Below are 72,089 nucleotides of genomic sequence, written 5' to 3'. Positions count from 1 at the left end.
CCCCTCCATCTCCACTCCACCTCTGAGTCTGGAGAAACAAGCCATGGAGGGAGGGTGGAGGAACGGGGGCTCACGATGTTGTCTCACTCCACAGGGAGAAGGGGTGGGGGTGGGGGGGGGGGGGGGTGGAGACACAGGCAATATAGGTGGTGTGGTGTAGTCAGTACACTGAGGTCAGAGATAGCACCTGAAACATTGCAGCAACCTCTAAACTTAATGTATTCCTATCTGAAGCTCTGGTTGTAAATCACAGAGTGTGGCAAGAAAGCCCTAGACAGGCTGTTAACCACAGTGCTCGCCCTCACTCCTGCCCCCTCAGGTGCTAACTGTGGATGTGACTCACACGGACACACAAATCACAGGTTGTCCCGCGGTGCCTTGGTCTTGTGTGATACCAAAGCACAATGGCCGCTCCCAGACCATCTAACGGACGAGCCTGTACCGTCCCACCAGGACATGCGTTAAGTGGTCTTTAAAGCTGGTCTCTTAAGCTGTAGTGCAAACTTGCCTGCTGTGACTGACACGCAGCTAACAGTTCAACAGTTACTTTGCACCCGCAAGATGTACACATTCTCAGTGCTCATGATGATGTCTTGGCCTGAAAGAACAAACACCGCTCATTGAATATCCCAAATCCTAATCTTATTAATTAAGCATGAAATTACCTTCCCCCTAAAATAACTGATCTTTCTGAATTGCTTTGGACAGATGCTGCAGAGCCAAAAAAAGAACACAGTGAATGGGCCGGCTTTTCCTCCGGCTTATAAGAAGTCAACAGCATTGCCCAGAGCAGAGATTGCCAAAATAATGGCAAAGTTTCAGTCCAGAGGATCAATCAACACAAAACACATTGTTTTAGCACTTGAGCTGAAACTAGAAGAATAGCTCCGTGGAAGCGGGAAGAGACATTCCAGCCTCGTAGGGATTATCGCTTGTGTGCGAAGCTCACTCTGTTTTCACAGAAAGATTTGTAAAGGTCAGACTAATGGTTTGACTAAAGTCACGGGCTAATTTGCACGCTGGCTCATGGAATGCTGGAATCTCTCTTTAGGTGATCGGGCCAAATTATTAATCATCTCTCTGCAGATGGCCCCCCACACCCCAATCCATAACTGCTGTCCAGAAAAAGGTCAGCTTAATAATTCTAGTTATTGCAGGTAAAATTCTAGTTATTTTCTGAGGCCTATTTATGCTACTGGGGTAAAAATGCTGGATAGACTGCTACCTTTCTTGCAAAATATCTACAAATGTATGGCGGTGAAAGCATATTTTTGTAAACTCCCTGATAGATGCAGTTGTCCAGTGTGTCATGTTCGGGGGTATAGTTGTAGATGGGCTGGGGGTGGTTGTTACATGGATACAACTATGTGACTATTGGCGGCACTTAGAAACTCTGTATTTGGCATTGTTGTAGTGTATTGTGTAGTAATAAACCTAGAACACAGAGTTTGTTGTTTTCACTTGAATGGTCGAATGGTCGCAGGAGCAATTGAGTCTGGTGAGGGTCTGAGTTGAGCAATCTCAGGAAGCTGGCGTTCTTGTGTGAAGGGTTAATGAACTGTGAATACATTTTACGTACAGGGCTTGCCTGCTGACTACTCTTGAGAGTGTTCACTTACACTCTCATGCATCCATGTGTGCATGCATCCATGCACACACCCTCACACAAAGAGGTGACCTCTTCTTTGGCTCTTGACTAACCTTTCCACAAAATCTTGTGCAACTCTGTGAATCCATTCGGGAGTTACGCGCCTTTTTGTGATAGGCCAGGCCATACCTCCTCTTGCTCAATTGGCCTGAAAGTTACTCAGCTGTACCTTCCGGTCATGACCAATGTCCATGCCAAATTGCAGCCTCCTAGGGCGAAAACTGTGGCCGCTACAGGGTGGGACACTTTTACGGACCAACCGACCAACTAACCAACCAACCGACCGACAGACAGAGCTGTGGTCGCAGCTAATAAATGGATAATCTAAGAAACAGCCTGGCCTGTAAGGAGATTCAGAGTGTCATGTGAAGTCCGGTGACACAGGCTCATGCCACAACCATGGTACCACAGGCTAGCACACGCTACCTGAAAGATTAATCACCGGTCTCAATTTCATTTGTCTAATTTTATGAAGTACCAGAGATTAACCATATTGTGCCAGTGGGATGAATTCCTTCTCTTCCACCTCCTGACCAGCACCTTGAAGCTTACATGGCTTTCTAACCAGGGGTTGTCTGGGAGATGACTGCACACTCACCCACATTGGGTACTGTCCCTGTATAAGAACAAAGAGGCTCACAGGAAAACTCAACTCAAAACTGGATGGCACCACATAAAAAAAAATATATATATATATACTGTTCCCTGCCCATATCCTTGACAGCATTATTAAGAGTTCTGAAGATAAGAAAATAAATGACCCAAACACTTAATTATCAGATGAAATTAAGAAAAAACAGACCTCAGGGATCAATAGCAATTAGGCAATGATGGAGCTTAGGCTTCAGCAAAATGTGATTTTTAACGGCTTTCTTTATCAGCAGCCAAAAATAAGTTCAACATACCATCTATGCCAGACGGCTGTAGTACAAACCTATGCACACACACTCCTGTTTGGTAAATTTAATCTCTTTCTGAGGTTCCATCTCTAAAGGGACAGCGGAAGCTGACAAACTCAGAGCATCGGTGGTGAAATAATGAGTAATCAATGAGCATGGCTTCCTGATTAGAATTATAATGCTGTGAAGGGAAGGTGCTACGAGGCTGAGGTGCCAGTGCTGTGGATTTTTGGATAAATAACTGGACTGGTTCTTCTGGACTCAATCACAGTAACTGAAAACAGTTAAAATAAATAAATACATAAATGTTCAAACTCTCATTTCAGTGCATCACATTTAATGATAAGGAAAAGTACTGGCTCGAATAGGAGCTCCATTCGAACAGTCAGAACGAAAAACAGCAGGAGCATCCAACATCTCATTTACCAAACCTATTTTCGGCATAGGCGCATCAATAACAAACAGTGTTACGCACTGTATACTTTCTCACTTTTTACATTACTGTGAATGTGAATGAAATGTGTACAGAAAGGAAATAACGCGGGTGAGAAACATTTAAGTTCCCAGCGATGTAGCTGCATCACGCATTGGGGTGTCACGTCTCAGGATTGTGGCCAGAAAGTAAATGCCATTTTATCACCTTGAATTCCCGTAGTCTCTGTCTCGCTGCTGCCTGGTCGTTACCATGGAGATAAAAGCCAGTTTCCATTGACTGTGAGGAGATCATTACAGTGAAACGCCCAGAAGACGAAAGGATTCCCTTTTTTTTTTTCATCAGTATCTCCATCAAACGTGTTTTAATGGAAGCACAGCCATCTACACCTGCACACTTCAAAAAGCAGGTCTGAGTGGAGGGGAGGCTGTTTTGGCTGTTACATGTCCAAATTCACAACACACCTGCATGTTAAATGGATTTCAATAATATATTTTTTGCAAAACAAGAAACTGCACAGCTCTGGTAAGCTTGCTGTGTATGTCATCCTAAAACAAAATGTATATTTAAAAGGAAGGAACGTTTAGTCTCACACCTGTTCAGCTACACTGCCTGGCCAATAAAAAAGTCGCACACTCTAATATATCGTTGGACCGCCTTTAGCTTTGATTACGGCGCGCATTCCTCGTGGAATTGTTTCGACAACCTCATGCAACGTCACAACATTTATTTTCGTCCAGAATTGACGACGGGAGAGTCGAACCACTCCGCAAAGTCTTCTCCAGCACGTCCCCAAGGAGTTTCAATGGGGTTAAGGTCAGGACTCTGTGGCGGCCAATTCATGTGTGAAAATGATTCCTCAAGAAGCGTTACATTCCGTAACTGAGAAAGAATTTGGTTGCTTGATTAGTGGAAGTGCAATGAATTGGACAGCATAAAAAAAAAAATGATTTGGATGATATGTGCAGGGCTGCAGAAGGTGTTTTTCCCATAATTACATTAGAGCCATCGCGAGGCCTCCACTTGTTAAATTACGTATGTACACAATGCTAGAAAACAGACAGCAGTTTTGTACACAGAGTGATACAAGCCGCTCTCCGTGTAATGCTGTGTTCCTTGCTCTGCTAAGCCGCCTGCTTATGTAAACACCCTCTTTCTCAGAACCTGACCCGATTCTCCATCTATCTCCCATTTCCTTGGAGGTTTATGGTGACTCACAAATGCCGAAAATCCTGGCAGTGCCGCGTTTTTTGGAGGTGCCGGCATCATGCAGCATTTTCTGGCCACGCTCCTCTTCTCTCTGTGCATAAAAAAGCCATCTCTGCACCATCTGCAATGCCAGGGGCGCGTAACCTGCGGCAGACTCACTAATCCAGTGAGTCACGCCTGGCAATGGAGCCGCCGCTCGAAAGAGCGGTGTGAAATAAGCAGGCCTCCAGGATCCAGGGCCTATAAATTGTCTGTGTTGTGTTTAATTCCTAGCTCTCCCTCCTCTGTTTATGATCTGGCAGGTCACAGTCTGCGTCCTTCAGATAACTTGTCCTCCCCGGCCTGTGCTGGCAGATACGGCCCTCAGTGCAGTTCCTTGCTCTTGTGCACGTTCCAATTTCCTCGGGACAGGAATGCAGGAACCAAGGCATTTTTCACTCATAGCATTTTCCCCATGGTTACTGTATGAGGGCATGCAGGACCAAAGCATTCCCTTTGCTCTCACCAGGCCTAATCTCTGAAGGTCCTTATACTCATTTATCGCACACTGTCACAGTCCTTTGAGAACTTTCCACTAGATCTTATGACAATGTTATATGCCAGGTTTTCATATTTTTTTACAAACACGCCTCCTGACGTGTACCACTGTGACACTATGAAATTTCAGACACAGCAGTTTAAAATCCCTAATAGTGCCTTTTAACCCCTTCGCGCACATGCCAAATCTGCCCAATCCTTGCCCATTTAGGGGGTACCTTATTTAATGCTTTATAACTCCAGATGTGAGCATCACAGAGACTTGAAATAGCTTAAATGAAGCAAGACATTTGTACCATTTACAATACTAAGTTTTATAATACAATACTAACTTTTATAACTCGTTTATAATCCTAATTTAAGAAGAAATAAAGTGCCACAAATGCAATTGTCTAGGCAAAAAAAGCAAAAATGAATTTGCTCTTTCTTTGTTTGCAATGAAATACAGTGAGATCCCATATATGAAACAGGTTAAACTATGCAAGTGCTGGATCAAGAACTCCTTGACCACAAGTGCGTAAAACCTAAATGGTGGATATGCAGAACTACTAAAGATCTATGAACATCTAAGAAAAAAATAAGCAGTGTACCCAGTGTCTCCAAATCGATCCAAAATGTCTAAATTATGCATTGCTGTAAATCAGAACATAATCATGTATTTCACTACAAATCAATTGTTTTGATTCAAGAAACTCACTTTTGCATCATTTCCAAGAGGGAATTACAAGCTTTCCATCAGTACAGTATCTAGGGGTCCAGAAACATATCTAAAATCTCTCAAAAATGAATAGAATTTATATAAAGCATATAAATGTGACCCTTGTGAAGGTTTGAGATGAAACATTAATATCAGATTTAAAAATAATGCAAAAACATTGTCACACAATGTGGTACAGTACCTAAATGTATATATACATACTGTATATACTGTACTGTACACACAGTATATACATACTGTATATACTGCGTGTGTGTGTGTGTGTGTGTGTGTGTGTGTGTGTGTGTGTGTGTGTGTGTGTGTGTGAACATAAATTCAATTCAGGTACAGCAAACTGCATGCCTGTATAAAACATTACACAAGATTGCTTTTGAAAAAAGGCTTATGTGCGTGCACACACAGAGAAAACACACACACACGCACACACAAGCTTTTTACGCCATGATAGCACTGTCATATTGCTTTGCTTTAAATGGAATGCATTCAGTTTTTTGCTTCGCCTCTCAGTATCAAATTAAATGAAAACATTGACTCACTGTCCATTTTCAAATTATGAAACCAGTCCTTGGCAGGTTCCACATAAACATACAAGACCAAATAAATGACACATGCACAAACACACACAAAAAATATATATAACAGGTAATCACAGGAGAGTCAGTATTCTCATCTGGGAGAGAACCCCTTGTTTGAGCGGAACATTTTTGCCTACGATTGCACCGCTAATGCTGGAAACAAGAGCCAGGCCGAGAGGCTCATTGCATGTGGAGCGCGAGGAGTTTCGAGTGGGTTCCCCATTTGAACAAGCCTCAGGGGGCCACACGCAGGGCACAGCAGAAGCACCGGGGCCCAGAGAGATCACACGAGGGCTCTGAGAAGTGCCCATCCGTTAATGAAATCTAAAGCTGCTATTATCCACTTGATTAATGTTTTTTTTTTTTTTTCCCAGCACACCTGAAATGTCTCACCGTGGACCAGAAATTAATGCAGTGGTTTTGAATTTAGGCCTCATATTTATTCTCACGAAGTAGCATGACCACTGAATATGATCAAAAAAAGCACACACACATTAAAAAAAGCAACGCACACAATTAAGAACAATGTACCTATCTCTGACAGAAATGAAATGTAAATGCATTCCAGTTTCATTTCCAATAATACTGCAGCAGAATTGTTTTTCTAACAGAGTATCATTTACATTATTAATGAATAATTGTAATTCAAAAAATAAATACATAAATAAGTAAAATCAATTAAAATAAGACTATACGTACCAGTGTGCACAGTAATACACAGACACACACTCACGTGCACACACAGACACACACATACGCTCACAATACAGTACAGTAGAACGTATCTGCAGCTAGTGCCTATTTATTTTCTGCCAGTCAAAATCACTTTCCCCAGCATTTGAAAAATATAATAGAACCACTTTTTTCAGTATCATATTTCAAAGCTTATTTTTTTTAGCAGTAGATATATTCCTGTCCTCTTATCTACGTTAATTGTAAGCCAGCAACAAATCTTACAGAAGGACTGCATTTACTGTGCCTGATCAACAAATAAGCACAGCAAATTAGAGATATTGATTGATTAGTTCAATCAATAATGTTCCCAGACAAATTATTTGATGCAATGGAACCATCCCAGGTACCTGGACTCTAAAGTCACAGCCTGCATACACTTGAAATGGAGACAACATTGCTATATTATCTACGATATGCAAGTCTACAAACAATAATAAATGAATTCATAAGATAAAATATATTCCAGGTACAAGTCAGGCACTGTAGCATTTTAAGCAGTATTAAAATGTCAACATTATTCAACAAAATCTGGTTTAATGTCATTGCTGAACAATAATATAAACCGGTAAGGTTGGGTCATTTATAAAATCAAACAAAAAACTATTTTTGCTTCATCTTTTATTCATGGCCTGGTCATTCAAATTGAAAGAATATGCCATTTTCAAAGGGAACAATAAGGAAAATCAACTTAGTCAAGTGCTATGCATATTGACGTCAGTCCAATTCAAAATGTATATTTCTGACAGCTTTAAAATTAAAGGGAAAATCTGGGCAATAACTGCATGCATATTTGAGTATAAGAATAAAGGAAAATGATCCTGGCAACCTACTGCACAAGAGTGTACAAAAGCAATGTACAGTTTTCAGATTTGTGCACATTTATTAAGCTTATCAAAATGGTTAGAGCTTTTTTCACAGGAGTCACTGATGTGCACAATTTCACATCACGAAACACTGCAGAATTTATTTCCCAAGACACTGATGGACAGAGAAGAGCCAAAAAACCCTCCATAATTCTACAGGGAGTGTTATCAAAAGTGAAAGAGCTCAGAATAAAGAGGAATGGAATGCACTGAGGGGAATTTGGCTCAGCCCCTGAGCATCACTGGCAAAATTATTCAGTGGAAGAGTTCTCTGAACACAATCATCACAAGGTAAATATTTGGAAAAACATTTTTTAAAATCCAATATATTTTAGCCCAGAGTGTGTGCGTGTGTGAGTGCATGTGTGTATTTGTGTGTGCACGCCTACCTTGCACAATATATTGATTGAAATCTCTTAATAAATATTTCAAGACAAAGCTTATAATTATTGCATCTACATCATCAATTATATATCATAGTATATTGCATTCATATGCTTGAATGGCATCAAGGCCCAGTATTGGTCACAATGGGAAAATGTGAGTAGCACCTCATTCCAGATTTTCAATTTTCCAGTCGGAATAGGTTGCAATCAAAAAACGTTTGCAATTACAGAATGGAAGTGCCAAGGTTGTTCATCATGATGTTCTTGCCAGTTTATTATTTGGAGAAAGTACATTCTCATCTCAATTCTCAGTTTTTTTAAGCATTTGAATTAAACATAGACTTTATTAAAATTTAGACTTAATGAAGCAGGGCTGATTAATAATCATGTTTCAATTTTAACAAATCCAACGGCGATAAAGACACAAAAGAAAAGCGAAGGCAAAATAATCAATGTGTTGAATAGTATATAGTGTATTAATCTGAATATTTAATCACATTCAAGCTTTCCTTCGGAACGGCTTTAAAGTATTTAACCCCTTTGCATCTATCTAGGAGTTCATAGAAATATTCTTTCACCACCAAAAATTCTGTATTCTGTCAAGATAAAGCCAACAGTAGCTTGAAGCTATGGCAATACAGTGGAGAAAAACGCTGCTAAGTGAATAGCAAAATAAACAAGAGGAATTTTTGTGTAATTACACCACATCATTTTACAATCAAACTTTGTATAGCACAGTTACAGATATTGATTGTACAAACTTTATTTGTAAATTAAAAAGGATTCTGTACCGCATTTGGATCCCCATCTGTTTCGTTACAACAGGCTACTTTTAACAAGCAGGCAGTGCTTTGTAATGTTTTAATCTATTACCAAAATGTTGGGGGTTTACTTTGACTCTCCAGAACTCAAGAGGGAGATACAGATTTTTTTTTACTGCTGCCATTCAGTGGTTTGGTGAACATGCTAAAAAAATAGAAGAAAAGGTGAATGAACACACAAGGACATGTTGGAGAAGTGTGCTGTGAAGAGTTTGTTTACTGTGTGATCATTTTCTATTCAAACTATTTGCATTGACCTGCACGGCCATGACAGACCAGGACAACAGCAAGTACAAAAACAATCATTGTTGCCAGTGTAGTCACATTGCTCTAATTACCTTCCTGGTATAATTTTCTGCACCCCCATCACCCCACCCAATTCCAATTCTGTAACAATAGATTGTTCCAGATTTGGTTGCTGTACTGTTTACAGTAATCAGTGACTAATATCTCATCAAGTGGGACAGGCTGTCTTTTAACTTGGGGGCCAATTGCTACCTACTGCAATTGCATTGCCAAATGCATAGCTAAGACATCCCTGGTGATTGGCAGAGAGAAAAAAAGCTTTCTGGAATACAGTCAGTATTCATTCACAGAGAATCAATTTGTATTCACGTATTTGGCAACAAATACGTGAACACAAATTGGACGTGATGTCTCCCTCGACCGGCATAGGAGTACTAACTACAACAGTGGGTTTTCATTACACAATTACAGAGAAAATGAACTGACACAAATTTCCTGTGGATTCAGCCTTTTAGAATACTACAAAATTTTCAATAACATCATTTTCAAATCTTTTGCACGTACTGACCTGACACTGTTTAAAAAATCAACAGTGGGTTTCTGAGTATACTAAAGTAAGAGCATTCACAAATTTCACAAAATATGTTTTTAAGTAGAAGTACCCGAGGGCCATTTTAAAAGAGCTGTGTTAGAGATGAATTTTGATAAAACTTTAATTGCAGCACTGAATTGTGTGTATTTCCTGAAGCCCACCAAGTGTTTAGACTGAATCACCCACTTGATATTAAGAACAATAAGTGGTAATCATTCATCCAGCAAAGCCCACACGTTCTTTGCTGTAAACAAGTACAACCAATCAGAAAATCAGGACCATCCAGCAGAATAAAAACTTGATTATATGACTTACAGCTCAATAATCACCAGTATGATAAGGATGATTAGGTATTTTTATGCATGTCTCACTGCAAAGAAAGCTGAATGATGTATAATATGAAAGTATGATATGAATTTTCAAAAAAATTATGCAAATGTTTATGTAACCAAAGTAGGATTGTGGAAAACAGTCTGGCATTTGGGGTACACATTTGCTTCAGTTGTCTTTTTCTCTAAGAAAATCAATGCAACACATGTCAAATGGGACTTTATTCTCTGCACTATGTAATAACCTGATATGGAAACAGATCTAAAGATCTAAATGAGCTTCTCTGAATGTGTGGGATTCTGAGACCTCATCTTTACCATTTTAGGTGCATTATGTCATAAGTTAAAATGACAAATGAAAACCATGAAGAATCCATGTCCTTTTTGTAACATGAAACTTCTCTACTTTATTACATAGTTTGGCTGAATATTATTACTGGGTTATAATGTATATAACCCAAAATATTTTGAGCAGTAACACTTACATATCGACAAAGAAATATTATCTGTGTTCAGTAGACAGAGACAGAGAATCAATGCGGTCGTTCTCCTCTTCTGGCTTCGTCCAGAAAACAGTATCAGCTGAGTCTATCCGCAAACATATGCCTTAGCCATGCTCAGAAGTTCTCAAGAATTATAATATTTTCCAAGAAATTACAAAACTCATCGATAACGTTTCACCTGGTGCAGTGTCTTTTACTGTGACATGCGTAAGGGGGTGATGATGATTCTCAACTTTTGTTACACTGGGCTATAAAACACTATTCCAGAAGTAAAATTAGACATATTATATATCGTTAGAAAGCTTATACAGTCACCTACTGGATAAATTGGTTGTACTAAAAAGGGCAACAGCACCGTAAACAACGTGTCACAAATGAATGTATATTTCACAAACGGATCGTTGAAGACAATAAATGACCACTGAACCTTGACACTTGAACTTTTTTTTCTTGTAAAACCAAAGGTAAGATTTTATATTTATTTCATATTTAGTCACAGATATTGATAGTAGAATGGCATAATATAATTTTACTATGATTACTATGATGTTCATTTCAGCGCTCAGTGAGCAGTATTTTTCACAGCTGTACTGGCATACCTTCGGCTCTTCAAGGCTTTATCTTGTTGCTATGATGGTATAAGAATTTTTAGCTGTGAAAGAATGATTTGATGAATGCCCAGATAGACACTATTGTCCAGTGTGTCTTTGGGTTGGGGTGCAGTTGCAGATTAGACTGCAGGGAGGGGGTGCTTGGTGAATGGAGGACAGGTGCGACAACCATGTCTTCGTTATAGTTGTCCTGAATTGTCTACTAATAAAGCCTGAACACAGAGTTTGTGTTTTCAACTCATAGTTTGGTTGCAGGAGCACTGAAGGTCTCAGTTGAACAATCTCATGGCCACTAGGTGATTGCACCAACAAGTTAACTAAACATGTGAAACATGCATATTTATAGAAACCATGTTGGCAAAGTGCACATAAAATGTCAAAGCCAAAGTTTATGTTAGTTAGAATATTTATGTTAGAATATTAGAGTGCACCCATCATAGGACGCCCTTACAAAAATAATAAAAAGACATTTTAAAATTAGCAAGCATTTTGACCAATCCTCTGGCATCCTGATAAGAAAAATACAGACTGAACGCAAATGGGTGACCATGGAAACCTTTCGTATACAGTACAAAGCCTGAACACCATTTTACAGTGATCAATAACAGGATGCAACAGCGCTGCACTATAAATAAAGAGGAACAAATAGTGTGAAAAGCTTCAATTTACCTTTGAAAACCATCGGATTTGCTATACGGGGAATTTAACTGCAAAATTTTATGCAGCAAACAAATTTAATCCGCTATACAGTACAACTAACTAGTCTAATCCATTGTTCTGTAGCAACCGTAAGCACACAATCAAACCGGGAAGTGATAGAAAACGCATGTATTTCCACCACCTCCAGCATAAGATTGCTCTTCTAAAATCCATGCACTTGTTGGGAACTGAACCCAAGTAAAAGAAAGTGTCCATTCTCATAGTCCCCATGAATTTAACAAGGTTTCAGGTCCCGAGTGCTAAAAGGCATGGCCCCTTGCACTAGTATGTAAAGATACTACTTGAGGAGAGTCATTATCTCAGGTCAAGCTACATCAATTGGGGACAGGCAACTTTTTCCACATAGCATAATTGTGCAAATGAGGATTAACAGGGTTTATCTTCCTTAAAGCAGAGAGCAGAGGGTTGGGCAGAGCAGAGAGAATGGAGCAGACAGATTAGACACATCATACTGGGCCTGTTTTTTTTTTTCAAATAATTCCATCCTTTATTTTTTACATTTTCCTTCCAATTTGGAATGCGGCTATTATAAGCCTCTCATTGCTGTCGCATACTTTGCTAATCCTGCAGTATTTGCGAGAGCCCAGATGTTAACATGGGTTTACATAAGGTGCTTATTCTGCAGTCCACCGACTGAGTAGAGCTCCTCAGACACTGTGATAGAGCGGGGAAAGGGTATCCAAATGTAACAGTTACGCAACACAAAGCTATAGTGAGCAACGGCAGAATTTAACTCAAATTCAGCATAGCCTACTGACTTACAGTGACACAGAGCTCATATTATATTAGTGAAATACATTCATTGATGTAATATAAAGAAAGCAATATAAATCGGTTCATCTTCTAAGGTGTTATGTTTGCATTCAGCAATGTATTTAATGTATGTTTTCAAAGAAATCATTAACATGTAAACACGGATACTATACATTGTGGGACTGAGATTTTTGTGGGACTGAGATCATTGCGTAAAACGACAACAAACAAAAGAAAACAATAACAGGAAAACAACAACTGTGAACATTAACAACAGTAATTATGTGGGAGTAATGGTAATAGCCGATTGGACCGGAACCTAAATCACACGCTGTGAATCAATTATCTGAAAATTCATTATCTGCTTGCTGAAAGGCCTCCAGATCCCTCTAGACCCTGGCTCTCGGTGCCCTGTATTAGAGGTTTGTTGCTCTGGATTTACAGCCCCAGTGTTTTCACCCATAAATCGTAGTGTCGGTTCAGAAAACAGCAGAGTCAGAGCCCCCCCCCCCCCCCCCCGGTACTCAGACGGACAATGCGCAGATTTACAGCTGTGGCAGGTTGGGGGAGGACGGGGGGCGACGTGGCGATACTCACTTAGGGAGGGCCGGCTGTGGTCGGTGTCGTAGTCCTCGGCAACCGGCAGGAAACCGCCACGTTCGCCGCCCAGGCTGCAGCGGCTCTCAGACGGGAAGCCGCCCGAGGCTTTTCTGCTTATACTGGGGGGTGTCTGGAGCGGCCCTCCTCTGGACGCTGCTGCAGAGAAAGAGGTTTGCCGTCCTTTTAGCTCCGTTTAGTTTATTTGACAAAATTAAGACACGGGTATCAAAAGTGAAAAGCATGTGAAGAAATTGTCAAGGGCAACACGAAAAAGTCCAGGACTTATTTCCATCGTGGTCCTTGACGTTCCATCAGCCGCAGCAAGATAATATCAGGCTTCAAAAGAACAGCGCGACACAAAGATTCTCACCACAGTCTAAAATACATAATCATGCTATAACTACTATTTACATCGCATACAATTTTACGCCCTTGTTGATGCACAGTGCTATATAAACAAAACGAGCCTAATACAAATAGTAAGCCAGCCGCCATTGCCGTCAATGACTGTTGTTAAGAAAGGAAGGAAGTGCCTGATGACAGGAGCAGGCCATTCAGGTCAATCCAGTCCCGTCATGCTGTCTAGTATCTGAGAATAGCTAGCACCGTATCAAGACTGGTCTGAAATGTAACAAGGCTCTCGGAGGATGCTGACAAACGGAACAAGAGAAAATGGGTACAGAGATGTGTTTTGTGTTCTTACTAGCATGGTGAGACTGCAAGGTTATAAGGTTTGGTTCAGACATAACTGACCATCACACAAACCTGTGTTCAGGCATTGGACATGAAACCTGCAAGCTGTATGGACAAGGGATTGCGTAGTGTTCGTTTCAAAATCCAGTTGAATGTATGTGTCACGCCAAAAAGCATGCACATATGCAAACTTAATATACACCTATACATGCATAATGGATGCCTATAACGGATTACAGTTGTGATGGCTGGCCTTGGTGCTGAGCAACTCAGACATTTGGGAGTAATATCCTTTCTGAAACAAGATGGCCACAAAGGAGCTGACAGTGTATGATTAACTTATTATAAAGCGAAGGAAAAAGCCCAAAAGCCTCTGACAGTACAAGGACATTTTGGGGGCTTACCCAAGGAATCCTGCTGCTTGCTGTCCGGGACGTCCTGACAGCTGGGGGTGAAGGCCTTGCTCTCTAGGCTGGACTCGCTCAGCTCCGACTCACTGTCGCTGTCGCTGGAGACCACTGCGTGCAAACACATCCCAGAGCCGGTCAGTTACAGAGCACTACACCATGTCTGAAGGAATGCATCTCACTCTCTACTAGAACTGGGTATTGACACTGGAAAGGCAGCATTTTTTTACTACCTTCTACCCCCAAGCCTGACGACCAGCAGCGTCAGGCTCATCCAGCATTCCAGCATCGAGTTCTGCACCCGCAGTGACCAAATTTAATGAAAAATATGAAACCAAACTTTGCAAAACTATTTTCTTGAAATAAATGACAGAACAGTCTCAATTTAAACACTTAGTTCTAAAACATTTCCATTTTATGAGGCTATCAACCACCTCTCAAAATGAAGTGAAATTAATTGACCACTGATGCTAATCGCATTACTTATTACTAACATAAGATGATTTAAAAATCTGGCTACTCTGTAATTGGATGGGATATAAAGCACTGTGCAAAATTCCAGTAGCAGTGAATTACCTCAGTGTAGCATTTGGTTATACTTATTATTAAAGACAAACTTAGTGGAGAGCAAATATTAGTAGGCTATGATTTACAAAAAAAGTAAGGAAATAAGAAAGCCACAACAACAGAAATGTCAGTTGTCATAACCCGTGGGCGAACCTCGATGTGCGATACAGTTTGCCACGTATAAAATGACCTTGTCACATACAAACAGTTACATTTCCAAACAGCTCAGAACTTTTTGTGAGTGGGCAATAAAGGGGGGGCGGGGAGGTGGCGGTAAGAGACAGCCTTCGGCATGGAAATGGGGCATTGGTGCGCAGCCTAAATGAGATGGGGCGACCCAGCACCTCATCGTCAGATGAACGCCTGTCTGCCCTCTTCAGTGGAGCGAGGCCAAGCCGAAAATGAATACTGTTTTTTTTTAGGGACCGCCACGGGCTCGGCTTCCAAATTTTAAGCTCCCATCTGCTGTGATTTCATTCGAACCCTACTGGCTGGCGTCGTCAGCGCATCTCATTTCAGCCGAAACCCCGCGCTCCCTTCCGTTGCTCCTGCTCACCAGAACATCGCCATTGCTCTGCTTTTCTCCCGCATGACCCCCAATCTGTCATGGACGGTGAGCAGATCGGAGACCGCTGTCTCCGGTCTTGTTCATGACTTGTAAGTATATTACTGTCATTAAGCAGCTGCGGTTCTGTGGACTGATAATGCTCAAGAACATGATGTGATTTGTGTGTGTGTGTGTGTGCATGTGTCTGAGTTCAACACAATCTAATAAACAATAATGAAAAGTAATAAGCATATGCTGAATCATGTACAGTGCACATATAGGAGCCGCATTATAGGAGGCACATGCCAGACTTGGCAGAAATAGCCCGTAGCAAGACGGATTCAAATTAATCCACAATTCACAGATGTTAAATGATAATAAAGTTATCCAGTCATAAATATACCACTGTCTTGTGTCTATATGTGCAAGCCATTTTTCCTGGAATTTTTCTTCATGTGTTGTTGCAGGTTGTCTGATGACTAAGTCTAAGTCTACTGAAATTTTAACAAATAAGGAATTTTAGCAAGCTGGATACATTACTCCTTAAATTTGTACCGTCCAGTAAGCTTAAATGAACAGACAGAAGCAGCTGGCAACCCTGCTGGAACCCTTGTATGGAGTTATAATTAAAGATAATGTACTGAACGCATACCCAGAACAGTTGTTTGAATTCAGAGCTGTGTTTTTATACTAACTGCTAACTGATGACTTCAATAGAAATATTGCATCCTTATTGCAACAAAGATCATTTCATGTTACCTGAAAATAAATGAGAAGTGATCAGTAGAGACATATGTGCAACAAATTTTAAATCCTGTCTCCTTTCCAGAGTGTTACGCATGAGAGGATCATCGCCGCACCATGCAGCCCACGGGGGAAGATGATTTCACTGTTGAGGATGTGTGCACAGCCTGACAACTTCCTCCAGAAGCCCGTGTGTGAGCTGTAGGCCATTTCAGTGCAGACAAATTACTGCCTGCTTTCAGGAGTTCTAAAACTTCTCAAGCAATGAGGGGAGTTGCAATCAATGTGCGCTTTTGGTAAATTAGACAGAATATTTACGCAATTGGGCTCATTAAGAGGGTGTGACCTAGTAGCAACTGCGTTTGCATCGGAAAAGCAGTTGCAATCCTTCAGTAAATCTGGTTCTAGGAGTGTCGGTTCAATGAACCATCCACGTGGCTAATCCTGATACTTTAATTTCTGTAACTGGAAATCGCTGCTGTTTCATACAGAAACGGCTGGTAAACCTGGAAACTGAAAGACCTTAATAAAAAGAGAAGCAAGCTGGATCAGTTGTCCTTAGCAAATTATGTCCCTCCAGTGCAGGTGTAGGAGTACTGACAGATAGAGGTACTGTTGCAGCTCTCTCTGAAACTCTTAACTGGTGCACTACAACTGAGCCAGCCACTGGCCTCCTGGATAGGTCAGATTATGCACACCATGTCACCTGTGATTGATAGATTTGAAAAAGATTGAGAAGATAGACTGAAAAGATTGATAGCTGAGCAGAGTAAAGCATGCTGGGGCGTGAACTGACACGCCTGTCACAGGCCATCCGATGCAAAGCTGAACCAAGGCCTCATCTCACCCAGCTGCCAGCACTATCAGGACCAGGAGGCAGGGTGTCGAGGTAACAGGTGGGGGGGGGGGGGGGGGGGGGGGGGGGGAAGGGGGGGGCAGCACGGTCTGCTCTCTTTATCGCACAACTGCAGCTCTTCATCACCACAGCAGCCTCTGTAATTCACATCACAGTTCCAACCAAGCTCCAAGAACTGGGGGAGTAACTCCTGCGTCTGTATGGACTGCACTGCTTATCTCAGTAGTACAGTGAACTGCACATTTAAACAAATTGTACCTCACCTTGGAAGTTGACTGAAACATTTACTATTTCTAACCACGTCTAGAACCTGTAAGATCAAAGTAGACACGGCAGGTCTTCACTTGTAATTTAAAGTTTAATTGTTACCATCACACCTACTGTTAGTGGAAGTATTATATAGATGTTTTTATCCAGGCAAACCGAGGTTCAATATTAAATATGCCTTCATACTGTTGGATATTTGCAATTCAGCAAATAAATAATAAATTGTTATTCAAGGGCTCAATAGCATAATCTCATTTTGAACTATAATCTTCTACTGAGAAGCTAAATTGTTTTACCACACAGCCACACTGACACCCCATATTCCCACTGTAATCTTGAGATTGCTGGATTTAAACACGGCGTCACAACAGATCGTCTACGACAAATCTTAATAGAGAAGGTTGCCAGACAGCCTATTGCAATATGACACACCTTGACATTATTGCCCTCATTAGGGCGATATCGTGATGATTTATTGGGACTCTGAGACCTGGAGGTTTCAGTATATCGCAAGTAATAAACTGTGATCAACCTCAGAGATGCATGATACCATTCAGGAATAACTAATGGAGAGATTAGAATTATGGCGTTATATCCTGACCTCTCTTTGAACTCTCTTTGATAGCTATTGGAAAGTTGGTTATTTATAAATCTAGGCCCTTTCCTCGTGCACTAATTGTAAGCTGCTCTGGATAAGAGCATCAATGAAATGCCAAAAATGTAAATGTAATATAATTGTAAATTTGCACGTCAACTATGGATAAGCTCTGATGCAGCGTGTAGGGTAGATAATTCGTAGCTTGGTGTGTCTCACTCACTGAACGAACACATTAAAATAAAGAAAAATAACATTTTGAGAAACGGGGCACAAGCCTGCAGTCCATTCATCTCTCATTCAAATATCACCAGTTGATTGTGGGTGTGCCATGAAAGGTCTTGGGTGACGGACTGTAATTTTCCAATCAGAGCGCGTCTGCAAAAAGAGACACAGCTGTGGACTGCCATTGTGTCTGAAAAGGACATGAACCGGTGGGGTCATGGTAACGTGCTCAGCCAGGATTGGGCAGAGGTGACACAAAATACACTCAACCTAAATGACTATGCGGGCCATTGCACTTGTCCCTACCTGTGAATTTTTTTCAATGTAACCCAACACTGAATCTGGCCCTTTCAACATTGAATAAGCAGCACCATTTCAGATTTGGAGTCATAGACAGCAAGACCAAGCTTGTATTTTGACACCTTAACTGCAGCCAATGAGAGATCATTCATGCATCAAGTGTTATTCCTTACTTTGGGTCAGTGGTTACTTCTTCTTTGGTATTTTCTTGGTTATCAGGTTGGAAGAGCAGAGGAAAAAAGAAAAATCTAACACAGGGTAATGGTGCTGAACATATCCTCTTATCCAAGCCAAGGGGTTGTAATGCAATATTGAGCCAAATTACCACAGGACTCACTTATAATGGCTTCAATAAGAAAATCGAATCCCTCATTTTGGCTCACTCCACGTAGGCATTGATCATTTGTAAAGAATCAGCCTGTATATATTAAACACATTCACAATTAAATTCATTCACATTCATCATGGTGAAGGGGAAAAAAAAACAGAAGCAAAAACAAATGGGGTTATCTTGATTTGAATTTTGAATCTAAGGTTTGGCGAAGGACCATTTTGACTTCAACATGCTGTTTTACACATTTGAAAGTGGCAATTACAAACATTTGAGCAAGCCAGGTTTCCAAGATAAACCATACTGGGCAATACAACACTAAATAAAAAGCAATACAAATACGCAAATTTCCAATCATAAAATCAAATCATAAATTATAGTGTTGATTTAGAGGATATTTACAGAAATTAGTATATCTAGAAATGCAGGCGCATAATAATAAATCATAAAAAGATAAAGTATTAGTTTGGAATATAATGAAATTAACAAATGTCCTAAAATATAACAGTCTTTGTGAGTTAAACCTTTAGCCTCTGTCTCAGCAGGAATACCACATAATTCCTTTCCCCCAAAAACAGACTGCGCTAGGCTCCTCAGCTTACCTTTCAGTTCAGGTTTTCCATCACGGTGCACGATAATTTTTAAATCAGTACTCGTTCACAGTACAGACCGAGCAGGCAGAGAGCATGCCCCTCTCCATCACTGACACGATGTTAGCAGACATTCGGCTGAATAAACGCCCGACCTTCGCCTTCCCCTACCGAGCCGTCAGATGGTGTTCGCATTAAAATATACTTTTCATCAGATTCTTTTCTAAAAAATTTTTATTGCACCCAAATTGGCAAGGCAATGTCCACCCTCTCGGGACTCTTATTAGTGGCTTCCATCTTACTCAGATTTCCGCAGTCAAAGGTCTACGGAGACCTCTAACTGCAGATTTTATTCTTTTTTTTTTTTTTTTTTAATCCATTTTGTCTAAAACTAATTTGCAAACTGACTAACATTCATCAACAGTGTTAAAAAATGACTTAAGTCCCCCACAGAATCTTGCAGGTTTTAACCCCCCATGGATTTTAAATGCACAATTTATTTCCCACTCTCTTTAACTGCCAGAATGCTGCAGTGTCAATTAATCAGTACAATATATGTGGATGTTCAAAGCAAAGAAACATGAAGAATGCATCAGATTATGAAGAGTGACTACATCATTTGTTAATATTAACAGATTAACAGAAAAATGTGACCAGGAAAGCTACACTACATATGACTTATGAATAATTTCATAAGATTTTACAATTATAACCATGAATATGTTTTTGCAATAAAAGTGAAGCAATAAAAAATGGGTGATACTTTGTTCCATGTGAGGAGACAATAACACAAATGTATGATCCGCAAGGCCATTGCATTTCTATTCCATTCACTCCCACATCAGGGCCTTTAATCTAATTTGCCTGTGTACAAATATGCCATCTTCTTTTCTCTCTCCCTTTCTCTGTGGTAATAATCAGCCAAAAACATGCAAAATATATGCCTGCTGTTCAAAGTATTGATGTCAAAATGAAGCCCCGCTACACAAGCTCACACAAATTAAATTTGTATTTTTTATTCCTTTTGAAAGGTGCAGAGAAATGCACATGTAGTTTCTGTAAATCGTTTAACTAATTGCCCTGTGGGAATTTGAATGTGGTTTGTGGTCCCTCTACTTTAGCTGAAGAGGATAAAAGCCAGTCTGTGCGGGACTGTGAGGGGAATACTGTAGGTCTGTATAACTGCTGTGAGTTTTTTGCTTTGATTTACATGTTTTGCAATGAATGTAAGTAGTCTAAATACTTGTAAATATTTATTTATTTATTTATTTTTGTTTTGTTTTGCCAAGTCTTTACTCCACGGTAAATATTTCATCACTATAACACCAGCTGCTGGAAAAAATAAATAAATAAAAATATCAGGTCTACTGAATTCCTGCCTCCTGAGTCTTCCTAAAAACCTCCCTTGACCGTGAGACACATTTTACCTTACGACAGTATCCAATGCTTTTATTGGCTGGTGTAGCTAAATGTCCAATGGGGATATGTATTCTTTGTGGGCCTGGAGCATTTGTGATGATGTAATCAGCAGGAAGAAGAAAAAAAAAAAAATCCCCTACGTTTGGAGCTTTATTGTGTGGATGTGTGAGGTACTTTGTGAATTCTGTCTGTTGATGTAAGGTCAGAACATACAGAAATTAATGTTTTTAATGGCTGGGTCTGTGGTCATTGTGGTTATTTCTGTAGGAAACCTTGAAAACTCTCTGTTCTGTATAGGTATGGGGCATGCTGCCCCACCAAGCCATAACTTAGCCATACCTGCCATCTCAATAACCCATTAACCTGTTCAAGCAGAGCGATGCAAATTGCTTGAAAAAGAACTCCCTTTAATCTCCATCAAATAACTCTCTTATTTCTGTATGTAGGATCATTTTTTTTTTTTTTTTTGTTATGCAGGGGAGACTTTCAGTACATTTACACTATGTTTCATTAGCTCAAGTTAAACAATAAAATAATTAAATGATAACTTAAGAAATGGATGAATTTAATTCAATTATTTGACCAACTGATGCAGTATAATCTGTTGAAATGAAACACTACTTTACAAGCAGTGACAGTCAAAACACAAAAAACACAGGATCCCCGCCCACTCACACATGCCCAAAGTCATTGACACCAATGATCCCATCAGTCTCTCTTTTTTTTCCTACCAAAAACAGACTTTCATGCAATATTAATGGATCTCATTTGAAGAATTTACATAAATTCATTTTGATTAACCAAGGAACATTAATTCAAGAGACAATCAATTGGGTTTAGAGCAAACCCAGACAACTGGATGTTCAAGGGTAAGCCTGTAAAATGAAAATTTCAACATGAAGTGATTATACTGTTTTACCTGACTTGGTGGGAACCAGGGGCATGTATGTATGAAGATACAATGTGTGCATGGCTGATAATATAGTGCTGGTGTAGCAGGAGACAAAGAAACTTCTGAATTAGCAAACCATGTATCACCCATTCCATTAGACCCATTCGATGCTACTGAATAAAGAAGTTCAAACTCTGGGGAAAAAGAATGCAATGACACAATGCAAGCTCCCTCATTTGTGCACCTAATGTATTCCTTGTTACAGACATTCAAAAACAGACATCCATTCCAGCACACTCCAGCATCGACATGCAACAAAATGACCTGTATGTCTCATACAAATGAAAATTAAGTTCATAAATGCTGCCCCTTTTTTGGAGTAAATATCAGCCTTTCAAAGTACATCAAACCTATAGTATGTCAGTATCAAATGTCTGAAAATGTAAGACGTAATTACAACAAGAGCAAAATTAAATACAAAAAAAAAACAGAAAACCCCTCAAGCAAAGCAATGACTTCAAAGTGAGGAGGATGGAGGTAGAATACAAATGAGGAAATCAAATTATCAGCCATGGAAATACAAAACCTGTTCATTTATAATCTCCTGAAACATGATTCCCAGTGCAACTGCTATCTGCAGCCATTTCACATTTGCTCGTCTGCCTGACCATCTGCCAAAATCTACTCCTTTGACAAGTTAATCCAATTAATTAACTATAGACATGCAACCCATAATACCAGTTTAGGGAAGTCATTGCTAAAATACCTAAATTCCTTTCAATTAGCCAAATTTTAGTATACATGTAAACAGTAGACATAAAGAAACAATTTGGGTTAAGCTGGTCACTGAAAGAAAAAAAAAAGATTCTTAAAAATGAATCAAGCAATAAGAATAAATACATAATAAATAGATTTGTGTCAACTTCTCATCCCGGTGGGGTATTCCTGCTGTGTCCTTAGGCAACCATTACCTGACCAGACATTCCTCAGGTACTCAGTGATCACTACTACACAGGCATTAGAGCTGAATATCTCAATCAGAGCAGCACTCAGTGGGTTTACATGATGTTTGAAAAAGTTGATTTATTGCTTTAGCTGGACTTTTAAAAATCATGTAAACGTTGTAGTCCGACTGAAATCGTACAAAGTCAATTTTTTCAGAGTCGGACTAACATACCTAGATAATGCGGTTGGGGGTCGATTTACTACGACACGTATAGGCTTCAATAGGCCAAAAATTGGCCTAGGCGTTCTGCGCATGTTCCGTAATTTACACAGCAACTATACGCTCATGGTGGCCAAGCGGAATCGATAACATTTCAGGAAATATATAACTTTAAAAGATTTAATTCAATCTTCTACTGGGACCTTTGCCATTTATTGAGGGTGTGACAGAAAATTTTGGTGCTGCTGACTATAATCGAATGTTTTTCACATTTACCGTTCGATTGAGCAAGTACCATTCAAAGTACATTTTTATGGGTTAGTGCTGTCCGAATGTGCTAGCTACTTCACATTAACCTTGTACGGTGATCAATAAAGGCTAACAGCACAGTACCACTTAATTATTGTCACTTCTATCACCACTGTAATGAACTAAAAAAAAGGCGACAAACAACCTTTTCTGTGAGAAATGCGTTGTCGAGATCACGCGCATACACTACTGGGGACATTCTAAAGCTCCGTTTTGCCCTCCCTAGTATCATGGCGAAAAAAAACACATTTCTGGACGGACAAGGAGACCAGCTTCATGCTATCACAACTAAAGGAGTTAAATATCCTAAAATATATGGATGGAAGAAAAACGCAGAATGGTGAACTATTCAAAAAAGTTGCGACAAATTTGGAGGAAGCAGGATTTATAGGAAGCCTTCACGTCAGACACACCTTGGTCAATAAATCGATTCTTTCCGAGTCATGTATATTGGGACAACGACAATAATCCCATTAAATCTCATCTTTGGCCAAATCGAGCTATTAATATAGCTCGATTTCAACTGTGCATGTAAACGCACAGAGTGACTCAAAAATGTCAATCAGCACAGAACACAATTGCGTAACACTGAAACTGAGCTCTCGCAGATCTGCTGTGAGCTAAAGGCACATCACCCTAACTCCAGCCTATTAGCGAGGCAGTGTGGGAAGCACACAGGCATAATCATTAGGATGACAATTATTATTACTCATTTATTTATATAAAATTATGGTATCCAGAATGGCATCCAGAACACTTCTGCATGTACAAGATTAACAGTTAAAAGTCAAAGAACCAGAGCAGCTTTTATTGTGGATAAAAGCCCCACTTGACCTAGATGATTCTCAATAAATGCGATGTGATGACGATGCTCCCTGGACTCGCATACATTCAGCCATTCCACTGCAGCTGCTTCGATCCCCCGGGTCTGTTACGAGATCACTCCACATGTTTCAGTCCTGCGTTTATCCACAACACCAGCCCACTGACAAAAGCATGACAGACATGAGCTCAAATCCACTTCACAGCCAGGGCCCCCGCTGGCATGGGGCCCAGGTACAGGTTGTACCACAGCAGCTGACCTTTTTCCAGAATCATCAACTCACCAGGGCATGTCCCACACAGGCCACAGCCACCGCTGACAAATCCTGGCTGATTTGTAGGAACTGCGCTTGCCTGGCAGGCTATGAATTACCAATGGCTTTGTGGCAAAAACATAAATCAGGCTGGAATGTGACATTTCACAAACCATATGTTGGATATCTAGTTTTTTTTTATATTACTGCCTACAAGAGAGAGACAACAATTTGAAAGCCCATACAACATTGCATTGTTATTAAGTAGCCTGCTCTGGTTGACCTGACCATAAGAACGCTACTTGTTTCTCTCCCCCCTCTCCCCAGCACAAACACAAAAGGGAATGTCCTTTGGCTATTAAAAGCCATGCCGAGGCCCTTATCTATTCATACAAATCTAGGGTGTCATGGCATCTCCTCTCTTGAATGTTTAATTGCCTCTGCAGAGACACCAGAACACACAGCTATTTATGGGGCGTCAGGGCCCAGCATAGCCACATAAGGATACCAGAAGGATCATGGTTTCCTTTTGATTTGTTTGATTTATTTGAATGAAATCATCAATCGAAAGTCTAAATGTCTATGTAGATAATGATTGCTGAGGACTGCTAGTGTGAAAATTTACAATTTTGGAGTTCCAAGTTTCAAGTGTGGAACGAACTACCTTGTCACGTATGCCCCTTTCACACAGCTAATACCGCATCTGAGCCGCCTCTGATGCGGAAACAGGTTCCCTTTCCCACAGAATTTGTAATGCGCTATTCGAGCCATCTTTACCTTTCACACACATTAGAACTCAACTCTCGTGAATGAATTGTTTACGTTCCGGTACCATAGTAACACACTTGATGTAGGCCCAAAGCTGTAACGTCACTTGTTATTTATTTTTGTTGCAATCTTCTTGTAATTTCCGGCAAAACAATCAATAAACAAACAAACAAACATGTTACGTTTTGAAGTGCAAGTGGTCGCATTTTTTATGTTATTAGTTTTCGCATTCTCAATGCATTTATAATGTAACTATCTGCTACGTCTGCGTGCGCTACAAAGCACAAAGCGAGTCGGACCGTAGGCGTAGGCGAAGAGACTACGAAATCAAAAAAAGAAGAAGATTCAATGTCTTCAAAAGAAATCAAAGGAGAGAAATGAAATAACTGGTATTTGGGTGCAGCAGTACACAATCTGTGTGGGTCAAAGTTGAGAGGCAATTTCTTCCTCGCTTCTCAACTGTAACAATATTTCCACTTCTTTTGGGTCCAGGTATTTCCTCTGTATGCCATTTTTTCTGTTGAGAGACAGGTGCGCATGAACGCAGATCTGTAACGTAATTCGAACGCCGCCCAGAAAGCAGTCGTCGATGCTGCTTTCCGTTCCCACAGGAGAAATGCGGTAGTCGAGGTGCCTCGAAAACACCGGGAGAGGCGCTTTCGATGCAGTATTTTAAAAGCCTTCGCAACGTGTTCACACAGACATAAGTGCGGTATCGAAGCAGTCTCGAAAACTCCTTTTTTCTTCTGTGGGAAAGGGGTAATAGATAATACTCAAAGGTAGAGAGTACACTACTGGCTGGACTTAACTATTATTGTCTACACAACCATAACCTCTGCTTTTAAAAGCAGGATGACATTTTAGAGGTATTCAAGAGCTGAGCTGAATTACATAGAAACATATTCATGTTTAGTCTCATAAAAGAGGCTAAAACTATCTTTTGGTAAGCATCCTTGAGTCCTGCTGGGTAAGGTACTTATGATGGCCACAGAAAAAAAGATTTTTAGTTGGTTTTGGACCCTTGGAGAAGAATGGTTTTTTGCTCTTTTTATTAGTGCTGGTTGGTTGCGTATTCAACATCTGAGTTTGTCTAGTTTGTTTCCTTTTGTTATTATTGCGGTCAAACTGGAAGGGGGTCTTTCAGTATACTGGTAATTTCAAAGTAATGTCGGAGTCCCTGACTAGTTCCGCCCTCAATTCTTCAATGCCCAAAAATGAATAACGACTCCATTATAGTGACTTGGAAAAATGTTCACATGCAAAAATTTAATAAAATCGGTGTTGTGCTTTTTTCTGGTTAAGGGGCCTAAAAGGGCTTTGGGGGGGGGACATCCCGTTATTAAAATTTCCATAAATTCTTAACCTCGGGGCTCACTGATGACAGTAAAGTTGCATTAAAAGTTATTAAAACATCAATAGTGAGGAGAAGGCAATAAGGGTTTCTAAACTAACACTTAATAAGTTCTTAAGCAAATGGTACACCCCAGGTGTGATATTTAGGAATACAGTAATTGGATGCCTGGGCAAATTCTAATTTTGCATAGGCTATGTAAAAGCGCATTCCCAAGAGAAGGGTGGGAGAAATGTGCTGAATGACCGAATAAATTACTTTTGAAAATTATTGCACTTCGTATTTCATTAACTACTTTTCCATTTTGTGTTTTGTCACGCACATTTTAGCGCTTTTCTCAGTGTTCCTGTAATATGCCTTGATACATTTTCCGTTAGCCTATATATAACAAAATAGCTATAATTATAGAGATACAAACTGATATAGATTTTGTTGTGCCCTTTATTTCAAGAAAACTGTTTTGCAATATATGGTGTCATGGTCAGGGTCGAGTGGGTGCCGGAGCCCATCCCAGCATGCATCGGGTGAGAGGCAGGAACACACCCCGAACAGGCCACCAATCTATTGCAGGGCACACACACCGTTCACCCACACATACCTGTGGGGAATGTAGAGTCTCCAATCAGCCTATGTGCATGTCTTAGTATTGTGGGAGGAATGCGGAGTACCTGAAGGAAACCCATGCGGACACAAGGAAAACCCATGCACAGTCCACACAGAAAGGCCCAGGCCCTAACCCTAACGATAAACCTAACCCAGGGCCTTCATAAACACACACACACACACACACACACATATATATATATATATATAGGTCATTTAGGTTGACACAAAGTTATATCACAGTTGTGATAAATTGTCTCATTCCAGTGACAGGGAAAATCAGTAATGAAAAGACAATATTGAAGTAATAAATCACTTCTACCCTGTCCTCCAAATTGCTTTGTGCAAGCTTCCAGTTTTTCTGGGTTTTAAAAATATTATTGTTGTTATTCTTACATATGATTGTTGACATTGCATTACCCTTAAAATATTTTAATTTTTGCTACTCAAATTCTTCTGAGAATGACATCCAGCTCAGTGAAACCATGAAATATCCATGAATCCATTAAACACGACTTTGCTCACAGATATAATGTTAAGAACAGATGCCTACAACATTTCCTTACATTTTCCTTACACAAATTTGGTGGATCTGTTCATTTGAATGCACTCCACTGCTATGAATTTATAATATATATTATTGTAAGAATAACATTTCCGGGAGGGATGCCATTACAAGTGGGCTGCATTGCACTGCATTCTGAAGTCAGAGAAGGAGTAAAACCAAAAAGAATTATGAAAAAAAAAAATCCACCTTCCCTTAGCAAGCCTAATCAATTTAAATAACAATGCACCAGGCGGTTTAAAGTAGCTGTTGAACTGTAACATGAATACCCTTGCACTCATTTATTATGAATAGACAGCATGCCCTCAGAATGCATTTATTGGAATGCCCTCATTCCAATAAATGATTTCAGTGGCCTTGTGGTTAGACAGCTGGTTCATTCCCCAGATGAGTCATAGAAAGGACTTGCAGAAAGGTCACCTGTTGAATTGATGTTTGTTACTGGGGTATCTTGTTGGTACCTGGGCCTTGATATTCATTTTTAGCTTGATGGAAAAAGTGTATATATATATATATATATATATATATATGTATTTTTTTTTTTTTTTTGTGAATAACAGCAAGTGCTTGGTTGGAGGAATCAAGAACACACTGTGCAGAACCATCTCACAAGATTTTTACATTCTTTTATAGTAAGGTAAACATATTAATCACTGAAAATTAGAACGCAACATGGGGGGGGGGGGATTGTAACTGCTTAAAAGGTTCATATGGTTGCCTATAATGTACGGACTTTTTAATCAGCCCCATTAATCAATTGTGGACAGAATTAATGGAATATACTGTACACTACCTGGAACGGGCACATCTAAAGGGTGGCAGCTGGTGGCAGCCCCAGACCCCCCAATAAGGTTGCAGTTCTTGGGTCTATATAATTTTCATATAGAGCCAGCCATGTTGGATGCTGCTGTTTTCTGAAGTTTGTTTTCTCAGTGTTCAAGAGGCTATATCGGTGGTGCACATACATACACAGACAATAAAAGGAAGGATCTGTAAAAGGAGGATGTACAGTATTTGTGTATGAGTGTAATAGACTCGTACATGATTAGGGCTTTTCCTGGATTAAAGGGAACCCCGCCTGTTAAGACTTAATATGTTGTAAATGCCCTCAACTATGGAAATACGTTGTAAAAACCACACAAAAGATATCAGTTTTTAAAAAAAAAATCTAAAATAATAAGTAAAAAAGAAAAATTGACTTATGGAGGTCACCATTATTTTAGACGTGCAATGCACTTTGGGTAAATTATGTAAAATGGTTGCACTGGAGGTTAACTCCGTTGTTTTATCCAGCAGTCGCGGTTATTAATAGTGAAAAATATCAATACAATGCCACATAATTTGTGTGTTATGTGATACACAGGATATCTGTGAATAGGATGGATTCAATACACATCTTAATGTATCAGCAGGTATTATAAATTGGGATGCAAAGGAGGTATTATCACCAGTTTAAGCACATATATACTTAATGTTACGTCAATTAAATTAATTGAAATTACATTTCAGTTTCACCGTAAATGATAGTTTGATCCATGTGGTTATATGACTTTTAACGGCTGCTGGGTAAGTTACTCTTTTAAAAAGTATCAATCAATGATCAATGATCTATATTATGTCAGTAAAAAAAATATACTGTAGAACTCACTGACTTATACCATCAATAATACACCTGTATAAGTCTAGGGTATTTGGTGGCAGTGTTTGCCATGTACTTGGCACTGCGATCATGATCGATCCCAAGGTGATCAGGGTGCAGAAGAGGTGCAGGGAGACACCAGAGCGAGGAGGACAGGACAAGAAGGAGAGAGCAAGGTGAAAGGCAAAGGTCAAAGGTCAAAAACAGAACTCAGGGAAACAAGCAAAATTCTCAGGGAGAAACATGGTGTTAAGGGGTGTGCTAAGGTAGTTCACATAGTCTGCACAAAGAAAAATGAAATGAGGCTTAAGGACAGGCAAAGCAAATGAAATGGGAAAAGAGTTGTGTGGACTGCAAGTAGAATTTGGGCATGGGCTGGAATACGAAGAGGGTTGTGTTTGGACAGCAAATTGCATTTGCAGTGAATGGGGGAGCAGGTGAGAGATCAAGTGAAACAGAAGATGAGACAATGATTTGTGGAGCGTGTGAAGAAGGGCATAGTGGAGAAGTGAGAAAATTCAAAGAAATAAACCAACGGTCGAAGTTACACGGTGGAAGCAAATGAGCAGTCAAACATCGCAAAAAGAATAAATAAATCGTAAAAAAATGCACAAATTGGATATTTTCCAAATTGGAAAGGCCATTCGTGTAGTTAAAACAGAATACAGCAGGGTTTTATTTAATCAAAGATTTTGGACAGAGGTGGCAAAAACTCTACAATGGCCCTACACGCGCCCCTGTGCATTAAGTAGAAGCATTAAACTACTACGTCAAATGTGGCTCAGCAAAGGGAACATAATGACCATAGTCCATTCAATGGAACAAAACACACAGAGTAAGACTCATTTTGAAGAGAAGAACAGCAAAGAAATAAAAAGCAAAAAAGCTAAATTATATCAAAACAATATGGGGAGGATTGGATTACAGAACTACCAATAAAAGTTTCAAAACATTTCTGTTTGAAAATCCCCAAACAAGAGCAAAAGGCCAATGCTAGATATGTGTGAGCATATCATATGATAGCCAGATGAACTTTGATTCTGTTGGGTTCATTTGTAGCTCTAATGCCTGTAAAATCCAGTTAGAGCCAATGAAGACAAGTTTTACGTTAAGAAGGGGGGGGGGGGGGGTGTGCAGACCAAAGAGAATAATATTAATATAGTAACTGATGAAACTGAAGAAGAATTATTAATTTGTGAGGAATGTATAAAATGCATTTTGTCTAATGAGGCAACAATTGGAGAATTATATATTTCTGCTCCTGATGACACCTATTTCAAAATACCTTCTGGGTCCTGGACAAAATTGCATAATATGAGAAATGGGCGATATTTTGAAAAGTATTCATGGCAGTCAATATTTGCGAGTAAGCGGAATAAATCAAATCCATATTGCACCATTGCCTTTAAGAGCCGTTCATTTTGCACAGCCAAGATAAGGAGGAAAAGAAGACCATGTCTAACAATAAAAAGGCTATTGTTCCCGAAAGTCACGTGGGATGCTGAGTGACTGTAACCGCAAATGATGCAGAGGAGCCAATATTTTCCGTGTGTTACACAGGGCAGATATTACATCCTGGCAACACGCTGAAAGCAAGGCCTTCCGGGGCTCCTGAGAGGCTACTAATATCTGCAGCTATGGAAAACAGTTCGGCCAATAAACTGTATAATGACCGGCTAGGCACTTCTGATCTGAAATCCTTGGCTGCAGAAAATAGGTCTGGTATAGGGATAGATACCGCAGTCTTCCGGAAAATCAAATCGGTGCGACTTCTTCAAAGGTTTCTTGGATATTGATGAAATGAAGGCACACAGACTTTTGAAAGAAAGATTAGAACATGAAGATTTGAATAACTGACACTTAAAAATGATTTGTCCACCTCATTCAGCTATCACCACTTAAATGAATCTGTTTTACAGAGGAAGGTATATGTTTATGGCATGAGATGTCCCAGAGCACTCCAGTATTTTGGGATGCAGCTAGTGGTCAAAAATCAATTAAAAAAAAACACATGCACAAGATGTCAAAAAACAGCTGTTTAGAGAAAGTATAGGGGTATGCTTCATGTTTCTCGTGCCTGTGAAGATGGGGTATCGCTGCTGCGAACACCTGTTTTTCCATCTGAGGTGATTGACATTCCCGTTGTAGGAGAATGGAAGCAGAGATACAGCCTAACGTCTATAATATGCCATGCAGGAAGATCCTCTTTAATTGGCCATTACTGGTCTGTTCTTATCACAGACAAAGCAAAAATATTTGCCAATGATAAATACATACACTTAGCTAATAGTGCCGAGGACCACACTGCAGTCACATTTTTTTGTGGGAAAAGTAGGGAGTGCAATGGCCAATATAAAGGCATATGTCAAAATATCACTTCAATCACAAAACGACATTATCCCACTTCGAGTCCCGATAGCCATAGGAAAAATGAAACTATTCATATCCTACAGTTTCTTACAGACAACAGTGCTGTAATGGAACGTCTTGGAAGATTAATTTTGGCTCATCAGTGAACAAATTGCCAACAGTTGAAATGTACCATATCCAAAATGAATAAAATCAATTTGTGTCAGTCTTCATCAGGTGCATTTGAGAACCCAATGCATTGCATGAAGGCAACCTTGAGTTGAAAAATGTGCATGAAATGCATTTGCCAAAAACTATGCTTGTGCTCGCAAAATGGTCTGAAAATGAAATTGGCGAAAGATTGACGATGCCGTTTATAACCAAAAATTATATGAACTTAGAAGTATTATGTATTCTGCAAGCCGAAAGCCCTTTGTAAATTGGTGAAAATTGAATGAAATGGAAAGATATCTTTTTTTTAAAAAAAAAAAAGATAAATTCAGACTTTTTTTTTTTCTTGCAGCATATGATGTCATGAATCATGTGAAAAGCTACATGATATAAAAATTTGCCAGATAAGTCACGCATGCACTGACCAATGTTACAATTAAATTCCTTTTAAGATTCATGAATTTCCACAAAATCCAGGTAGGGATATGCCTAATAATATATCACCAGATCTAGATTTAATTAAAAGTGGAAGATGGTTAAATGACCAAATAATCGACCCTCATATCATTGAGACAATATGTCCAGGGGAGGCAACAGAGCAGTATATATGTTATGCAACTGGGATTTAATTGAATTAAATTTGCATATGTACTGCATGTTCAAATCCCAGCCACATTTTCTATGATGCGTATTTGATATAAGTGGCACCATATCTGAAGAGTGGAGGGTCCAAGGTTTTCAAAACACCCCCATATCATTGAGACAGTATGTCCAGGGGAGGCAGTAGAGCCTGATATATATGATCCATTGACCTACACTAGCAGTAGATAGGAATACACTTTTTTGTTGAACCACACCATTTTCTATCACGTTTATTGGATACCCTTGACATCATATCAATGTAGTGAACGGTTGCACGCAGTAAACTTTGAGATGCGCGTTTCTCGCAGGCAGATTTTTTATTTTGAACGATTTCCGAAGAATCTGCCGTCTTACTGTCGCTCGCGGTCGCTCATTTCACGGCAATATTAATTCAGCTTGAAAACGCGAGACGCGCTACCTGTTTTGATTTTATGAAGCCTATTCTGAAAAAGGCACAAGATGCGTCGTTTTGCTGTTGCTAGGCAACCACACTCTGCTCCTGTCAATCATTTGCATCTTGTATTTAAGCGAATTAGCCAACTGATTTCACAAAATAACTTGCCATCTACATCCACACCGCACTAATTTGTTTCCATGCCTTGGACCGCTTATTTGTGTCATGGTAACTACGATTTGTGAAATCGTACAACTTCAAGTGGCAAGAAACTGTAACGAACAATTTCTCTTTAGTTTTCTTTATTTACAGCGGAAGCGAACGGCAGAATCAAGGCCCGCCTCTATTTTCATGCGATTGGACCGCAGAGAAAAGATTGACGTCGGCTGCTTTTTTCTTCAAAATAGGATCATTTTCAGCTCCACGCATACCTAAAGGCAGCAAGGCGCCCAGGGTGGATGGACACGAGACGCCTATATAAATATAAATGAACCATGTTTAAAAAGTTATCTGTCCTTGAAGTGTGGTTTTCGGACTGTACATTAGTGGTAAAAATGCCAGGGGAACAAAAAAACACGATATCCCTGTCTGTATAACAGCTGTTACTGTTATAACAAACATGCTGTTATATGTTTAGAGAATGCCATCTGAAGAGAAAACGAGAGGGTTGGTATCCAGTGAGGTCATTGAAGGGGCTTCAGATTTGGAGATTAGGGACACCAGATAGCATTAGATGGTATTTCATTTTTATTAAAAAAATTAATTTTACTAATAAACATGTTGCCAGATATGCAGTAGCATACTGATACTGCAAGCATTGTTTCTCCTGATTAATTTTCCTGTTGAACTCTACTGCATATCTGGCAGCAGCACAGTGGTTTGAGGCTCATTTGATACCTTGGACCCTTGATGACTAAGTAATTTAGCCAACAAATGTGTTCCATACTGTATCAGCATAATTTACAGCTGAATCTAATCCCACCCCCCAAATTCCCATAGAGATCCATTCAAATGCAAAGAGTTGTTGTATCGCTTGTAGGACAACCTGACAATAAGATATCCAGACTCTGATGATGTTGATAGGTCACAGACATCAGGACGTCATGGCATGCAAAGGATATGCAACCAAAATACAAAACATGACTCCTTTATTTGACATCACGTCAATTTGTCTAAAACACTGAAATGGGGGACTGCGTACAGAAAGTGCTGTAATTACTACATGGTGAAACCAAAATGTATAACAATACCCTTTAATAAAAGCTCAGAGTCTGCGTTTTGACCACGTGTGGATTACAAACAGAGAAAATAAAACATTAAATCAGAAAAATGCAGGTGGTTTTAATGTTGTGGCTGATCGGTGTATATCACAGTGGGGGAAATAAAAGGGGGGACTAACAAAATATACCCAAGCAATTTTTTTCTTAGTAACAGCGGTTTACTAGGGATTAACAACATCATTCCTTTTTTTTTTTTTTTTTAACAGAAACTAGGTGTTGGCTCTTTTGCCTGAAGCTCTCCTGGCAATGAGAGCTGAGCCAGAACCCACTAACTTTTTCACTCTAAACTCATGACAGGTGCCCCAGTGAAGATATCGGGTGTTGATATGTGGTGACGAACTGAGTTGCAGATGCTTTAACAAATTATACTGAAGCTGTTTTTGGTCTTTCCGCAGGTTATCGGACCCAAGAAGACTGAGAAGCAGACGACCTCGAGCAACTAAAAAACATATAACACTGCTCCTCCAGCCAAGGTCAGCTGTACGGTGTATGTTAAGAATCAAACCAAAGGCCCTTTGAAACACGGTGCTTGTGACCTTTCAAAATCCTGTTTTTGACTAATGTACTGTGTTCACAGACCTTGTATTTTTATACTGACAGTGCTGAAGAAGAACACCTTTATAACAACAGTGACAGTGAAACGGACAGTGACAGTGACAGTAACCACTTGTGGGTTTGCACTGACACTGGGAATTGAAGAACCTGAGCTCATTGGTGCAAAATATAGGGGATTCCCCATTCAACCTGGAATGGCAATACACAGCTATTAAGCATATGGAAGTGAAATGTACCAGTTTATTACTGAGGGTAATACTTACATTTTAGTGCTGATATAAAAAAAATGCTTCTGACTCAAAAGGAGTAGCAATGAATATTCCATCCTCAGCTGCTCTGACAAAAGTTATTTTCCCCAGGGACTTCAATTAAGATAACGACCTGGTGTACATGATATTTTGAACATAAGTATGAGGCATTTTTAAGGGCTTCTATTCCTATTCCTTTCAATAAAAAAGAAGAAAAATTAAAAATGTCAAAATGATTTTGCCAAATCATGCAAATCTACAAAGAATTCAAAATGGCTAATTTCATTACAGAAAACATTCATCACCATAAAGATATAAAGTGCAGGTGCAACATAAGCACAGGCTGCTGTTCAACTGACCTTTGCTACGTGCCCAGCTGTAGGTGCGACCTGTTGCCACGCTCATGCCAGTATGAAGCGCTCCTCTTTCTGTCACCCACAGGCTCGGCTCAAGACCTCGCTCCCCCTCTTTCCTGGGGCACACATACTTTGGAATGGCCTTATAAAACCATGCTCCTGAACGCTTCCACACCTGGAGAAAAAAAAAACAGAATAAAAATTAATGCATCAAATAAAACCCCAATGCCCCAAGTGCAGTCACAGAGACACTATTGTAGGAAACGCCATCTTTCAGATGAGACATTAAACCAAGGTCCTGACTCACTTTGCCCATTAAAGACTCCATGACACAAATCGCAAAGAGTAAGTTCCCCAGTGACCTGGCTAAATTCCCAATCTGGCGCTTTCAACCTGCCACCTAATTATCAACTGATTTAATTGGCTTAAAAATTGTTCTCTCCCTCTCCGCCGTAACCAATGTGTGGTGAACGTTTTGGCGCAAAATGGCTGCCTTTCCTCACCCAGGTGGGTGCCACACATTGATGGTGGGTGAGCTGAGATTCCCCTAATCACTGTAAAGCACTTTGAGCACATGGAAAAGTGCTTTAAATATGCAATAATTTATTTGTTCATTCACACCTCCAACCCCAGAATTCAGCCAAAGGCTAATTCGACGTACGCCGAGACCACTCCCTCCCAGGTTTCGGCACCAAAAACATGCCAATTTGACAATCCTGGGAGGGTGATGCAGCAGTTCTGGGAAACATCATTGGTTGCCGCATGGAGAGGGAGAGAGCGCATCCACACAAACACGAAATGAAATAAATGAATGAATATCTTCACCCTTCCCCCTCACAGGTTCTGGGTGAAAACAATGAACTAAAACAATGAGCTAAAATAACAAAAACAAAATAAAGTTAAAAAAGAGCGACCGCTTTTCAGGGTTTTGCACGTAGCTGACCAACTTTTCAGTTGACATGTTTTTTTTTTTTTGTCTTGTAGTGCTTGGACAAATGAAACAAAACTCAAAACTTGCACTGTCTGTGCGTGCTCCTGGTCTCGGTTGTGAAGAGCAACACACCTTTAAGGACCCGGGCTGATTATTTAACGCAACCCCAGGTATAGTCTGAAGAAATGCGTCTTCAGGCTATGGTGGAAGATGGGTACTGAGGGAGTGGTTTGAAGAGGGACAGGGAGTTTGTTCCACCACTGAAAAATGTATGTGTGTATTTCAGTGAAATTTACTTTTAGAAACGATTATTCATAGAACTTTGTGGTCAGACTGTGAACTTAACGATAGTCCGTTTAGTCTATAGGCTAATGTCATCCATGTTAGTTCAATTAGGATAGAGGAGAGAATCGGAAAAAATACAATGCATCAAAAATGTAACACGGACAACTATTTGTACACTGCTGCTACAGCGTGGATCCGTTATTGCTGTTGTTGACTTCTACTTGCGACATTCAGATAAGCGTAGAGTTTTAAAAAATTTGTTTCAGCTGTTTGTTCGTTAGAGAACATAGTTGTGTGTAGTCACTCGGTAACTGATTTAAGTTGCAGTCTATTGTTTTGCTAATTTCAAGTAGTTTCAACTGAAGGTATTTAAGTGCTGCTAGCCACTCATGTTTCAGTGTGCATCTGTTAGTGTAGTTATCGACTTCCCATCCCATCTACAGTCCTCCAGTCTATATCAGGCAAGATCCTTATCTGTCCTCTATCATTAATGCCCCCCTTGCCTCTGGCTATGTTCCCTCTGACTTTAAGATGGCTCGTATTACCCCAATCCATAAGAAACCTACCCTGGACCCCTCTGATGTGAAGAACTATCGACCTGTATCACTTCTGCCTTTTCTGTCCAAAACCCTTGAACAAGCAGTGCTTAAACAACTATCCTCTTTTCTCCAGACAACCTGCTTGACCCTCGCCAGTCTGGCTTCCGATTTGGGCACTCAACAGTGACAAAGGCACTCGCCACTGCAAGAGTGGCATCCCTCTGTCCTGGTCCTCCTAGACCTGTCTGCAGCATTCGACATAGTCAACCACAAACTACTCATTTCCACTTTGTCTGAGATGGGCATTTCTGGGACTACCCTCTCTTGGTTTGCTTTCTAACGCTTCCCCAAAATCAATGGGGTCATTATAAAAAATGTAATTGCATTGAAGACATTATTACACATTTTATTACAAGAAAAACTCACAGTGAAATGTTTTAGATGTTATTCAGTTAATACTTATTCATACTTTTGTATATTTAAAAACCTAGTTTTAACGAGGTTATCACATGTAGATCTTCACCAAGATCTTGTTTAGTGTGGTATAAAGTATTTTGGTTTTACAAATAGGCATTTTTTTTTAATTACGGTGAAAAGGAAATCAGAGTTCCCAACCTGCCGCCAGTGTGCGATGGCGCCTATCCCTTGAGAGTACAGAAGAGATTAAGTGACCAATTTTTAAAATTGTATAAAATGGCGCGTCACCCGAAAATGCAATGCGGCGTGACTGCCGACTACAATTCCTCAACGCAGAATGACGGAAGCAGTCGTTCTGAGGAAAATTAAGTAAAGTAAATATCGAGAAGAACAAGTGTATCAAAGCAGGATGGAAAAATAAATCTGCACAGACGGTTCATCACGTCAAACCTTGATCTTGTGCACCGCTCACCTAAGGACAGTCTGGCCTGTGTGGGAGTGCATGAAAGAAATTGTAAAAGGACACTGAATCGAGAATCAATACTGGGGGGTTCTGTATTGAAACCATTGTGTCAACTTTCAAACTGAAATGACTGACGCTTCTTTCACCGTGTATAAAAGCTGAGAATTCAAGGACAGCGGTTTCAAAAAAACATGTTTTTTATGTTGTTGAACACAGCTCATAACTGCTGAGACATTGACGTCTGAAAAACATCCTGGCATAATGGCAGTTGCTCAGCACTTCAAGGTTGTGGGAAAGAATGCTTTTGTTTGCTTGTTAATTCATTTATGGCTGGGAGCCATCTTCTGTATTTCAGTCACTTGAATGATCCTCTTTGGACTATCATCTTTCATTGTTGATCATGATTGTAGTGATGTTGCATCACTACAATCTGACACATTTTTGTCAAAAACATTTTTTTTTTTTTAAGTTTTGAAATAAAGCAACTTTAGGGTTTTTGAAATGGTTATCCATGGTCTGCTAAAATAAATTAAAAATTTAAATCAAATTTCAATTCATCTGGTGTCCTAGAATGTGAAATGGTAAGAAATAGTATGAACATCAGTCATGAAGCAGAGCTGTATACAGTGAATATGAACAGACAGTGAAGGCAACAACTCAATAGAGAAACTGTATGGCTATTTCAGACAGAGAATTACAAGGTCATTTTGTTTGCCATTCATGGCAATATTCAATGCCATAGGCTGTGTGACTGTACAACCGCTCATCCATGGTCCATTCTCCTGGCACGAGACTCATCAGTTGGGACGCCAGTCTATGTAGGGTATATGACAAAAAAAATTCAACTCACATTATCCATCTAAAACCCAGAGGGGTCACTGTAGGGACTGGATTGTCACAATCACCAAATTAGCTTATTTAGTCAATTGAAGGATGGCTTTCTGTCAAAACTTGCCCAACCAGCTCATTAGTGTCCCATTGCACTGCTAAGGTGTGCTCAGCTATCAATCACCTGGGCTGACAACAGATAGAAAGCTGGAAAATACCCCAGGTCCACAGTTCTATGTATAGAATGGCATTCCTTTCTATGGTTTCATATTTCATTTTCATGCCTGCAGTGTTCCCAATACATATAAAGGAGAACTGGCACAAAACAAGCCTATATAGCTTCACTCAAAAGGTAGACATTCAAAGTATGTAAGTAAGCGCAGGATTTTTGCACTCTCACAATGAAAACTATGCATACAAGCAGTGATACAATATAATGCAATAAACTATGCAGGGGCTACAATTGAAATTGGATCAAATGAATTTCCGATTCACCTGAGGTGTTCCTTGAACTCGATGAAATGGCTTTAGACCTGTGGTCCTTTTCTCGGTCACAGACAAACTTGTTAATCTGATGAAAACTATAGAACCATTACCCAGGTGGATACACATAAACACATACAGCAATATCTTCTCTTCTGTAATGACAACTTAACAACCCTGCAAATTTCATCACTAGCTTAAATGGTAAATTGCATTTTTGATAAGTATATGATTCAAATTTCATGAATAATTATATTTAACTATTTTGTTCCCTTAACATGACTCCAAACTAATAACTCATTAATTATAATTGCCGCATTGTGCTTCCACATCAGAATCTTGAGATTTGTGAGATTGTGGGATAATTTTGCTTGGTATTCTGTATATGTACTGAATGAACTCCTACTGGACCCTGGCAGGATAGGAACCGGCAAGCGAGAAAAGAAATCAAACAAAGTACGTTGAATCCATAAATGAAAACAGTCTCATTGCAAAAATTGGACCAGTGCAGAAGATACCATAAACTACAAATGATCGTGATGTTCCTATACCATATGGAAACCAGATTGTGTGGAATGCATGCTAATTTTACATTTTTACTAAGTGCAATATTAAAAGTTCTGACACATGCATTTCTTTTGTGACCAAATGTGGTAAAGGGAAGGATCTTTTTTCTTTGTTGTTAAACCATAATATCAGAGTTACAAAATGATCACTTGGTGGGATATGACCAATTTGTTTTTGGAGATATGGCTTGTCAAAGTATGTGTGTCTGAGAGAAGTGTGTTTTTGAAAAATCGGCCTTCAAAGTCTAGTGGGAGATTGCAACAGTTTCTCACCTAGAGGACACTTTGGTGTTAAAACTGGCCCATCAGTCAATGGTGAAGAGGGTCTGAATGACTGGGGGCAGAACAAAATTATGGCTGGGGTGTCAGCTAGGTGCAAAATGATGTGAGAGCTTTGGTTGCGAGGCTTAATGCAGAAAGTCAAAGGGCTTTTTCTAGCAACACTTACGAAAAAAAACCTATTCATAAAATTGTAAAAAAGGTGCATAAACAATGAAATAGTGAATACCCTCATCACTCTCCACATTAAACAGCCTACAGTATAAATATAGTATAAAGGCAGCAGTTATTAGTATAAATATAACAGAAGTAAAATATTATGTAAAGACCATTGTTTAAGCATCAGATCCCCTCAAACACATCTTAACAGAATGGATGTCTGCAATTTGTTTCACCAGCCCCCTAGCATAGCCTTATTTTTCAAGAAAGGGAATTCAAATTGAAAAGTCATCACCTCAGTCATTACTGCAGAGGAACTAGCGTCTACTGGTATTAATATCAGAAAGAGAATGGTGATGCTATCAGTGGGGAACGAAAGAGGGGTCCATAGGGGAATCAAAGTGTCATTTCAAGGGCAATAAGAGGGGAAGAGAAACAGAAGCGCATCTTTCTTTCTGTCGCTTCCAATAGCACAGCACTTCATTATTGTCTGTGCCAGGTCGAAGGGCCGAAGTCTCTCTCGTTTAACAATCGGAAAATACACTGTTCCCCTCACAGCACCCCAGAAGCCCCCAGCAAACACGGGCGTGTGTGCACGTGCACATACACGCTCACACACACATGCATACACACACTACACACACCACTATTGGATGGTAAGTTCAGTTCTACAGTAGAGGGTTGATGTCGCCAACATAAAGCTGTGTAAAGCAGTAAAACAGCTCTCACATTAAGTTTTTCTAAGCCTTCTCTTGTTATTTAAATGATTATATAGAGTTCTGCCAGAGCTGGTTCATCTTGTAAGTGTACCCATATCCATGTTTCTTGAAAACAACAAGCACAGAAAAACTGTGTAAGTAAATCAAAATGGAAAATGCAATTCTTGTTTGAAATTGAGGTTGAAGCTTTATTTGTTTGAAAACTGCCACAGTATTGGGTAAGTAGGGTCCAATGAAAGAGGCTGTACAGGATGCTGTACAAGTGCACATTATTGAATGTCATTTATATGCTATGGTTGCTACAGGAATAAATGGAATGTGGTAGAAGAGTAAAAATTCACCATTCAAAAAAAATGTCATAAATCAACTTGGTTTCAGTCACAAACTAACATGTAATGACTGATGGAAAATATTCTGTTCTGTTCTGTTGAGTTCCATTAGCATCTGATTGCTAATGATAAGAACTACCACTATGACTGAAATCTCTTCCTTTGGACACGCATCTTCTCGTGGAATGAAGATGAGAGCGGTGACAGTCAAAAAAAATTGTGTCCCTCCCAATTAAGCTTCCGCTTTCTAAGGTCAATGGTAATCTTTATTATCCCCGAGGGGCAATTTGTTGCACAGCCAGCAGTAAATAATCACAGCCATCATCAACAATCAACACACAAACAATTCACACAAAAAACATCATATTATTCAAAAGGCCAATAACAGCAGGAACAAATGAGTACTTAAATCTATTGGTCCTGCATCTTGGCAGATTATATCTGCGACCAACACACAACGCACAACTGCTGCTGCTTGTCGCCATCAGAACAGCGCCATTCTCCCTCTCTCTCTCTCTTCACACCAGTTAAAGAAGTCACTGCCACAGTAAAGCCAATATTCCCTTTCAATGGACATTAGTTTCTAAAGATATCAAAGGGACAACTTTACACAAGCAAGACAACATATTATACACCCAAATATATTACCCATGAACAGGAATAACACAACCCCTGCATCTATTTCTTTTTTTAAACAGCCCACTGTTTTAGATAAATGAATACATAATGCATCATTAATTTTGAATCTGTAACACAATTGATTTTAATGTGTGCCACATTTTCTAATGCAGGCTACCCAAAAGTTAGATGGATGACGATGTAAACACGATGAAGAGACGTAGTTACCGTTAAATAAGGTTCTGTACGAAGCTAGAAATAAATAGTTAGCATTACATCAGTGTTGCTACGATGATAATTACAACCGATTTAACCCAGGTCAGTCCAGCGCTGTTGCCTTTCCTTGTACCTGTCCCTTTAAATGTAAATCTCACCGGACAACTTCCTTCTTGATTTTTAATTAGCAAAAATGATAACACTGCTAATTTGCATGCGAGGGGCACTGTTTCATGAAATTGGTTTTGTACAGTAGGTGGCACGTGTGACCACTGGAGGCCGTACAATCTGTGTGCCAGGAGCCCTGACATTAGCTACACTAGCACCACAAACTCCATTAACACCTCCTGGCCCAGGGGAGGCACTTCAGCGATGAAGACACAATGGAGACAGAAATATTAATGTCAATTTTCTAAAGAACCATGACTCAAATGAGTAAGTCTCATACTCGGAATTCTGTAAAAATAAATAAATAAATGAAAAGATAATCTACATCTGCTTAAGTATTGCAGAGAGAGAAAGTTTTATCCCTTTGAAATATATGTTTATCTACACTTATGCACCTGCACCTGGAGGATGTAGTTTTTTTTTTTTCCATAATTATTTCATGGCACAATGCAACCGTGATCAATTCTATAATTTCAGAGAGAAAATGTTATGGATTTTCATTTTGGAGCTGGTGACAGTCGTCAGTAAGGTTTTATCAAGAATGTCACATGGAAGGAGTGGATTCACTGTTTTCTAATTCAACAGCAGTTACAGCAAGGAATCGCTTGAGAGGGGCGATTGTGATTTACATAAGATAGCCAGGCTTCATGCATCAATGAGGAACGTAATATGAAATGTAGCACGCTTTTCTCATGTCTGAACATCTCAATGTCTTGCCTCTTTTGACGTCCCTTTCAACAATGTGTTCAGCTCTCCTAGCAAGCCTTGATGGAAAAATATAAGGCTAATTCCAAAAAAAAAAAAAACAAGACCAGGTCAAAACCTAGTATATGGCTGGACCGGCCGACCAATGGTGTGACATCATAACTCGGGCGACCAATGGCGTAACTTCACCACTCACTCAGTCAGTCACTCAGTCAGTCACAGACATTCGTGTTCGTAGGGCTGGCCCCCGCTGTTGCGGTCCAGCCAAAAAAAGCTAATTTGAGAAAACAAACTTGATTAATTGAGCCCATTAAGCATCTCAGTGAGGAGGAGTTCAGGTCTCTTTAGAAATCAAAGCACAAACGGTAGCATGCACAGGACACTTGCAAGCCGTGCTAAGGTATTTGCATGCAATCATGTTTTCCACAAATGCTAATTGGAGTCCTCAAGACGGGTCACGCGCATCACATTTGGAACAACCGAGAGGCTAATTATTGCATTAACTTCACGACTCCATTAATATGCAGGGTGAGTAAAGACCAGCACACGGCTGGGGCTGTACCGCTCGGAAGCACAGAATGTCCCACCGCTGACAAAAACAACCGCATAGCCATCTTGCATAAGGAAACATATTGTGTGTGTTTCTGAGTGTGACTGAGTAGTTCACTGTAGTTCTCTTTGATAAATATTTGCCCTCAATGTCAATTCCCACAAACACCACCCCATTAATCTGAACAAATCTATTTTGAGCAGTCTGCATATGTTCTTGGCTGGACCGCAACAGCGGGGCCAGCCCTACAAACGCGAATGTCTGTGACTGAGTGACTGAGTGATGAAGTTACGCCATTGGTCGACTGAGTTTGAAGTTACACCATTGGTCGGCCGGATCACGTGTTTTAGGTCCAGCCATATACTAGGTTTTAACCTGGTCTTGTTCATTGATACATTATTCCTGCTTACCCCCTTTATAGATCTGCCTATAAATAAAACAAGGTAAAAACAAACACCTTTCAATGAAGTGCTGGGAATTAATCACTGATTAAATGCTTTGCATGTTCACACAAGAACAGGGCACCCAATTTTTCCCCTGAGGAGTTGTCATTCCACCTTTTCCTCAAGAGATTTCATCATGGACATTTTAACCTTACAACAGTGGATTTGCATTGGCATTGCTGCACACTGCAGAGCGATAAGTCTGCCTGAACTACCATCGCCTAATCTGAACAAGATCAGGTTAAAACCTAGTATGGCTGGACCTAACACACGTGATCCGGCCGACCAATGGTGTAACTTCATAACTCGGCCGACCAATGGTGTAGCTTCGTCACTCAGTCAGACGGTCAGTCAGTCAGTCACTCACGGACATTCACGTTTGTAGGGCTGGCCCCGCTGTTGCGGTCCAGCCAAAAATTGTGCTGTACTAAAGTCTTTATATTATTTCAGCTAAGATATTGTGAAGTCAAATCATTTCCTTATTGATATGATTTGCTTTTTTTTTGTCTCTTTTATTAAAGGCCAAAGTCCTAAATCAATCCAAATAATGCTGCATCGATACCAATGACAGCCAGGGGATTGAGAATAGGGTTGTAAAGTCAGCTAAATGTGAACATTTTTATTCATCACAGGAACACAAACATGGAACACAAATATAGACACATAATTGGTGCTATGCACATAATCAATCAGACAGCAAGTGCTAATTGAAACAGTGTGTTAAAACCAAGTATTCCCCAGCCAACAGTCATCAGGACAGAGACAATTCATGCAATCCTGCAGATAAATGCCTAGCATACGGGGCAGAATATCATGGAAGCAATTTATAATATCTTCTTTGTAGAAGCCGCTTCCCTATAAATACTTAGACATGTATCACCACAAACTATAAAAGAATGAAAAAGCAGAGCCAGCAGTGATTATAAGCTATGAAACGATTGTTACTCTGGCTGGTTCCATGAATTTACGTAGTCCAAAACTTAATTCACAGTCTTCGTAAATTCCCTAAATTTTCAAAAACCCGAACTACGTTTCCATTAACTCTCCAGATCAAGACTTTTCAACTCTTTCAAGCAATATCTAATGAATTATGTTCAACAGACCTGGAGATCTGCTTGAATATTCACATGCTCACAGTAGGTTTTAAAGCATTTAGCATGATTAGGTGATATTTACAATTCAAAACAAAACATTGTGCAGGCAGTCACTGAGAGTGTCATGGTTTTGCGTGGCTTGAGCATTCTGCTCTATTCCTTTCCACCCCTGCTTCTCTAATTAGAGTTTGTCACCTCGTTTGGGTTAATGGTCTGTAGGCATGCAGAATTCACTCTGCCTGCAGGCCCCTTCCGCGCTGATTGGTTCAGAGCTCGGCAGGCGTGTTGATTGCGTTAGCTGCGGCACCTGTCTAACGTTACTTAAGGTGTGGGTTCACAGAAAGACGGTGCTTTAGTGTCATCTACACACGAGAGCCGGTACTGGTAACCAAACAGTGCTTTTCAGCGCTTCGTACCTTAGATAAAGTTCACGTCCAAGAATTATGCCCATAGGTGTTAATAATCTCTTGCATGAAAATTATATAAGGGAGGTATCTGGTTTAGCATGTCTGTGACTCCTTTAGTCAGGATTGTCACGGGGTAGAGAGTTAGGAGGAGATCAGTTCTGCGAGTTGTGCAGTTAGTCCTCTCTCTCTGAGCTACAGGTTTTTGAGTGCAGTGCCCAGAGGTTGGGTCTGCACCAGCTCGCTCCGTTGGGCTATTTATTTTATTTTCGTTCTGAGTTTTGGAGAACCTATCTACTCCTCCCCCTTGGTTCGGAGTCCTCCTTTTGAGGTACCCTTATTTAGTTGGGATATTCCCATGAAGTCGTAGTCATTTCTGTTCGTTTATCTTTACCCTTCCTCGATCTCGTAAGATTTTGTGGCGCGCTCAGCTTTTAGTTTAAGATCTCAGCTTTATTAAGATCTCTGTTCGGTTGCGCTTGGTCTCCGTCCCCCAACCCTTACAGAGAGATGCTTAGCCATAGCCTCAGCATTTGTACCTTTATTTACTGTGCATACGCATACTTTATAATTAGACCATAACAGGATTTCTCAGCAGGTTAAATGTTTCCATCTGTAAGCAATAGACCGTGGCTAGGTACGGATGAGGCAGGATATAAGTGGGCAGAAGCATCAACGGCTACATAAGGCAATAAAAGAGCCGTCTGTTCAGCGACGCCTCCTCCTGGGTGTGTGTGTGATGTCTATAGCGCCGCTTTACAGTGCCAAGTACTCCCAGTTTACAAGTGTTCTAAAAATGTGTTTAAACACGCCCACATGTTGCTGAAGAGGCGATTGCACACAGCAGGAACTTCCTGATGAGTGGTGACATTTGACACCTTTCCACTAAAAAAAAAAAAGTTTCAGCATTTTAGGTCTCCAGGTTCCAGAGCGCTTTGAGAATTCCAAGGAGAGAAACGCGCACACACATTGCCTCTGGCCGAGTTGCAGACAGGGGAAGTGATCACTGTTAAGCAAAGCTTAGGGCTGCAGATTTTCCCCCAAATCTCAAACGTGTCGGCACGTAACCTGAACCGCCGTTCGGCGCAGCGCCTCATCCCGTTTGGGATAACAGGTTGCATTAACGTTCGCCCTGACAGTGATTGAGGCTTCTGCACCGAGGGCATGAGCAGGCATTGGACCGCGGCAGCCCCCGGAATTTAATAGCTCAGGATGTACCGATAACATCAATACAGTCAGTAATTGCAGGTCCCGTTTGATGGATCTTCCTTCCTGTCGGTTTAATGAAGGCATCACAGGAGACGGGGCTGACGGCAAGAAGCGAACAAGCGAGCGCCAGATAGCGAGAGCTCCAGGAAATTAGCACGATAACCTATAACGGGGCCCGGCCGTTATGGTGTCTAACCCCATGGGGCGAGATGAGAGATGCAAGAGGAGGGCTGGCATCCAGCTGGGCTTCCTCCATCCTCTCTCTCGCTCGGTCTCTCTCTCTCTCTCTCTGCAGCTGCTTCATGCAGGTGGTTTCCAATTCCCATGGCCCTTGGACCACAGTTCTCTCAACCTGCTAGTGTGTCATTTCCTGGAAATAGATTTCAATGCCAGCTAAGCAGAAATAAAGTTTATATCAGTCTCTGTATTTTTTTATGTTTAAATTGTTTTTCCTTGCATCATTGTCTTTTCAGTTTCTTTCATTTGACAGCTATTATGTTTGTCATACCTATTGTTTAGATTATGACATTAGAGAGAAACTGAATTAGATACAATATTGTAATTCTACCTGCCCTCTCCTCCAAAAATATCATCGCAAACGCAGGGCCCTATTCCTTGTAGCTGGCTAACTGTGCCATGTGGAAAAACTGAGTAAAATCCAGAAAGCCCCAAAATCTGGAACATGGAATGAAAACAAAAAACACTGTTCCTGATTTTATTCAATGCAGTTACGAGTAATAGGGCCCAAGTCCCAACTCTGAAAACCACCTGTGTGTGTCAGTCAGGCTGCGTAGCTAAGGAAGGGTACTGAGTTTTACTGTCATAATTATTTGCTATATTTGGTAGCTAGCACCCTCTCAGAACAACCAAGCTACCTCATACCTACCCTGTTCAAAATGTCTAGTGCTGTCTCTGAGTGCAAGCACAAAGGATTGATTGGATGGCATATTATTAGTGTCCACCTCCATTATCACAAAGAAAATGTACTGTTTGTGGTCTCCCCCCCCCCCCCCCCCCCCCCAATGTTCAAATGAAACCAACGCCCCTGGATGAGATTATTCTGCCCAGGTGCATGTGTCCACTTAATGAGAAGTTGTGGCCCCAGATCACCTAAATTCTCTCACAAACCAAGCCCTGTCACACATCGGTATATGCATTTTGTGGTGCAAATCAGACGTATTCACAGCTACTATGGGATTCTGTGTTGTGGCTGTTCTCTACCACCAAGGGTTTTAAAGGGTTAACGCCAAAGCACCATACCAAAACGCCACGACACAAGCAATCAACTGTTTCTACCGAGCTGTAATTTCTTTCCAGTACCATGCCTCCAGTGTTTACAGTCTTAGTAGTTTTTTGCACAAACTAATTAAAATATCATGCACTTGTCACAGCTCAGGGCACTGTCCTGAAAGCATTTTGTCCTGGCACTTACAGCTTGGTAATTGTTGCTTTATCATTCCAAGGGCCTCTCTCTGCCGTTTTACTTTGGTTCAATGCAGAACACTAAAGGTTTGAACAGCTGTATTACATTATACATTTGTTTTGCCAGTGACTGTTAGCAGACCCTTATCACTGTCATAACTGCCCACTGAACAATTATCACAGAAACAGACATAATATATTAATACCCAGTGCTTAACCCCTTATATGTTGCCCCCTTTTATATATAGCCAAATGATATACCCAAAATAAAATGGTTACTATTCTAGAACCCTTTTGATTCGCATGACTTTGGTCTCTCTTGAAAGATCTGTTTAGAAAGTCAGAATTACTCTATTTCTGAACAAATGTAACAAACACAGTGGAAGTGGAAGATTTATTCTAAACCAATTATTTCTTTTGAGCAGATACAGATGATTGTGGCTGTGCCCGCTTAGAAACACTACAGACACAGCCACAACACTGGACAAATCTGTTTTGTTTTGTGGTGTTTTTTTTTTTTTTTTCTGAGCTATGTCCAGGCATGTTTCCAAAAAAAGGAATTTGGAGACTCCAAAAGGATGCTTAGTAACCAAATGATATTATGGGTTATTAGAGGTACACAATTCCATATACTTTGTACTATATGCTCATGGAGGAAGTAGTGGCTTGCTTTCCCCTTGCCTGTCACCCTACCCCTCCCTGTTCCTCTCCTTCCCCGCCCCCACCCCCCCCCCCCCCCCCCCCCCCCACCTCCCTCTTGCTTAGCAACCTCTGGCAGCAGCAGGTCTGAGAGATTGTAGACAATACATGCATTAGCTACCTTGTTTACTATTACTTCTACTATTTGTTTGAAGATTAGGTCAAATACCCCACCCTCATCAACATGTCAAAATGTTCTCAATTCTTAATATTCTCAAAATATTTTCATTATCATTCAGTATGCCTATTCCTTATTTATAAGAGCAATAAATATATTTTTTTTTTTTAATAAATAAATAAAAATAAAAATAAATAAATAAATAAAAATAGATATATATTACCGATAGAAAATGGGGTCAAGTCCTTCGTTGAACATGCCCTGTGCCTTGGAGGCAAAGCCGTTTTCGCTGTACTCATTAATGCAAATTCTTTGCAGTGTCTGTGTATATTGGGTATATTTGCACACTGATGAACAGTAAACAATCCAAATCTAAAAGCAAACTAAAACAGGAATACGTATTTGAAACAAAATGGCATCTGTGACAGCATGTTTTTTTTTTTTTTTTTTTTCCCCCAACAATCATCCTGCAGTATCAGCTGAATTATTTTTTTTAAAAGTAAATTATTTTGAATGTTACTTGATTGAAACCTATCTGCTTTAGAAACACATTCAGCGCCGAGGTTTGTATTTAAATGGCAGTTGCTCTGCTAGGTAATTGATTTTTCTTAGCAAATAATTATTTAGTGCCCAACACTCATGTAATAATAAAAAAAATGTCTACAGCCAAGCACTAAAGTATGAAGATAAAATGTTTCAACGGGGGGAAAAGCCAGAACTGTTGGCAGCTACTGCAAATTGGTATGGGGTCCTTTCCAAATGCCTGTAAATGTCAGGTTTTTCTCTAAAAGCAACATTTTTTTTCCACCAACCGTTCAAAGAAGGTCCAGGGAAAATCAAATATGCCCACTGACCACAGTTGTGCTCAGATTAATTGGACAAAGATTTGTGCAATATAAAGAATAACCTGGCACTTGATCTACTCTTTAGTAAAAGATGGCCAGCACGGTGTGTGCACATGCATTGAAATGTCCTTATAAAGTAGTAGCGCCTGTTGTGGAGCTATGAATCACGGGCGGGGGCTCTCCCCTGCCATGCAAGCCCATCTGCCACAGAAGAGCAATTTTACCCAATCAAGGAAAGCCAACTTGTCTGGTTTTGTACATTGTAAGCAAGCAAGAGTATTCTTTCAGCTTCACCAAGCAGAATGACTACTTTTTGATGAATGCTCTGTTTTTTTTTTTTTTTTTTGTTTTTAAGCAATCACAAAATGAGGGAACCTAATCAACACAAAGGAGTCTCAGTTTGTACACTTCCATCAGGTGGTACAAATAAACTGTGCTCTGGTTCCCTCATCCATGCTAGGCTGAGATTTCAATTTACCAGTGTTACATGGCTAAATCCAGGACAACAACTCCTGGGTTGTTACCAAACTAGGGAGAGCAAGCCACAATAATGAATAAGCATCTTTGAGAAAAAAATAAAATAAAGGTACAGTAGAATGACAAATGTAGACAATCAGCTTTCTTGTGTGAACAATCCATGCAAAAGGAAATGCCAGAGCAACATTTAACACCTGACTTTTGACTTATTTATGCCTTACTTTTGAGCAGCTGAAAATGAGGGGAGGGAGGGGGGGGGAACTCAACAGAAAGACAGCTTTTTCTGTAAAATGGTAAAACACATACGCATGTAAATACCATGAAATGAAAGCTGTTTGTACTTATGACTCATGACTCATTTTCATTTTGTATCTCAAATGTATACAGCAAAAATAACACAATTCACTCTATGATTCCCATAATTTTGGAGGGCACTGTATTTGAAGCTAATATGCTTTGTATTGTTTTATTGCTATATTTTGTTGCATTGCTGCCTGCATGATGGTGTCCTCATCTTTCACTGAACACCGATTTGTCATATCAAAGAAACGCGCAGTAGGGGAGAAAGGGGAAACCTGAGCCATTGGATAAGATGAGCCACCTAGGCAACCATTGCTAACATTAAGCATGTGATCACAGATTGTGGATGAAGATGAAGAATAGTTCCTTTCACTGTAAGTGGTTCCGTAATGGAGGAGAGAGCACACACAAAGTGGTCAGTGAACCAGGTGCAAAAATGTGATTTTTTTTTTTTTCCCCATGTCAAGTGATCATGGTTAAGGTGTCATCAGACTTGCATCTAAATGGAAAAGAGTCGGTCTGGGACACCATTACATAGTAGTTTAGCTGTATAAGCTACAATTTGAGGTCATATTGCATATTTACCATGAGATAAAAGCTGATTGTCTGCAGTTTTGTCTTATATTAAAGTTTTTGATCTCAAATCCAGATGCCTTAAGTATATAGCAAAAACAAATTGCACGCTACTGTTCCCATACTTAAGGAGGGCAGAGTTGCAGTAACATTTTGAGATCAAGACTTATTATAATTTAGCAACCTAAATTGATACTTCTAAAACAAAATCTTGCAGAAACATCCAGGCTAGTTTTTATTTCTGGTAAACTGCAGAGTCCCACTAGGGAATTGAAATCAGTACTGGACAATGCCAATGACTCATCTCCACTTCAATACTATCTTTCATAAGATCAATATTTGGAAATTTGACATTCTGTTGAAGAATTATGGACATGAAAGGAAAAAAATCAAACCCTGAACATTAAAAGATGCTCTGTGTAAGACCATTTTATATCGATATGTTTACCTCACAGTCATTTACAATGAATTTATGATTTTTGAAATTTGTTTTACATTTTCTAGCAAAAAAAAGGTACAAAATTGGAAAAACTAACCCAAGGGAAAATAAATGATTGCTTTCATAAAACACACACCAAGGAAATGGGCCTCATGACACAGATTTATAAATGCCTAGAAAATGTCCTCCAAAATATTCCATCCAGTGCTTCCCCGGTGCATTTAAGTTTCTCAGATGCACTTCAGATGTTTTTTAATACCTTGCATGCACAGTGAGGGCAGCTCACCTCTCTCTGCTCACTGCAGATCTTGCACAGCCAAAGGGTTCTTCTCTGACTGCATCCAGTCTCAATCCCACACTTCGTGCACACTTTCTGAGGACAAAGAACAAATGAGAAATTACAGCACAATCTACAGTTTAAGGGCATCCATCAAATTATAACAGGCAATGAAAACAAACAGTCCATGTCAGTGAGGGATAAGCCTTTAATCAAAATAGAGAAACATTGTATTTGATCTAGAAAATTGATTGATGGGACAAACCTCTGAGAAGAGTTGTTGTAAAGAAAGGGTCTACACTGTGAGTTGAAATTGGTAATTATTGAAGATAATAAAGATGCAAATATTAATAAAATATTTTTAAAAAGAATCTGTAATCCAAAAATAATTTTGTAAAATATTCCAGAGATTACCGATAGCAGTCCTGAATTTCTGAATTTTCCCCCAAATAGAACTCCATTTCTAAATCAAATTTGGTGTATACTTCATTTTCAGTTTTTCCTGTTGTGTATTTTTTTATTCTCCTAATGTACTGCTAGCTACTATTGGATGTTATGCTATCTAAGTGAAAAGATGATAGCAAACATGCAAGTATAGCATACCTTGCACTTAAACTGTTTACCTTGTGAAATGCACTTCTACAAATTCCTTTGGCTAAAACCGTCTTTACATTACATCAGAGGCATTTATCAGAGACACTTATCCAGAGCGACTTACACAACTTTTTACATAGCATTTAATTGTATTTACATTATACAGCTGGATATATACTAAAACAATGCAGGTTAAGTACCTTGCTCAAGGGTACAACAGCAGTGTCCCACCCAGGAATCAAACCTGCAACCTTTAGGTGACAAAACCACTCCCACTATACTACACTACTGCCCCCATCTGCCTTATGACTACTTCTTAAATTGTAAATATGTTTTAGCAATGGTTTATAAATTAGGATTCCTATTTGTCAACACTTATTCATCATTACTTAAACCAAAAGAGCAAACAATTCCAAACACACATGACCCTTCACCTCTGTTAGGTGTTAGCAGTGTGACATTGTGGTTTAAGGTAACTGTTATTAGAGCTGGCATTACGGTCCCTATAAATGAACTCCCAATAAGAGCCTACAAACCTACTGTGAAAGCAAAATAAAATTCAATCCCACATAAACCTTCAAGACCTAGTTCAACTGCATGCTAAGGAGGCAACAACTCATCAACTCCACAAGTATGCTTTTACATGCTTTCACAAGTTTTACATGATCAAGCAATTAACTTTCGCGCAATTATTTCAAACTGCAAAACAAACCTGCTACAAATAGACTTCCTGCTTCAGGTAGCATTGCCAATAATACACAGAGCAGTGAGCTATCATTAATAAAGGCAATCTACATCCATCATGATACATTAAATTAGCTTCTGTAAATCCATCTTTCACGGTCCATTTTAAAATGCAAAACACGCACACACACACACACGCTATCATTTTAATTGCCACAGCATACAATGACATTGTAGATGATTCTGTGCTTCCTCAATAGTTTAGGGAAGGCCCTTTCCTGTTTCAGCATACCAATGCTCCCGGGCACACAGCGAGGTCCATATAGAAATGGTTTTGCCGAGAACGTTGTGGAAGAACTTGACTGGCCTGCACAGAGCCCTGACCTCAACCCCGTTCAACACCTTTGGGATCAAGCCAAGGCTGAGCCAGAGCTAATTGCCTAATCAGTGCCCTCACTAATGCTCTTCCAGCAGCAATGCTCCAGCATCTAGTATAAGGAATTCCCAAAGGAGTGGAGGTTGTTTTACCAGCAATTAGGTAGACCACTCCATATTAATGCCCATACTATTTAATGAGATGTTGGATGTCACATGTCCACATACTTTTGGCCATGTAGTGTATGTGTGTGTGTGTGTGTGTGTGTGTGTATATATATATATATATATATATATATATATATATATATATATATATATATATCCTCCATACCCTCCATTTGATAGTGTGAAATATATACGTATACACAAGACACTGAGTCACACTTTATAAAATGGAGGGTAAGCCAGCATAAGGTGTTTATAATTATTCCTTTTATTCAAGCATTTTTAGAGTGTTGTTCTCGCATGAACCCCCATCCTTCCTTCCCCGGCAGCTCACATCAGGGTCCCTCACTAAGTGGAAGCCAGCCACAGCGATCCATCTTCACTTCCACATCACAAAGACGTCTAACCACAGTAATCCATTTAAATGAGAAGCTACGGAGGAGAATTTGCTAAATGGATCGCCTATTACTTTTCCTCTGCCCCTCAGACGGAAAGCCTTGGAGAGATTATAAATCTCTCCCACTGTTAAAAAGGGAAAAGGGAAAAAGCCTTCCAGGTTTAAACAATCACCCGTGTGTAGAGTATGCACAAGGATTTAAGCAAAGCAGTGCAACATGCAATCATTAAGGTAAATCTTTAATTAATACATGATGCACAGCACTGCTGACCAAATGAGTTACAAAGATTTGCTAATCATGGTTTAATTTTATTTTCTATTTATCTGCTATAATGCATCTTCCTATTGGCTTTTCATAATATTACTTCAGAGGAACTAAAGGTTGGCATGGTTTTTAATAAATCTGAGTTCTTACTTACGTACTTAATTTTACTTACTCAATAGTTTTGTACCCTCCCAATGTATTGCCTGTTACTATTTGAATGCTATGCATGATAGAAAGCATGTAAGTGTTAGACATCTGGTGCTTAAATACTTGGCCAGTCAGAAACAATAAATTGTGTATAAGTACATTGAAATAACTAACATATGAAGTTCAACTGAAGTGTACAATAGTACTGTGTAAGCTATTCAAATGCACTGATTACATATGGAATACATTTTACAATTGCTAAAAAAAAAAAAAAAAAATAGTTGTCACAGCCCTACCACCACAATTCCTCATATTAACCCCAAAATCCATATACCCAGATACTTCTGAACATCACACATTATTGAAAGTGTTGGAGGTTCCTCTCATCACTGGAGAGCACTGCATAGTCTCTCAACCTCAATAAGGTGGTCATATGTCTTTGGACCTCCCCACGAGAACCAGTGATTTGCCCCCAAACCATCTGGGGCTCAGTGGTCCCACGCCCATTCTTGCACTGGTCAGGTAATCACTTAAATGTTAATGTGAACTGTAAGGAGTGGTCAGAAACATCTTTCATATACTGAACCATCCACAGCATAACAGGTACCACAGCAAGTGTGCCAAACAATAAGCTTGTCTGGTCATTAGGAGCATACTGCCCTCTGCTGGTCATCCAGTGCTCTGCATGAGCAGAGCAGTCGGTATATGGTCCTCCGTTGATGCTTAAAACCAGACAAAAAAAACAAGCTGCGTTCCTTTTGGCACAATTTAATATCTTTATAGTGAGATGTTCTTTGTAACATTATCAACATCAGAAAGAATTACTGCAAGATATTAAAAATCTGTTGGAGGATTAAAATACTAATTTTCAGTTGAACACTTATCTATTTAAGCAGTGACATTTTAGAATAATTAAAAAGCTATCCCTGCACTTGCTTAAAAATATCATCAGTGGCATTTAAAACACGCTTTTTTTCACCCCTTCATGAAACTGCAACCCATTTATGCTGTGCGGTTGGCTGAAAAAGTACTTTGCTGCCACCTCATGGCAACGTTTGGTAACAGCAGGGTTAATCATTTATTCTAAGCCAGTTAAAATTATTTCACATTCAGAACTGAACACAGCTAAAATATTTTTTTTAATATGCAGTCTTTCTAACTGTCGCGAAAATAAATTGCCAAAGAAATAAAACCAGTATAACCAAAAAATAAATAAATGAATGAATTTTTAAAGACATTCAGTGTGCAACTGTTCATAATGTGGTACTATATGACACACAGAACAATTTAACAATTTGGCATCTTAAAATCATCTGGTTTTGGCAGGAGGACGCTTGGTCAGGTCAACAGCAACATCCACACATACTGTTGAGGCCAAAGGTTTACATACACTAAGGCTAAAGACATTCAAACTCAATTTTTCACAACTCCACACGTCATGTTACCATACATTTCCTGTTAAGTCAATTAGGGTATTTATCTACTTTATTTCCATAAGTGCTCATTTCAAAATAATAGCAAAGAGATTTATTTCAGCTTTTATGTACTATATCAGATTTTCAGTGGGTCAAAAGTTCACATACACTTTGTTAGTATTTGGTGGTAATTAAAATTACCTTTTAATTGCTTAACTTGAATCAAACGCTTGAGGTAGCGTTCCACAAGCTTCTCTCAATACTTTGCTGGAATTTTTGCCCATTCCTCCTGACAGAACTGGTGTAACTCACTCAGGTTTGTGGGCTTTTTCAGTTCAGTCCACAAATTCTTCTATGGGATTCAGGTCAGGGCTTTGTGATGGCCATAAACTTTGTCGTCTTTAAGCCATTTTGTTACAACTTTGGAGGTATGCTTAGGATCATTGGAAGACCCAGTTGCGGCCAAGTTTTGACTTTCTAGCTGATGTCCTGAGGTGTTTCAGTAATTCTAGATAATCCTCCTTCCTCATGATGCCATCTATTTTTTGAAGTGCACCAGTCCCTTTTCCAGCAAAACACCCCCACAATATGATGCAGCCACCCCCATGCTTCACAGTTGGGATGGTGTTCTTCGGATTAAAAGCCTCACCCTTTTCCCTCCATACAGTGCTGATCATTATGGCCAAACAGCTAACTTTGTTAAAGCCCAGAGAACTGGAGAAGGATGAAAATGAACACAATGAAATGGATTGAAAGAGATGGACTGAGAATACATGAAACAGTTAGTCAATGGAAAACCTGTTGGAGCTGGGGCATCCAGGATCAAGATCGAGTAACAGGGGTGTGGGGTATTAAATGGAGGGAGATGGAGCTGGACGGCAGAGGTGTGAGAGGCCTTTCTACCTTGCGGCAGTCCTGACAAAACACAGAGGGGGTCCCCAGCAGTCCCAGGAGCTCCCCACACAGCAAACACTGAGACTGGCCGTTCCCCACCGCACTCTTCCTCATGTTCTCCAGACGCTCCACTAGCCTCCTGGGAAATGATGAAACGACATCAATCAACACAGGGAAACAAAATCACGCACAGTGCACACACCAGTGCCCAAGGCCTCTCTGCAAAGCATGCATTTCAAAGACACAATTCTCAAGTGAGATACGCATGCCCATGCAGCACTAGCAGAGTACACACGTGCACATGCAAGCAAACACATGCACGCATGCAACCACATGGCTCAATTCACGTCTGGATCCAGTAGAGCGAAGTATAAATCATCATATGGTCCGCCATAGTTTTATTGTCCTAATAATGTTATGTACCATATTGTCTTTGCTATCTGTTAGCTAGATAGCTCATGACAGCTGGGGTGACTGTTACATTTTTAGCAGCTAGGATCTTTGTGACAACTCATGTAAATCTAAAGCTAACTAGGCCTAGACTAGTTAGCTAGGCCTAACTGTCTAACTACTTTGATATGACTAGCTAATACTAACATTTCTGATCATATTACTAGTTAGCCAGCTAGCTTTTATGTAAATGTATATAACATTACATACATGTTGTAAAAGCACATTTTTGATGTCTTAACATAGACTACTTGATGTTGTTAGCCAGACTAACTCCTTCTGTTCCTAGTACTGTAGGTTATCCCTGTATTTACCAAGTTGGACTGTTGACATCTTTTGGAAAGCAGTTACAATGGTTTGGTTACTGAGTTTTCCATTATGTTTTGTTTGTTGTAGGAGTTATATGTTTGTGAAGTACTAACATAAGAAATGTGAATTCAATTTTTCTTATTAATGGGAAATTCCATTACATGAGAAATTCAATGTTTCTTAAGTGGTAACGTGGTGGGTCGGTTGGTGTTAAATGGTCATAGTAGGCTAGTGTCACGGTATTGAATGTGGGCTTATAGACACAGTATGTTTGGGACAGTAGGCTATGTTTGGGAGAGATATTTCACGCACCTATTGTGCTATACTTGTAGTGCAGTGTTAGAGAAAATATGATTTAAATATTTCATGCACTACCATACTATCGAATAGTTGTTTCAGGATGATTTTTTATTTTATTTTAATTTTATATGGTAATAATAATTTGTGACCGTTACATGCATGCAGCCTGCTTTCCATCAAGGGCTATCAGCACAGATCTTTGACAACAGCTACAGCTTTGCTGTACTTCAACTACATGTACTCTACATGCAGATTGCTTAAGATTCAAACCTGTAAATTCAAGAAAGTCTGATTGCTAAACTGGTTTGATGAAAAAACACACCAACGCTGAAACATGGCAATATCATTTTTAATGGGCAGCACATCAAGTACTTTTTCAATTCAGGTTTATGGTTTTTGTATGGAAATTTTTTCTTTGTTTTAAAAAAAAAAATATTTTACATTAATTGCAGTAGCTCTATAAATATTTGTTCCTGCCTACTTATTTAAAGGTACTTTATCCTTTCCTCACACTGCCAGGTAGAGCCCTCATAGGCTATGTCCTTTCCATAATATCCTGGAAACAATATCACCACATGCAGCTATTTAGGAAAGCTATGTTTAAACACAGTACATTGCATCATAGTAGGGGGCTATTGCAGAAACCTTGTTTCCTGTGCCCACTAGGCTATGGACCAACTCAACTCAGTTGATTGAAACTTGACTATTTAAATAGCCTTTTAAGCTTGATTATCTAATAAACAATCAGGGCAAGCAACCAACAGGCACAGGGGAGCCAGAGTGGGCGATTGCCAGTTGATGCCATGCCAAATGTGGGCCTCGCCCCCCAGCGTGTGTGCGCCAGTCCTGGCAGTCATACCCTATTCTACATTGTTCAATCTGGTCCAGCTGCTCCGCCCTGCGAATCACTCCCAGGATGATGTCCAGCTCCTCCTCGTCCAATGCCTGGCTCCTCCTCTGTCTGTCCGTGCGAAAGGTGTGCACAGACCAGCCCGTCTGCAGCCTACAAATGAACACGTTGCGCGTTATTCTCTGGCACACGCACGTACTGTACCGCTGGACCAACAAACCTCAACTGGTGATATTGTACCCTGATGCCATTACACTTTTCTTTTAAAATGTAGCCTAATAACGCACAGGCTAAACATCCATGAGCTGTCCACTAGAAACAAAGCACATGGCCAACCATCACTCCATGCTTTGCATAAGACAGATAGCGAAGAGGATTGATCTTTATCACCTTCTGCCCAGCTGATCATTGTTAAATAAGAATGTTGCTTAGCACATAGAATCACCTATGCAACCAGTATTTAAAGACTTGAGTGAAAATGCACTTCCTTCTGTACTGGTGTACAAAATGCAGCAGTGCCATCGGAAAGTATTCAGACCCCTTCACTTTTTTCCACATTTTGTTGCGTTCCTCATTTTTATTCTCATCAATCTACACACAATACCCCATAACTAGGGCCACTACTTACTTTGCTCTGAGTGCTAGTTGCCGGTCATTAGGGCAGACCCACTGGTCAGTTCCACTTCCAAACATGGCTTCGGTCATCCCTTCAAGTATGGCACCAGGGATTCTGGAAAGCATGTTAACATTAGCACATTCACTCATCTATTCTGACTACCCGCAGCAGATGGGTTCCCCCTCTGAGTTTGGTTCTGCTCAAGGTTTCTTCCTGCTATCAGTCAGGGAGTTTTTCGTTGCCACTGTTGCCCTAGGCTTACTCTTTGGGGGCCGGTTCTCTGTAAAGCTGCTTTGTGACAAAGCTCCTTTGTTAAAAGCGCTATACGAATACAAATTGATTGATTGACTACATCAACTTAACCGGTCATAGTACAGTAAGCATTTTGTTTTTATTCACAAAAATGCCAAGAGCACATTTATTGTTATTGTTGATTCCTTTTCACAGTTGGTGTCAATTTGTCATTCAGGAGGAAAATTAATAAAATATCACAGACTGCACTAAAGGCCACACAATGCGATAATGTGCCCAGAACCTCAACTAAGTAAATCTGGCAATATTTGTTGTTTATGCACTTTCACCATATGAGTTCCAAAGGACATTCAGTTATGAATAATGGATATGCACTGCTACAATAGAATGAGCATTTGTTTTCAATTAGATACAGGATGTTTTTATCCTCAGCAGTGGCTACCATATTTACGTAGCCTATCACATTAAATTCCTACACACCACATTGATGTCAGCGAATACTGAATCCATGACAACAGTATTATACAATTAATCTCTTGGCCAAAGCTGCATATGACCACTCAGTCTCAAAAGGGACTTCTCTAAAACCAATGGTAAGGTTGTATATTTATTCAATATTTAGTCCCTAGAATGGCATGGTATCATTTTTGAAAACTTTGTCTCGTTTATTTCGTTATTCAGTGAGCAGCGTTTTCACTGCTGTATTGGCATATCTTAGGGCTATTGTCGGGTTTATCTTGTTGCTATGACGGAATATGATTTTTGAGCGGTAAAAGAATATTTTTACGAATACCCAGATGGACAATATTGTCCATTATGTCATAGGTGGGGGTGTAGTTGCAGATGAGACTGAAGGTGCTTGTTAAATGAACGACCAAAGCGACAATGGTGGGGCTGCGAAACTCCGTTTTCGGCGTAGTTGTCGTGTATCGTCTACTAATGAAACTAAAACAAAGCATTTATGTTTTTAACTCATACTTTGGTTGCCGTAGCACTGAATGTTTGAGTTCAGAAATCTCGGCACGCCAGCGTGCCGACCACTAGGGGCTTTGTGCTAAGAGGTTAAAGAGACAGTCAGCTTGGTGTATGTAAACTTTTGACCCACTGGAATTCTGATATAGTGAATTAAATGTCTCTAATCGATTGTTTTAAAGATAGATCCCATAATTGACTTGCCAAAAGAAACGTAGGGTAACATGAAACGTGCGGAGTTGTGAAAAACTGAATTTGAATATCTTTAGCCTAGGTGTATAGTTTTGGCCTCAACTGTACCACAATGTGCATAGTATTTAACATGGATTAACAATGCATTTATGCAAGCTTTGGGCTGTGTTTCGTCCGCAAGAAGATTCAAACAAGGATGAAGCAAACTGCACACTGTTAAAGCACACTGCACACTGCACACAAATCTGAGTTAGTCCTTATGGGTTGTGCTCCTTGGTGAGTCACAATGGAATTGAAATGTCAAGTTGGCTCCCTGGTGACTTCACTGTATACAATCCAGTTTCTAGTTTTTTTTTTTTTTTTTTCAAGTCTTTTATTTAAAAAATTGGGTCTATTCACGATTGATTGAAGAACAAAGCTTCAAGGAACAAACAAAAAAACTCAGAGATTTTACTCTCATCAGTAAATCACTATCTGTTCAAACCAGACTGACAGCTCACTGCAGCTCCACACACTATGTGATTCCATCAGTACAATAAACCCAAATGCATGTAATGGCTCATGCATACATTGCCGCAGGTAACACTAGCAATCTGTTCATTTACAGCCATGTAATTAACTTTGTTTACATTTCCAACCAGCCTGATGTCCTTTACTCAACTCTATTGCTGTGGGTACAGGCACAGCTGGCTCCATTAACAAACTCTTAGTCAAACACAGAAGGTTAATTAGACTGTGGGCTACAACACAGGTGCAAGGCTTCCTTTTGTTGGTAATAAATAATGTTATTCAAAGTGATATACATAAGAAAATATTATTACTATTATTACAAATAATGACCACTTTTATTTTTTTAATTAGAAGAATGAAAATCATAAGAATTATGGACTGTAAATCTTTAGCAATTTTAAGCTATGATAATGTATTTTTAAAAATACAAATATTCAAGTCATGTATCAGAAAAGCTAGTATAGTTTTATGGATAACAGTTTTTTATTATAGATAATAGTGTTTTATTCTTGCACATATAAATAATGATGGAAAAGTCAAGCACACAGCGAAAAAGTATCTGACTCTTAACTCTAAGAGACTGAAACCTTTAAAAAAATGATCCCATTACAGTTTCCTACATCAATAGTGATGATCAGTTACACAAAAATATTCAAAACAGATTTTTTTTTAATTTAAAGCAAAACCACATTACATGTATTCTCTGTGCTCGACTTCCATCTTTGCTGGCTATGTATCAAATGCTATAATACATTTCACAAATTCAATTTCAAACTTTCAAACATTCTTCAGAACCAATTTGGCCAGTTTGCTCAAGAGAGGAGAGATTACTTTGCACAGGAGGGTTATTTTTAAATTAGGACATGAACAAAACAAATGTCCTGGGCAATTAGACTACTACATGAATGCAGCATTTTCAATTTTCCAAAATCATTTTGTAAACATGGTTCTTCCAAATGTGCTCCAAAATATTAGATTAAATCGAAAAACTCTCCTAACAAAGACAAGTACTTCCATTGCGTGCGGCAACAGAGATCCCGGTCTGGCAAATCAGCCTCCAACCATGTACCACTTCCTGGCTTCAGTTCAGGACAGATTGTGCAAAATCTTAAAAGACAGAAAATCCACCGTGTACAAGGTAAACAGGATAAAATAGAAGAGAGAGTATCTACCTGTTGATCCTCCAACTGCCAGGAGGAATATCACAGCTTCGTTTCTTTGGGCTGAGCCAGGAAACAGTAGAGAAAAAGAAAAAGGGGAAAAAATGAACAATAGGGACTTGCTTGGCCCGTGCTTTCTGTTTTTAGTGCACAGGCTAACAGGCCAGCCTGACAGGCTGGTCACATGACAAGAAAACAATTTCCCATGAAACATCCTGTTCCTCAAAAGGCAGCTGTGAATGACTGGATGAAGGTTCCAAAGACAAAGCAGGATCTTTTGCTCCATTAAAGAAGCCCACATATTGATATAATTACTATTGACTGAATCTTTCAAACTATCCAGTATGGTATGTAGGTGCAACGTGGAGGCAGAGTTGTGTGTGTGTAAACAAATTAAACGGCCTTTTTTGTGGTGGCAAAAAACAGTTTCTGGGAGCACTTGCATATTAATAGATGGTTCTAAAAACAATACAAGAGTGTCCAAATTTACAGTAGGTCACTAATATTTGGGCCAATACTGAAAAAGGTGTTGTTTGTACAGCAACTACTGACACAAACATTTCAAGATCATTTGTTAATTAACTTACATGGATTGCAGGTAAAAATAAATGTTGATTGTCATATCTCTTGCATAGCTAACTGTAGTAAAGTTCACAATGGTGGTAAAGTATGAATTGCAGTTTACATGTTAAAGGCTTATAAAGGGACATGTTTTATTAAAAATGCACGGGTCAAATGGGCTGAGAATTCATACATCCTACCTATCTCACACAAAATCCCCCCTAAACTTTAACAAAAATAAAAATGTACTTTTTAACTTTACATGAATGGTTTGTATCTAGGTACACTCAAGGTACCAAAAATCGAGTTTCTCCAAATAAGCATATGTATATAATATAATTAGAACATAAATTCTGAAGATGAAGCCTGCTCCTTTTAAGACAGTGGCTATGTTGTCAGTAAATATTACTTCACGAAAATGTAGTTGTGCCTTTTTCATTCTTTTAGAATTACCAAAGCATTTATGTCTAGACTTCTAGTTCATATGATTGTGCCTAGTTCACCAGGCATTGAGAGCAACATCTTGGTGTTGTTCTTGAGGAAATATCAAACTTTATTATTTGTAGGTATGCTGAATTGTTACAAATGTTACATTAAGCCTGCCAATCTTAATTCGGGTAGTGATGCTGCTGCCAGCCCCTCCCCCCCCGGCTTCCTTATCTAGCTCTGGCCATACACGTCATCTTCTTGTGCAGAGTGACCCTAAAGTAGGCTGAGTCCATTCTTCACAGCTCACAGCACAAGAGACATGTCTCAAAAATACAATGGGCTACAGCAAGTAGGCTACTGTACTTTCTCAAATCTAAAAGATCAACTCGCTTTACCTTTTTGTGAATACGGGCATTTGGCACATATTTCAGTCTTATGCCTGAAGATTGCAGTGCAAGAACAGCAGTTAATTGCTTATTACAGTAACACAAAGTACTAATCCCAGGCAGACAAAATATTTTTACTTTAATGTTAAATGTGAAATTGATTTTTAAAAACAAAACAGCCTGTCATCCTAGTATGTTAGTGATTAATATACAAATCTGTAAATCTGTAATGCAGCTTTCCTGTCTGTATCCCTGTCTGTATCAGTAAAATGCTCCATACAATAATTCCAGTTCAACACTTACAGGAGCTAGATTGCTCAACAAGGCAAATCAAAGAAATCTAAACATGCATTTCATTCCCTAAACTTCAGCAGAGGTTCCTGACTTCGAAATTTTTAAAAGGAATAGTAAATATTAATAGCTCCTACCTGGGTTGGTTTTAGGTGCAGAGACACTCAGAGTAAATGTATTCCCCTCACTCTTCCCGTTGTTCCAGTTTCTGTTTCTGAGGTCACTGCACTGGCTTTTCTGCTGAATTCGGGGAAAACCATTTAATAATCCGTGTCCAAACAGGTGTGCTCTATAACCGGCAAGTGTCCAGCGGAGAGTGCTGCATGAGACACCTGAGGCTGCAGCTGCCTGTTGCCTGTTCTGAAGCCTGGTTCACAGAGTACAGAGAGTGTGTTCCTTTCCCCTAAGCAAACAGCCATGCCATCGGCTAATGCACTCCCCCACTCTCATTACCTTGGTCCTGTAGATAAGCAAATGGCTGAGGTCATTTGCTGTTGACTTCTTTTTTCCAGCTCAGAAACTAAAACCACCGCATGTTCTCTTTCCCTTGTACAGCTCCCTCTCTCACATACACATTTCCCTTTCTCCTGCCCTCTTTTAAATAGCCTGGTTGACAGCCCAGGGTAACAAAAGGACTACTTGAGAATTAATCAACTCGTTCAGTGCTTTCCATCACTAATAGGGCAGTGATGTGAGTCACGAATCGATAACATAATGCCAGCAAAGTTAAAATGGCAGCACCCTTCCTCTTCATACTTGAAGATACGTTCTCATTTGTGGTCTCATTGTTTTCCACAAGACTGGACAACATTTTGAAATTGTATTTTTAACCAGTAGCATTAATTTCTTATCTTATATTTCATCTTGTACTGTATGTGTGAACACATACGGTACAGCATAAACAGCTCTTTAGCAACCCAAAATCAGAACTCATTGCACCAACACTCCCGATGATCATGAAGGTAAGCTGACTCCTTGAGGAAATCACCAAAAGCCTCCAAAAAACAATAAAATATAATAATTTTTAAAAACCTACACTGTATAAGCTGCAGGGTAGTCTGCTGCATCAGAACTAAGTTGCATACATGTCAGCATAACCACACAGCTTTATAATGAAAATCTAAAGGCATAGCTTAACATATTTTATTCAAAACCTGGGTCTTTTTAGCAGTCTTCTTGCACAATTTCCACCCCCCAACACAACCAAAAACTAAGCAAGCCGCATTTGTGAAATCATTTATTAAGAACAGGGGTGCACAGGGGCCTATCCGTTTGAGGATTTTGTACCAGCTTCTGCTCTTAATTATTTAATTAGCGCAATCATATCTTGGTCTGATTTATGTATATGCACCACAGACTGCAAAGATTTTATTTGTGATCAAGCACAGGGGTGAACCAGCAGACTTGGTTGAAACAAAAACCACCATGCAAACAGGACCTCAGGGAGTTCTGAAACCCTGATTTAAAAACTCAGCCCTTTCAATCGATATGATAAAGGAGGATTTATCAGTATGCTCTTTTCAATGGTCTCTTAGCAACTCACAGCCTTTTAAATGTCAAACCCCCTCAGCAGGTAAATGTTTATGTACGTGGGCCTATCTGCAACCAAAATGTAAACTGCAGTTATCAGCAGCACCATAAGTCCTAACAGGCTATTTTTTAGACTGCAATTTTAAATGGGTAGGCCATTGCCAGATTTTTTTGTGGTAGCCCACCTTCAGGTATAGCACCCGCTTGCTATAAAATGGGCCTTAAAGGGAAGACTTGTATGGCTTAATATGTTGTAAATGCCCTCAAACTATGGAAATGTGTTGTAAAAACCACACAAGTTTTCAGTTTTATTTTAAAACCCAGCCTTTAATAGAAATGGAGGACACGCACTGCACTTTGGGTAGATGACGTAGATGGATGGTTGCACTGGAGGTTAACTCCGTTGCTTTGTCCAGCAGTTGCGATTATTAATAGTGGAAAAATATCAATACAGTGCCACAGAATTTGTGTGTGATGTGATACACAGGATACAAAGGTGTGAAAATGATGTGGCCATCAAAAAATGCACCCAGTGCATGCAAGCGTAGCCGACTTTAGCATTAAGTTACTCTGTCCTGAGTCTGCCGTTTATCAAGTAAACCGCCTGCTGCTGCCCACTTCAGATCCAAGGCAATCGGAGAATCCAGTGGACATGTCAGGGTCCTTGTACCTCAGGTAAACCGGTTCAGGCAACCACAAAGCTCATTACTGACCGAACATATAATTACCCACATAGATGGTCAGGAACACAAGGAAGCCTTGGCAGCCCCCCTCCCCCCAATGCCACACACAATTTCAACCCGTCAATGTTTCTGCTTCAAGGCCACCACAGCCCTATTGCCTGAAGTGTTCTATCTGAAAGAAAGTGTTAACGGGCTACTCTTCTGTGTGGACCTTTGGAAGTTAGTTCAAATTTCTGAAAACTGAAATATTTGCAACAATAACTCTGCAATGACTATTATTGCCTGGCAATGTAAAGCTTTCAAATGACCTTGCATCTTATATTAAATCTGTACATTACCCAGATTTGCTCAAGCACTTGATCTCCATATAATTTCTTACAACACATTTTCAGTTTTGTATATTTATTTTTATCCAGCAAAGCATAGTCCTATTTTACAAACAGCACAGAAACAGTGGGATTGTCATCAAACTGATCAGCTGTTGTTAACATTTACAATCATGCAACAAGACAAGTTAAAAGAACTGCTACTGTGGCGCTCACACTCTCCAGCATGACAGAGCAACAAAGCTGAGGTTCTCCCAAAGACCCGAGAACCGCAGTAGAAAAGAATATATTGCAGAACACAAGCAAACACACACCCACCCACACCCAGACACCATTTACACAAAGGCTCAAATCAAACTGGAAGGAGAGAGATTAATATGATCTGTGCTACAGGCGTCATCCCAAGACCCAATTGTCACACTTATTCAGTATGATACAGGCAAGGTCATCTTCCGAACCGTCCTGTCAGTGTGAGTTTAAGACTAATATCCTCATCTGAACGTTTTTGTGAAAAATGAATGCCTTGCTTTCTGCTGAGTTTTGAAACCAGCCACTCATGATTGCTTTGATAACACCATATCATGACATGTATTTGCCTAACAGATGGCCTCATTTTATATTTGTACAGCTGTGTATTCACCAAAGCATTTCCATGTAAATGCCTTCTTTAAGGGTAATGCTTCAGTGTCATAACCAAAGATCTGAACCGGCAAATTACAAAGTGCTGTCTCATCAGGACACTGCCTTTTTAAAGGAGGGTACCATCACTTCTGTTTGCTTATACTATACAGAAGCTATATCCTGCGATGCCCACAGCCTGGTCTCACTTCCCCTTATCTCATAAATATTACCGTGATCACTTTGAGATGGCTATGATCACTTTCATAATACCCCCTTATATACAGCAACTGTGTTGCTCCCATACTTCCAATTGGGATCATGGCTTATGGATTCTGCCAATTCAAGTCGAATGTTTTTGTATTGTTCGGTTTTGTGTTTTTTTTCTTTTCTTTTCTTTCTATTGCGTTTTTAATGTTTTGAGCTCACCAAACCGAAGTCCATGCACTGGTTGCTATTACAGATCACACATTTCTAACCGTTGACTAGTTTCTGTCTGAAAGAGGCGACTACTGACCATAGTATAGGTTTTTTTAACTGTTTTAACTATAGGATACCGCATAAGAGCATAATTTTAGTTTGAATGTGGGGGGGGGGGGGGGATGACGGGGGGGGGGGGGGGGGTTGTTGAAATGCATAGACCCTGAGAAGTGCAACCCTCTGGGTCTGGGGGCGTTCCCCACTAGAAGAAATATATATATTTTTTTAAACAGCTGTGAAATGGTAATTTCAGGTGAATTCTAAGGGAAAAAAACAGGCTACTGCATCAGTAAGGTAATAACGTAAGATTACTGGATCAGTAAGGCTGGGCGTTTGTCACAGAAAACATTGGCTGAAGTCACAGAGCAGGCACGGCAAAGCGGTTATGCAAATCCCAGAAAACTGCAAAACGCAGAACAAATCCTTTTTTTTTTTTTTTTTTTTTTTTTTTTAAACGGTAATTTATTCGATTAATTAATAGATCTCTTGCACAGCACTGGGAAATGATTGAAATAACATGTGCAACAACTGTAGCAGCAGTAACAAATACTTGAAATGTAAAAATAATCAATGGGCAGAAAGTTTTTTTGCCTTTAACAGAATGTTGTTAATAATAGAACATGCTCACATTGCTCTGCTAATATAAGACACAGTTACCATGTCTCCCATTTGTCTGTTTTGGTCCAGTACATTGTATATATTGTGAGGTGCGCTGGGCATCAACACTGTTGAGAAGGGTGGTAAAACATCTGATTGCAACAGCTGACAAGGATGAGCATACTGATCCCAGCACCTTCCAGAATCCGTATAAATTCTCGCTTTGTTTCCCCCAGAATTTGGCTATAAGCTATTGCTAAAATGCACAGGACTTATACAAACAACACCACAGGCTACGTTGAGGTTGGCAGTTACCATCCAAAACGGCCAAAAAAAATCACAGCGTTAAGAACGGATGAAATTGCGGAAATGGCAAAAAAATAAAAAGGGCAAAGTCACAGAATCCATGGCACCTGTGACAAAAACACCCAGCCTTACCAATACATCCAAATCACATATCATGAAATCCCCATCTTTATTAGATGAAATTATTTTTCTCATCATCATGCTATATTATTGGGGGGACCACCTACATTAGTCACATAAGACTCATTAGTTAGCGCTGTCCACAAATAAGATTGTTCTCAACATTGTCAACATTTTTTTGCGTAATATTAGGCTACATCGCACACGAGTACATGTGGACTCAACGAATGGCAGTAGGTCCAAAAACCTGTTACCCTCTACCATGCTTACGAAGAGCATTTAAATCTGTCGTGGTTTCAGCTGGACAGCTGTCACACAAGTCTCACTACGAAGTTGGATGCTTGTTTCCCGAGATCCCTCGACCTTGGATCTTAGGTGGGTTAACACAGTTGTCGACGTGTGGTATGAATTTGGCAGCACATATTTTGCAGAGCAGTGTTTTCATTGAGCTTTTAAATATCATTCCAAACGACACTCTTGGACACTCAAACTGGCCACCTTTTCAACTGACAGTACTAATGGCATCAAGCCCTGCTCACTCCCTTAATTACCCATTTAGAGCAGTAGCCTAGGTAACATTTTGTGATCTTTTATTTTGAATGGTTCGAGAATTAAAAAAAAAAAATTAAAAAAAAACTTGAATTCAATTTAACAGTCAACAGGCATGCTTGTGACTAACAATCAATGAACTTATAAACTGTTCACATCCCTAGTTGCTATGGCAATAAATTAATGAACTGGAATTCAACAGAATTAAATTTTTAAAATAAAAATTAGAAATATGTGAAAATAAACTTTGCCCAGGCTTTCATTGGGGGATGATCATGCAGTAAAACATAAACAACAGGTGGCATGGCAATACAGTATTGGAAGCGTTCATTGTTCAACTTGGAGCTGTATGAATTTCCTAAAAGATAGTAAGATGGCACAAATTGAAAATGCATGTAATGAGAAAGCAAAAATTATAATCAAAACCTTCCTTGTCTAGTAAATGAACATTATGAAGAAACAAAGGAGAATCAAAACCATGAGAAAATAAAAAAATGACAATATAACAAAGCCATTCCTATACATATCGATGGAATTTTGACTGCAACATATTTTATGGATGATACAGTCAACATTGAACGAAATCTCTCTCCAATATAGAAGTTAGGGACAACCCGATCAAACCCGTTCAGCTGTAAATACCTTTTTTTTTTTTTTTTAAATATGCTGATTTATTGTGGATTTTCAATGTGAAAACTTGTCCCAGTGGACAATCCTGAAATTATACAGTCTTCCAATTGATGATTTTAGGTTGGCTGAAAGATATAATTCAATCCTGTATCACAATGGCCATGAAATAATACCTTATTACTTGCACTTTTGGACAGCTGCCTCAGCTACGAATGTACAAACTGATCTTTGTAACAACGTCTTCTATATCACTGTAAAACACATTGTCATACTATGCTAAGACTTGAGTTAGGTGATATACTGTAGCTACTGCCAAAAAAGCCACCCAGACAGAGGCACTGCTGCTTTAAATGATGACGGGAGCATCAACAACAAAGTAAAATGATTAACAATATCCACTCAACCTAGCCTGGGTAGCATTCGAACAATGTTGCCGTCTTAAATTACCAGAAGTAAGACATTTCACTTAAAGACAACAGAAGGAAAACTGAACCTGAACAAATACTGCTAACAACAAGTACTGCAAGAGCTTGTTCACTTTGACAACCATTTTGCATTAAAAAAAGAAAAAAAAAAAGGTTTTTGACACTCTATTTACAGGGATAAGATGGGGGGGCAGTGCAAAAAGCACAGAAGTGATGGTTTCCCTCGGGAAATGAAGGGCAAATGGTGGCCAACAGTTGGCACTCAGCTTATAAGAGTCACCATGTCAACACACAATTAACAGTGTGTGCTCTCCAGTAGTAAAACAGCCTACAGATGCATACACATGCACAGGTTATCATCGCTGCCCCAGCTTTCAAAGCTCAAATCAATTATTCAGAATTCAAAGGCCTGTGTGTAATCTTTTGACTATCCACAATGGTGGAGAGGGATAGGCTTCATGAAGACATAAGTGATAACCCGAAACTGCATTTTCACTGGTTGAATAAAGGAACTGTCCTCAAGTGTGACCAAAAAAATTAAAAAATGACCATGTGACCAAATTAGCTGCACCATGGCTGATACATTAAAGGTCAAGATGTGAAGAAAAAACCCAGGGTTATTTTGGGGGAACTGAGATGAACTGGCATTTATAATTTTGGGTGACATATGGGAAGCGGCTGTCTGGCTCTAGCACATGTAAATAGCAGAAGACATGTGACCCATCATTTTTGGCCCACCTAAAATAAAAACGCAGTATAACAATCGGCTTCACGATATACATGTCAAACGAATAGATATACGGAAGAAACTAAATCAACAGTGGAAAGCAAAACACAGCGCCTTAAAAAATAAAAGTATTTCATGTTAAGGCAATCTGTAATATGGTCCATTGCAATAAAACAGAAACTGCAAAGCAATACAAAAAAAACATAAAGGCCAATGGTTTGAAGGTGCTGTGCAACTTGACTGAAAGCAAGAGAAGCAGCCGATGACTGTGGCCCCTCTAAGCTGTGTAGATGCCTCTACGTTCACATTATGAACACTTGACACCACTCAAGTCCTTTGATTTTAAACTACAGCTGTTTTATTTCTAAAAGTTCTCTCATCCTCAAAAGATTGATTATGAAAATAATATCGTCATCAACACGTAAAATGACATGTCCATCACCACTTAAACAACTTGGCTTAATAGGTGTGGATACAAAAATTGCTATGTACACTGACAGAAGCGGAATTATTTAACCACAGTGATATGAACCAAATGAGGTGCGAAGCCAGCAAAATTAAAAGCTTGAAGATTCATTTCAAAATGTCTCAAAATACTGCTATTTTAACCATGTGCCACGAAGGGTATTGAAAGCAAGCCTATACATTTGAGTTACACTCTATAATGTGATAGCTGTAAGTCTGCCTACAGGCACTTACATCTCTTGCTTTTAAAAATTTCTGACTGTATTTTTTTTTTTTTTTCCGACACCGAATAAGGAATGAAAAGCTATGTGTATCATTATGTTGAGTCTTACAAGCGAACGGTCGGGGAAAAAGAGCATGACAGATTTTAAGCAGCAAACAGCTCAAGCACAATCAATTAAAATATTACACCTCATTTCAAGCAGATTGGAAATGATTGGAAAACTTTGACAGGTATACACTACTGAGTGCCAGTCAATGTTGCTGTATCGTAAAAAAATACATTCGATTCCTTAAGCATACCTGTTTAAAAAAAAAGAGGTAAAATCAAAACTGATTAATCATCACCAGTGAACTTCTTTATACTTCACACACAAAACACATCTCACCACAATCAAGCACAAACAAAACATGAAAAGGGATGATTCTTCATATGTGTAAAAACAATATTAAATGCTAATCATAAAACCCACAATAAAATGTGTATACAACTCCCAATCGGGCATTAGCAAGCTCACATGCACACATGTATGCACAAAGGAAAATTTACTGTTCACACC

General features: G+C 39.6%; 2 protein-coding genes across 2 annotated transcripts in view; both read right to left on the bottom strand.

Moving 5' to 3' along the window:
- Window positions 1-12,035: 12,035 nt before the first annotated feature.
- On the bottom strand, window positions 12,036-62,383 carry LOC118235741 (rab effector Noc2-like). The gene is made up of 9 exons (XM_035433478.1): window positions 62,200-62,383; window positions 59,114-59,215; window positions 58,495-58,638; window positions 56,586-56,715; window positions 51,647-51,733; window positions 35,086-35,257; window positions 14,276-14,389; window positions 13,176-13,334; window positions 12,036-12,064 (listed from the first exon to the last, which is right to left on the bottom strand). Exons 2-9 carry the CDS (start codon window positions 59,188-59,190, stop codon window positions 12,051-12,053), a joined length of 897 nt encoding a protein of 298 aa, XP_035289369.1. The 5' UTR covers window positions 59,191-59,215; window positions 62,200-62,383; the 3' UTR covers window positions 12,036-12,050.
- A 6,661-nt stretch (window positions 62,384-69,044) lies between these two features.
- Window positions 69,045-72,089, bottom strand: part of tmem248 (transmembrane protein 248) — a 12,164-nt gene continuing 9,119 nt past the window's right edge. Inside the window, exon 7 of the mRNA XM_035433200.1 lies at window positions 69,045-72,089. This exon is cut by the window's right edge and continues 939 nt beyond it. The gene's annotated coding sequence lies outside the window, so the exon portion shown is untranslated.

This window comes from Anguilla anguilla, chromosome 9 (assembly GCF_013347855.1).
Source record: "Anguilla anguilla isolate fAngAng1 chromosome 9, fAngAng1.pri, whole genome shotgun sequence".
In the NCBI taxonomy this organism is placed as follows: Eukaryota; Metazoa; Chordata; class Actinopteri; order Anguilliformes; family Anguillidae; genus Anguilla; species Anguilla anguilla.
Note: the sequence above shows the minus strand (reverse complement) of the source record. Positions and strands in the feature narration are given on the sequence as shown.

Bases quoted from the DNA above. Each gene is read 5' to 3' on its own strand.
- LOC118235741 (XM_035433478.1), bottom strand. From the start codon at position 59,190: ATGACCGAAGCCATGTTTGGAAGTGGAACTGACCAGTGGGTCTGCCCT. The intron at 56,716-58,494 runs GTATGACTGCCA...ATCATTTCCCAG, and splicing joins ATTGAACAATGTAGAATAGG to GAGGCTAGTGGAGCGTCTGG. The intron at 13,335-14,275 runs GTAAGCCCCCAA...CTTTCTCTGCAG, and splicing joins CAAGCAGCAGGATTCCTTGG to CAGCGTCCAGAGGAGGGCCG.